A 72,089-nucleotide genomic window follows, 5' to 3' on the forward strand; every position below is an offset into this window, starting at 1 on the left:
ATTATATTATTTAGTCTGAAAATTGCAGCCTCTTCTACTATATACTTAGAGAAATATTAGCAAGATAAGAAGTTGAAAAAATTCTCTATTTTATGAAGCTGCTGAAAAGGAGACCTATTCTTCAGAATAAAATTGTTCTTAGAAAAAAAAAAACTGTGAAAGGAAATACTATAAAATATCCAGCCTTAATAAATTATTATGCTCTGTAAAAATAACCTTTAAGTTCTAAAAGTCTATAATTCACACTAATTTGTTGCCATGGTAATAATATTTAAATTGCTATCTATGTTTATGGAAAGTATCATTAGTTGCAAGTTTTCTTTTCTAAGTCAAAAGAGGATCATTGCCATTTCCACTTTTTCATATTCATGACATCTGGAAACACTAGTTCATGGAAATTAGTAATAGACATCAAGCTCACATGCAATTTAGTAAGAAATTTACTTTAAACCATTTATACTCCCACTATCAGCACATAAGAGGGCACCTTTCTTCATATTCTTCATAACATTAGGTATTAGCAATAGTTTCACAGTCTAAAAGAAGAAAACTACTCATTCATTTCTGACTTAGTTTTGACTTACTTTTAGTCTGGAAGTTTGGTACAATTTTAATCATTTTTCTTTACATGTATATTGCTATTTATAATCAATACTTGGCCATGTTAAATTGATACTGCAGTTTTAAATTTTTTATTTCTTTATATAATGAAAAACTATTTTTATATGTTGTATAAATGTTAAAAGTAAAATTCTATGTTATATAGAGGATTTTTTGAAATTCATAAATATTTAAATGTGTAAAAGAAATCAATACTCTGTAAATCATATAAACTATGTTCCCATAAATATAATCATTAAAACTGAGGGTATTATTTAGTCCTATACAAATATACTTAAAATATATAACTTATACTTCTACTTAAAATATATAAAATATATAAAATATATAAAATATATTTAGTTCTAAATGTAAAAATACAAAATTTCATTAAGTTATACATATATCATTGATAAGTGAACTATATAATAATATAGGAATAACTGACACTGTATCATTCATCACAGAATGAAAGTACTATTTGATCACTGAGTAATGTCATAATCATTTTACACTGTTGTCTGAGAATATCACCCTCAATACAAGGTAATGGGACAAATTCTATACATTCATATCAAGGTGGCACTTAAACTTGAATAACTCATCCTGGCAGAAATCTTATAGTAGAAGTGGGGCTACCAGAGGAAAGTAGGGGAGAGGCACAATGACTAAGGTGGAGGCTTTTGGTGCAGGACTTTTAGGGCCTTCTTGGTGGGTTTGGTGTATGCCTGATAACATATACCTGAAGGTTGTGATCCCCTGTGCTAAATCATACAGTGTTAAAAACACTAACATTTCCTCGATTAAAAAAGTATATCCATATACCCAGTTTTACAATAACAGGAGAGAATTACTCACTGTGTAGAAATCAATAAAGGTTTTTGTAGAAAATATGATTATGTTTATGTTTGTGGAATATTTTAAAAATGGACATTTTATCAGAAATAAAGAAGCAATAGGAAGTAAATCAGTAAAACATACTGATAGAAGGCAAGAGAGGAAAACATAACAAGAAAAATGCATTTGACAGTGCAGAAGAAATAAGTGGATAAAACATAGACTGAGAAAACTGCATTTAATTTAGCACATTTCAGGCTGTTCATGAACACCAAGAGAAGCAAATCTCTATTTTGACAAAGCTAGATGCTAGATTAAGAGAAATTCAGCAAATTGTAAAACTAGACCAATGATTATACAAGAAAACTTCTTAAGGAAATATGACTTACATAAAACTGCAAGAATTAAAGTATGATAAGCATATCATTCATCTATAGCTCACTGAGTTCTTTCAAAATGAATACAAACATCAACTGACCAGTTAAGGAATTATGTTACCAGGACAACTAGATAGACATTCTACTATTCTTCTAATCATTACTCGTCTCACCTCTCAAAATTTAACCATTATCTTGACATTTAACACAATTTATTTGCTTGGTCAGTATAAACTTTCTTATGAATATAAAAGGTCGATATCTTTTACTTGATGTTTGGCTTCTTTTTGCTCAATATTATGCTTGTGAGATCACTGGCATTCTTGTAGGCAGATAATATGTTTTCATCCCTGTATAGTTTTCCATTATAATAATGTTTAACAATTAATTTTTCATTCTGTTATGACTGGACATTTAGTTTGTTGAGCAGGTTATATCTACTCTAGTTCCCCTCAGGCCATCTGAATGTGGCCAGGCCTGTGAACCCCCGATTTGCTGAAGGCTCCTCAGTTTAAATTCCTAAATCTTACCTGGGATATGCACAGCTTTTTGTAGGCACAATCAAGAGATGTGGGAAAATTTATGCAGCAACAACCATCCTTAGCCCATGGGGAATAGAAGTTAGTAAATAAATGTCCCAGTGTACTTCTCTTCCTGAAGGACAATTCTAAATTGTGTTATATGTATGTCTCAGAGGATCCCTAGAGGATTTGACTCCAGTTTCTATGTTCTAAACTTTATTGTTTTCTTTCTTCCCTCTCCCTCACACCTTTATCATTTTCTCATTTGTGTTTCAAAAATAATCTATGTCATGCAAATTCTTGTCTTAGTGTCTGGTTTGGGAGGAAACAGGAGTAAAACAGCTAGCTCCAAAGTTTCTTAGAAGGAGAACATCAGTATTTGATTCTGGAATTTTGATGACATAATAATAATAAAACCACACTGCTATCCAAATTATGGTCACAGCAACACTTCTAATGTTTTCACATAACAATCACTATGACTTTCTCCTTTGGTGGGTTGTGATAACCAGTGAGTAGAAGAGCAAACACCCATTAGACAAAAGTTCTGATGTTCAAAAATGTACGCACAAATAAGTGTAAAGATGATTGATTTCATTGATTTTTGCTAACTTTGCTAGAAGCCTTTAAAGGGGAGAATGACACATTTTGGCACATTTTCTCTTACATTATTTTCTCTATATTTGTCTCTATACAATTACTTTTCTCTGAAATGTCTTTCAAGAATTCTCACTTTAGCTATGCCAAAAAATCTATTGAGCACATCTTCCTATTTTTCCAATTCTTAAGCTTCAATTTGATTTTATATTTTCCATTTTACTCATAAAATCCTCCACCTGTTTTATTTGCATGAACCTGTTAATCACAGTTATTTTAAAATTGGTATCCTGTTACTCTATTAGCTTTATTTCCTTTGAATTTCCTAATTACTATAATTTTATTGATTTCTGTTTAAGTCCTCTTTGTGTTCTGATGAATTTTGATTGTTAAATATAGTACATGATGAATTTTACACCCTTTCCTAAGTCAGAGAAGGAAGTTCTTTCATATTGTTATGAGTTAGGCTAGATGAAAACAATTTTAAACCTTACCTACATTATTTTCAGTTATCTGTTTCTTAAAAATAAGAAATTTAATTACAAATATTTATAGCCAAATATGATTTTTGAAATTTAACAGTCCTATTAAATAGTTTGGTCAAATCAAAGCTATTCTAACATTCAGTGTCTATAAATTCCTATATAAGGAATAAGTGCCCTGTTACACTCATGTTAGGTCCACCAACGTATGTATGTATTTAAGATGAATGTGTATTGTTTAATACTGCAAAGTGTTTCTTCCCATGGGCACTGGCTGTGAGTATACTAATTAGTCACTAACCACCAGAACTATGGAACTGGAAAAGTAAGAAAAGCAAAAGAATGAACACTCAACATGACTTGAAAGTGAAACTTTGTTATGTAATAATCCACTGCATTCTTGCTCTCTGAGAGGAAGGATTTGATAAATTATTTTTTCTCTTACCTATGTGCTTCTGCTGACAAGTCCTCTGCAGCACCAATCATTAAATTTAGCAGTTGCACAGCCACAACTCTGTCATTTCAATATATGTATACTTGCTCTAAAAGGCTTTAATTGTATATTTTCTTTTTTAACAATGTATGGTTTCACTTATAGCAGGAATATAGGGGAACCAAATAAGACATCAGTGTAAAAAAATGATAACAGTACAAAACACAACAAAGCAAAAACAAACAATTATAAACCAGAGACATCCTGCAGGGGAGGGAGAGGGATCAGAGGGACAGAAGGAAAGAGAAGCACAGGGGACTGAGGTAATGGTGCACAGGTGCCTTGGTGAAGGAAACTCTATGGGGACTACACTTGAGGAGGTGGGGGGAAGCAAATATTGTTTAAAAATGAACAATGATGTAAAAAATAAAAAAAATATATTAAAAATAGATTTTTTAAATATAAAAAAAAATCTGGGGGAAACAACTCTACAAAGTCAAATATGCTGAAATAAAGAACCTGTAGGACTAAGAAAAAAATGTATTTAATGATTTTTAATTGTGGTAATGTGTATACCCCCACCAGATGAGATTACCTATTACTTTGTGAATATAGAACAATAGGGGTGGAGCTGTGCTTCTTTGAGGCCTGAACAAAAATAAGAATCACCTAATTCTCATTCCAGATTTGTTCTTTAAACTTTCTGATACCATGAAAATTATTTTTTTTCTTTAGTTGTTTGCTCATTTATTTATTTTCTTTATAAATAGAGTGTGAATTTCAAATAACCTAGTTTGCCATTGTCTCAAATTTTTCTAATATCTAAAATGCTCATTTTTCATGTTAGATTTTCTATTGTGACACACCTATTTTAAAGATAGTTATGTTTAATATATTTTCATATAAATAATACTCCCCCACTTTTTATTGCAGACATTTATATTTGTAGTTTGTCTTATTCGTCTTCATAAATGTCTTGTATGTGAGACCCCCAATACTAGTTGCCATATTGAATAAAATACACATCATTTTTTTTTTAATGCTCTTTAACTAATCTTAAAATTGGACTATCACAGTTTAGCTAGATTCTTTCTTGGAAATAAAAAGGGATTTGTTTTCATTTTATTCACCATTTTTCATTCTCTGATTTGCACAGCAGTACTTATCAAATTAGAAAATGGTTTTAGGTATCTGTAACATTTGCTAATAACACCCTACCTTAATATCTAGTAAATATAATATTCACCTCATTTCAATAACTTGAAAATTGTTTTTCTCATTTGAAATATTCTATTCTTGAAAGTGTAGTACACCCTAGGCAGTACAATTTCAGGGTGATTGTTATGTTTCCTGAGAGGCAAAATTACCCCATGATAAGATAGCAACCAGTGCCTGACATAATCACCTAAAAATGTGCTACCTACTGAGCTTTATTACTAAAAAATAGATGCATTTCTTAAATATTTGGAAGAACACAAATGTAACAAACTTAGAAATAATAATTGCACTGTTCTAAGGACAACCAGCTTCTGTTGAAAATTATCATACTTTTTTCTTTAGATTTACTAATGGTAGGGACTCTATCAATGTATTTCTTTATCTTGAGTCTAATTTACTTTTCCAGAATAAAATGGCACTGTGTTCTTTAATAAGCTTTCATTCTATTTAAAAATATTTCATATGAGCCTTGCATTAATTTACATATGTGAGCTTCTTTTATGGTACAATCTCTATAGAAATAAATTTTGGATAACTTTCTCTTTCATAAAAAATGCACTTTTCATTGAGTACAGTGCAGAGTAAACTTACATAAAAAAGTCCTGTTTAATTCTCATTCTCTCTTCTAATTTTCAACTTAGTATATTTGTATTCTCCTTTTTTTAATTTGAATTCATTTTTTAAATTTATTTCAGGTTTGTCGATTAAATTACAGGTTGCTCAGTTAAAACAAAATTTCAGAAAAGTAACTTTTTAAAACAAATATGTACCATTATTGTATGGATTGTGCTTGTATTAGAACTGCATGCTATTTATCTGAAATTAAAATTTAATTGTGCATTATATATTTTAATTGGCTACTGTTGGCAATCCTATTTATTTGGTATAATACTGTCAATAATATGTTTACATTTTATACATTTTTCTTCAGCTCCACTTGCATTTTTGTTAACTATAAAGCTACTTTTCTATATTCTGATCTAGATATTTAATTTATATATTTTATTTACTTTATTGATACCATTATTTAATGTAAAATGTTTTCCCAGAGAGAGGTTTGATTTTTTTTTGAAATGACATGTTCCATTATCCTTACCATCAAGAAAGTCTAATATCTTATTCTTTACTACTTTCCATATTAAAATATACCAGGTGAAGGGACTTTTAATTTTGATATAGATGTATAATTTTAGTCGATTATTCTAAAAATGACTATTTGAATTATTTTTTCTTATTTAAAATATGTAGAAGAACCATCTGTGGTCCAATATAGGGCCAGATTTTCTGAATACACTTATAAAAACAATGTCTTTTATAGGAGTTCAGATCATGTTATTTTATTTTTTTTTTTATTTTTTTTTTTTTGAAGTTTCAATTGTATTTTTTTTTTTCTTTTTTTTTAATATTAAATTTTATTTTTATATTCCCCCATACAATTGCAACGCCCCATTCTGACCCCAATCCTTCCCCTCCCGCTCCCCACCCCCAACAAGTGTCTCTGGTTCATAGTTTTTTGTTGATTTTGATTTTCACTTTCTTATATTCATTTTCCTGGTCCCTTATTTAAGTTTTCTAGATTCCTGCTATGAGTGAGACCATCCGGTATTTTTCTTTTTCTTTTTGGCTTATTTCGCTGAGCATGATCCCTTCCAGTGCCATCCATGTTGCTGCAAATTGCATGTGTTTATCTTTTTTGAATGCTGAGTAATATTCCATGGTATATATGTACCACATCTTCTTGATCCAGTCATCTATTTTTGGGCATTTGGGCTGTTTCCAAAGCTTAGCTATTGTAAACAGTGCTGCTATAAACATAGGAGTGCAGGTGCTCTTTGGAATTGATGCTTCTGTGTCCTTTGGGTAAATACCTAGGAGTGGAATTGCTGGATCATATGGAAGCTCTATGTTTAGTAGGTCCAGAAATCTCCACACAGCTCTCCATAGTGGTTGGACCAGTTTGCACTCCACCAACAGTGCACAAGAGTTCCTTTTTCTCCACATCCTCGCCAACATTTGTTGTTGCTAGTTTTTTTAATATGTGCCATTCTCACTGGTGTGAGATGGTATCTCATGGTAGTTTTGATTTGCATTTCCCTGATTACAAGTGATGTTGAACATTTTTTCATATGTCTGTTGGCCATTTGCATTTCCTCTTCAGAGAAGTTTCTTTTTAGCTCTTCTGCCCATTTTTTGACTGGATTATTTTCTTTGTTGTTGCTGAGTCTCATCAGCTCTTTGCAGATTTTTGTGATCAGTCCTTTATCATTAGTGTTGGGTGCAAAAATGTTCTCCCAGTTGGTGGGGTTTCTCTTTGTTTTTGTTATTGTCTCTTTTGCTGTGCAGAAGCTCTTTAATTTGATGTAGTCCCAGCTGTTTATCTTTCTCTTCACTATCACTGCTTTGGGTGATGTGTCTGTAAAGATGTCTTTGATGTGCAAATCCCGTAGTGTTTCGCCTATATTTCCTTCTATGTATTTTATGGTTTCAGGTCTTATGTCTAGTTCTTTAATCCATTTTGAGTTGATTTTTGTGTATGGTGTGAGGTAGTGGTCAAGCTTCATTCTTTTGCATGTAGCGACCCAGTTTTCCCAGCACCATTTATTGAACAAACTTTCTTTGCTCCAATGCATAGTCTTCGCTCCTTTGTCAAAGATTAGTTGACCATAAATCTGTGGGTTTATTTCTGGATTTTCTATTCGATTCCATTGGTCTGTATGTCTGTTCTTGTTCCAATACCATGCAGTTTTGATGATTATGGCTTTGTAGTATAGTTTGAAGTCTGGGAGTGTGATGCCTCCATTTCCTTCTTTTTTTTTCAGTAGAGCTTTGGCTATTCGGGGTTTTTGGTGATTCCATATGAATTTCATCAATAATTGTTCTATTTCTTTGAAGAATGCCATTGAGATTTTGATTGGAATAGCATTGAATCTGTATATTGCTTTTGGTAGGATGGCCATTTTAATAATGTTTATTCTTCCAATCCATGAGCAGGGGATGTCTTTCCATTTCTTTGTGTCTTCTTCTATTTCTTTAAACAGTGTTTTATAGTTTTCTTTGTATAGGTCCTTTACCTCTTTTGTTAGATTTATTCCCAAATATTTGATTTTTTTTGTTTCGATAATAAAAGGGGTGGTTTTTTTGATTTCTTCTTCTTCAGATTTATTGTTTGTGTATAGGAAGGCTACTGACTTTTGCGTGTTGATTTTGTATCCTGCCACTTTACTGAACTGATTGATGAGTTGGATTAGTTTTTCTGTGGAGTTTTGGGGTTCTCTATGTATAATATCATATCATCTGCAAATAGTGATAGTTTGACTTCTTCTTTTCCTATTTGGATTCCTTGGATGTCTTTCTCTTGTCTTATTGCTCTGGCTAGGACTTCCAGTATTATATTGAAAAGCAGTGGTGAGAGTGGACATCCTTGTCTTGTTCCAGATCTTAATGGAATTGCTTTCAGCTTTTCACCATTGAGAATGATACTGGCTGTTGGCTTGTCATAGATGGCCTTTATGATGTTGAGGTATGTTCCTTGTATCCCAAGAATTTCAAGGGCTTTTATCATGAATGGGTGTTGCACTTTGTCGAAAGCTTTCTCAGCATCTATTGATATTATCATATGGTTTTTATATTTCTTTTTGTTGATGTGTTGGATAACGTTGATTGATTTTCGGATGTTAAACCATCCTTGTGCCCCTGGAATGAATCCAACTTGGTCGTGGTGAATTATCTTATGGATACATTGTTGGATTCTGATAGCTAAAATTTTATTGAGGATTTTTGCATCAGTGTTCATTAGGGAGATTGGCCTATAGTTTTCCTTTTTTGTGTTGTCCTTATTCGGTTTTGGTATTAGTGTAATATTGGCTTCATAGAACGTGTTTGGTATTGTCCCTTCCTTCTCAATTTTTTGGAAGAGTTTGTGAAGGATAGGCACTAATTCGTCTCTGAATGTTTGGTAGAATTCATTTGTAAATCCATCAGGTCCTGGGCTTTTGTTTTTGGGGAGGTTTTTAATTACCATTTCAATTTCGCTGCTTGTAATTGGTCTGTTTAGGTGTTCTATTTCTTCTTTATCTAGCTTTGGGTGATTGTAGAGTTGTAGGAATTTGTCCATCTCCTCTAGATTGTTGAACTTGTTTCCATATAACTGTTCATAGTAGTTACTGATTATTCTTTTGATTTCTGCTGTGTCCGTTGTGATTTCTCCTCTTTCATTTATGATCCTGTGTATTTGTGCTTTCTCCCTTTTTTCCTTTGTGAGCCTGGCTAGGGTTTGTCTATTTTATTTATTTTTTCAAAGAACCAGCTCTTGGTTTCATTGATCTTTGGATTGTTTTTTTAGTTCAATTTCATTTATTTCTGCTTTGGTTTTTATTATTTCTTTTTCTTCTACTGGTTCTGGGGTTTTTTTGTGTTCTTTTTCTAGATCTTTGAGCTTCGAGATTAGGTTGTTTCTTTGAGTTCTTTCTTGTTTTTTGATGTGAGCTTCTATTGCTATATATTTTCCTCTTATTACTGCTTTTGCTGCATCCCATACATTTAGGATATTGGTGTCCTCCTTGTCATTCAATTCAAAGAATTTTTTAATTTCTTCTTTGATCTCCTCGTTAGTCCAGTGGTCTTCCAGTAGTGTGGCTTTTAATCTCCATGAGGTAGGATAGTTCCTTGCCTTCTTTTTATGATTTATTTCTAGTTTGATGCCTTCGTGGTCAGAAAAGATGGTTGGTATGATTTCAATCTTGGTGTATCTGTTGATGTTTGTCTTGTGCCCCAGTATGTGATCGATCCTGGAGAATGATCCATGTGCGCTTGAGAAAAATGTGTACTCCGTTTTTTTTTGGGTTTAGTGTTCTATAGATGTCTGTTAAGCCCAATGCTCTAGGTCCTTATTTAGAGCTTTAGTTTCTTTACTTATTTTTTGTCTTGTTGATCTATCCATTGTTGATAGTGGTGTGTTGAAGTCTCCCACTACATATGTGTTTTCTCTGATGTCTGTTTTCAGAGAGGACAACAGTTGTCTGATATATTTTGGTGCTCTTTCGTTTGGTGAGTATATGTTAATGAGTGTTATTTCTTCTTGAAGTATTGTCCCCTTAATCATAATGTAGTGACCATTGGGTCTCTTTTTATTTTTTTGAGTTTGAAGTCTGTTTTATCTGATATAAGTATAGCTGTTCCTGCTTTCTTTTTGGCCCATTTGCTTGTAGGATTGTTTTCCATCCTTTGACTTTGAGCCTATTTTTATCTTTTGTAGCTAAATGTGTTTCCTGGAGACAGCAAAGGTTGGGTTTTGTTTCTTAATCCAGGCTGCAACTCTGTGTCTTTTTATTGAAGAGTTTAGTCCATTTACATTTAGAGTTAATATTGATACGTTAGCATCTGTATTTGCCATTATGTTTGTCTTTCCTTTGATTTTATTTATTTATTCTTTTAGTAACTTTTTTTTTTTTTTGGTCTTCTTTCGTTGTTATTCGTCCCTCTGAGGTTCTGGCTTTAGGATTCCTTGTAGTATTTTTTGGAGTGGGGGTTTATTCGTAATGAAATTCCGGAGTTTCTCTTTGTCTGGGAAGGTCCATATTCTTTCTTCATGGAGGAAAGAGAGCTTTGCGGGATAGAGTATTCTTGGTTGGCATCTGTTTTCTTGGAGTCTGTTGACTATGTCCCTCCACTCTCTCCTTGCCCGTAGTGTTTCTTCAGAGAAGTCTGATGTCAGCCTGATTGGTTTTCCTTTGAATGTTATCTGTTTCTTCCCTCTTGTCAGCTTCATTATTTTTCCTTGTCCTGGATTCTTGGGAGCTTTACTATTATGTGTCTTGCTGTGTTTTTCCTTTCGTCGTGGAAGTTTGGTGTTCTTCTTGCTTCTTGTATATCAATTTTCAGCTCCTTCTTCTCATTTGGGAAGTTCTCTTCAATTATATCCATGAATATTTTCTCTGTTCCTACATCTCTCTCCTCTCCTTCTGGAATTCCTATAACTCTTATATTTCCTTTCCTCATGGAGTCAGATAGTTCCCGAAGTCTTTCTTCATTCTTTTTCCTTCGTACTTCTCTTTCCTTTTCTGTTTTGGTTCTTTTATTTCTGTGTCTTCAAGATTACTTATTTGTTCTTCCATTTCATCTATTCTGCTTTCATTGCTTTTCCCAGAGTTCTTTAGTTCCTCCATTAATTCTTTGATCTCCTGCATTTCTCTTACTTCCCTCTTTAGGGACTCAATTCCTTCTTCTGATCTATCACTTTTTTAATCATGGCAATTTTAAATTCTCTTTCTGGAAGGCTCAGAAGTTCTTCCAAGTTGCTGTCGTTGCAATCTGGGGAGTGGTTTTCTTTTTGTGGTGTGCTTCTTTCCTGAGGAGTTTTTAGGTTGCGTGTGGTTCTTCTACTCCCTACTGTCTGTTTTCTAATTTGTCGTATGCGTTGGGACACTGTGTTGCTCGGACTGACTGACATCTTGGGTGAACTTCTCCGCTCCCCTCTGGCTCTTCCAGGAGCCATCTCTGTCTTCTGGGGGAGCTTTCTGCTGGTTTTAGGCAGTTTTTACTGAAGAAATGTCCCTGTTCTCAAATGGCGAAGCGGGATGCAGTCCTGCGCCTCCGGTTTCAGGCACACTCTTCTGCGCCCCCGGTCTGCCCCGGACGTGGGTGCCTGCTCCCTCTGTGGGCTCAGACTGCTGGTCGGAAGGGGCCTGGCGTGGAATAACTTCCCGGCTGGCCACTGCAGAAGCCTTCTGCCCTTTTCAAGCAGTCTTAAGAAATTTCCTGTTCTATGGGTGTTAGTGACTTTTTTTTTTTCCTGGTCACTAGGTGGCGCCAGAGATCTCTCCTATTGTCCTTGGGGGGCTGTTTTTCGTCCCCCCCACCCGTGGGACAGGGAACAGAGCGGGAATGGTAGGGTACACCTCAACAGCTTTGGGGTGCTGTGTCTGCCTTGTGCCCCACCGTCGTGGAGAACCCACGCCCCGAATTTTCGTGCCCCGGGTCTCAGTTCAAAGCCCTCAGTTCCAGGACGCGGGCTGTAGCCCAGTTCAGTGGCGAAGGAATGGCGCCTTTTGCACCGCTCCCGTGCCCGGGTGCCTGGTTCCTGCTCACTCAGGGAGGGACCTTCACCTCAGTGAGGACCTCCGCGCGTCTCCCCGCAAGCCTAGGTAGTCTCCCCGCAAGCCTAGGTCGCAGGCGCAGGTACCTGGGCAGCCGCGTTTCCGGTCTGCGCTTGCTTTTCAAGCTCCCCGAGTGCGCAGCTTTTCCGCGCCAGCTTACCGGCAGCCCGGGCTGTGTGCGCGTCTCCCGGGGTCTTTGTTCTTCTCTAATGGCGCCCGGAGCCGTTCGCTCACCGCCACGGCGAATCCTGCAGGGTTCGCCTCAGCTCCCGTTCACGGGGTGTGGTGGCTGCAATAGTTCCTTTCCACTCACAGTCCCGCTTGCTGCGTCATTTGTTCTTGTTGGTTGTTTTGGTTTGTTGTTTTTCTCCCTCTCTGCTGGTCAGAGAGTGCCGCCTCTGTGGGCGGGGGAGGGGAGCAGGGTTCTGCGCTTCCCTCCCTTCTGGTCCTCTTTTATGGCCACTTTCTTCTTCGGGTAGTTTGCTGGCGTCACCCGTTTATCTTCCGTGTCCCAGTTCTCACTGGGACCTGCCGCTTTTCCTCCCTATTAACTTTTTTTAATGGGAGATCTTACTCGCAGCGTCTCCTCGCCGCCATGTTGCTCCGCCCCCCTCCTCAATTAGATCATGTTATTTTAGATCTTCTTCACTGATTACAGTGTTTAGATATTCTAGCATTCATTGATTTTTAGTCTGCTTAATCTGTCTTCATGATGATGGTATGCTAAGCTTAGGAAAATAAGTATCAATAACTACTACCATGAAATAGTACCTGTGTTGCTCCAAATCCTTTTTGTATGAAATCTACTTAGCCAAATAAAAAGACAGTAAATTGGCTTTTGCTTTTTGTATTGCATTTGTAAGTTATATCTTTATCCATTCATTCACATTGGATATCTTTTATTTTAATGGCCTGGTAAAGGACAGGTAGGTTTGGTCTAAATTCTGCCTTATTTTATTTTTAACACATCTAATCTCTTACAATGTACTTCTCTTTTTATGGCATATATCTTATTATTTAAGACATTTATAAAGTTTTATATATATATACATATTACATGTTTATCCATATGTTCAAATTATATATTATTTTTTCTGACTTATTTAAGTAAATTATGATTTTGTGCCCAGCTACCACCTGGTCATCTAATAAATACTTCCTACTGCAAAGACGGATATAGTGTTTTACATAACCAAAGTAAAAGTTCTATAGTCAAAACATTAATGTTGAAACAATACTGCTACTAATATATATTCATATTTAGATATTTGCAATTGTCAATGATTGTTTTAGGAAATGAATGCCAATTTATACTTTACTCATTTTTGTTAGTACTAAAACACATTTACTAAAATGTACATTTATTCATTTCATTTTATTGTTCATTGCCAAAAAACACAGGAAGGGTGCATAAAATATAATGAATTTACATTCATGTAATGGGCAGACGGATAACAAGGAACAAATAAAGGATAATTTTTAGTATATACTTTTTTGTATGTTTCTGACTTGTATTATCATTGATATTTTTCATGTATCCTCAAGAGACTGAAAATTAACAAGGTAGGATGTGTGGAACAAAACTGAACAGAAATGAAATTGTATTAACTGTAGGAAGGGAGAAATTATCTAGGCAAATTTGAAAAATAAAACAACTATATAGTCTCATTATTATGACATAATATCAGAAATACTCTGTATATTCTAGAACTGAGAAAATGAAGGCATTATAAATGTATAGAGGAAGGAATTTAGATTGAATATCATGCTCAATTGGAATGGGATGTATAATTATGATTTATTAGTTTAATATATATACATAGGCAGACAAACATTTCTGTAGATGTGCTTATATATAAATCATGTGTTTACATGTGTCAATATGTTTATATAAACATACACATGCATGTGCACATATTTGAGAATGAATATATGGCTACTAGGACAAAGATTATATCTGGATATTACTCATTATATATTTTTTAATTTTCTAAAACTTAATGTTTTATTCCTTCATAACATTTTGCTTTGTTAGATATGTTCTATGATGAAGCATGTTCTGCATTTTTCTCCTCCTCTTTTCTCCATAACTGAACACATTTGATAAACTCGAGGAAAGTGCATGATTGAGACTAGAAAAATCACCACTTTTGTCACAATAATTTCCATCTATTAATTGACTAAATTACTTTTGGAACCTCAGCCACCCTGTACTAAACAATTTACTCATTAAAATTGATCCACAATGTGGATCAATTTATGGTCACATTGTGACCATAAAATAGTGAAGTATATTTGATGTCACTCAGTGAAGGTAATGACTTCAGAGTCTTAATTCATTCCAAGTCAGTTACCATAAAAGTAACAACACTAAAGATGCACTTTAAATATTATACTTGTCTTCCTAACACAGTGCTCGACACAGTATTTACAATCACAGTGTATGTCACTATAAATTATAGGACTTATCCCACAGTTTCATTTCTTTAAAATGCCAATAATTGCTCAATATTGTTTATAAAATTGTGTGGCATTTTCTCCTGCATTCAAGAAAGTTTATGATAGATACAGAGACACTAATGCAATTGTCTGTTGGAGCTGGTTCATACATGCTCACAAGAGTTTGTGGGGTATAGCTCTTCCCAACTCCACATTCAGAGACATCACCTTAACAGCTTAAGGTCATCATACTGGACATATTTACAATGTGGGAACTGGTGAATTGGTACAAATGAGCTTAACCTTCCCCTCAACCCCAGACAGCTGTTAAGTCAATATTATCAGCACTCAACCATTCTAATGTCCTCTGGGTATATATAGGACAATCTACATTGATAAAAATTCTGTAGAAATCCAAAAATTTAGTAAGTATTAGCCAGTGAATGTGGGAAGTGGAGGGTTTAGCGTGAGTATAATACAGACATGGAATCAGCTGCATGGAGGCCAAGGGTGAATAAATCCATATTTAAAAGACTGGAAAATACTTAGCATGCTATAGAGGAGGTACTAGTCACAAAATTGAAGATGAAGATGACGAAGGGAGCTGAAAAACACCATTGTAGTCATTAAAAATTATGGGCTTTTTGGAGAAAGAAAAAATAGAATTCTTAAAAGAAAAATGAATAACATTTATCATTTATAATATTACACATATTAATGGATAGTGAGGGGAAATCAATTTCAAATGCTATTTGGATTGTGGAAGAGCAGGAGGGTCTGCTATTATCATCCCACTGTAAATAATTTGAATAGTAGACAAAATATGAAAGACTATTTCCAGATACTGGCCAATGGTCACCTGGGAATTGTGATTCTTCAGATATGGGAAATAATGGGTGAGCCATATGGTCACTCTGTCTACATAAAAATGATCTTTAGAAAATGGAACGTGGAAAGGAACACAACCAGCATCTAGCAGCTTCATTCAGTTGGGATGGCAAGAGTTTGGAAAGACTGAAATATCTAGAATTTATGCATCAGATTTGCAGAAATGGGAATAGAAAATCCTCAGAAATCTTGTGGGACAAGTTTGAATCTTTAGATGAGTAAGTATGAGAAAGCTGGGAGTTAGAACCTATGGTGCTCAGTTAGGAAAAATTATGAGGAAAGAACAAATATCAGAGAGTTGAAAATCAAAAATCAAATCCCCATTGCCCACTGCAGACTGCAATAGATTAAGAAATAATTAGAGTCCTTACATCTCTAATTTCACAATCATGATTTTATAACTTTCCTAAAATGGGATACTAAGTAAAATTACTATCTCTCCATTAAAAACAAGAATGAATGATAGATACTGCTGGCTGTTGAATATTGTAAATTTGTTAATTTCACCATTAGGCACAGTATCTATATGAAGATTAAGACACTGGCATTCTAAAATTTTATGTAATTGCTCAGACAATTTGTCACCAAACAGTTAAGAAACATTAAATGAAACAAACACTAGTGGGTACAATACAATACAAACACTGATGGGGTATTTAGTAGCAGATGGTTTATCATTTGCAGATAATTTCTTCCAAGTTTATATATAGTTTAAGATTGCACTAATCATAAGTGAACAAACAATCCTACACCAATACAATGCAAAATCTCCATGACAGCAGGTGCCTTGCCAACACTGCTCAAATTCTCTAAGGTCTAAAAGATAGCACATAAGTAACACTCAGACTATCTGCTGAATGGAAATATAACTTGTACTAGTATTTTAAATAATTTTTTATAATAAGGAAGTTTTAAAGCATAATCTTAATATTGGTGTTTGAATAAGCTTTATGTATGTATTTATCTTCTTAACTACTTCCTATTTATTTCTCAATAGCATGTCAATGTTTTCACTAAATGTTCCTTTAATATGACTTTCTGTCCATATTACTAGACATCTGTTGTATAAGTATTAGCTATTATAAGCAGCAAATTGAATTGTTTTTTTTTTCATAAACAATTTTTTAAGTATAAAAATGTTTTTACATTTTAGGTGTAAGTCCTCACTCTCCCAAAACACTTATTAATATTAAGAAATGTCATTTACAATTTTTTGCTAATGATACCAGTGAAATAACACCTCATTGTATAGTTAGCGCTAAATGTTCTTTAACTCAACAAAATCTTATTGATTATATATTTTAAAAATAGTGTCCTTGTGCTAGGAAATTGTTGACATTTAGACTTGCAACTTCTATTTGTAGCAAGGCTTACAGAATTTCATTTTTTATTTTTTTTTTCAATTCTGCCTTTCTTCCCTCTGCCTCTGGTTACTACAATCCAGGTCTCTTTTTTTCTAGGTAGGTTTAATTTTATGTAGGTAGGTTTTGTTTTATGATCGCACATATAAATGAGATCATACAGTATTTGATTTCTGTGTTGTGTTTAACTTAGCATAATGTCTTCAATGTCCATCCATGTTGTGTGTGTGTGTGTGTGTGTGTGTGTGAGCATGTGTGCACAAGCACACAGAGTTCCTGTGGCTCCAGTACTCAACTGCTGTTAACAGTGTCCTGGATTTTGGCCATTCTAATATTAGAATGTATTTAGTGTGTTTAAATGATGATTTATTTTCCATTTTTCTAATAGTACAAGATGCCAAAAGTGGAGCATCTTTTTATATACTTAATTGACAACTATGCTTCTTTGGTGAGGTGTCTGTCAGGGAATTTGGTTGTTTTGTGATTTTAATCTTGAAGGGTCTTAAAAGATAAATGCTATTTGTCATATGCATCTTTTGCAAATATTTTCTTCAAATTTATGTTTTGTTTTTTTCATTCTCTTGTCATTGTCTGACCAGTACAATAGTTTTTAATTTCAATGAAGTCAGCTTACATTTGTTTCTCTCAATGATCATGCCTTTGATTTTGTATCTAAACTACTGACATCCACAAGGTTGTCAATTGCTCCCATATTATCTTCTAATAGTTCTATATTTTACATTTATATCAGTGATCTATTTTGAGTTAATTTTTGTGAAGCATGTAAGATCTGTAGGATTTTGTTTGTTGTGTGGATGCCCTGCTGTTCTAGCATGATTTGTCAAAAAACCTATCATCGTTCCATGTTATTGCCTTTGCTCCTTTATCAAAAACCAGTTCATTATAGTTATATAACTCTATTTCTGGGTTCTCTTTTCAGTTTAATTCATCTATTTGTCTATTATTTCACCAATATCTCACTGTTTTGGTTACTGTAGCTGCATCTTAACACCTGAAGTCGGGTAGTGTCAGTACTCCAAATTTGTTAATTTCCTTCAATACTGCATTGGCTATTTCTGGATTTTTGGACTGTCCATATAAACTTTAGAATCAGTTTGTTCAGATCTACAAAACAAGGTTTTGGGAACATGATTAGTGCATCGTTTAGATTAAGTTGGGAAGGACTGACATATTGAAAAACTTAGCAGAGCAACTTGATTTATACATTAAAAGTGAAAACTGTCTGTCTTACAACTTTCCAAGAATATACCATATACATGGTAATGATTTTGAGATTCATCAAATAAATTTTTAATATCTCAGCATGTGGAGTTTTGGAAATTTATCAAGACACTATTTTTAAAAGACTTATTAACCAATGAATTTCACTAATAGATTATCTCTTTTATGCAGTCTTTCAGTTAGACCTCTTCAGAATAGTCGTTGTGCAATAAAATATTTAAATGAAAACTATACAACTTGTAGGTTGCAATATTTTTTCCTTTGACATGATTGCAGGTTTACTATAAAGATAATGTAGTTTGGATATAGACTGAGTATGGAGTTTCTGAGCAATACACTACATTCTAAATGTATAACAAAAATATGTACTTATTACAATTAATGTATTAAACACTGGAAAATCCAAATAATTACTAGTATGCTCAATCTAAATGATATAATTGTCATGATCTAAGTTATACAATTAAATTAGATACTAATGAAAACTCAAAGACAAAAACAAAATATGAGTCAGAAGTAACTGTGATTGAACCATACCTACCTAGCTGTTCAATATAGTATTGGCAATATTTGGTTAACAGCTAGTATAAATGATAGTGGGACATAAACTAAAATCTTTGGGAAAATCACTTATTATTACCATTTAGCTTCAGGAATTAATTAATTAAAACAGAATTGAGTAGACCAGGCCTACAATAAGTAAATAAATATCTTAAGAGTTTTAATTAGCTTCAATGTTGCTGATTTGCAGTAATGGTGGTAATGAGAGAGAGCAGAGTGGGGAACATGTATAAAGGTTCTTCTTGAAGGGAAGATTTATTTTTATTCTAAACTCGTCCACTTACTTTTTGTATGAACATATATATGAAATTTGCCCCATTTAACCTTAGTTTTCCTATCTGTAAAGGCATAACTTTTAACGAAGACCATTCTGAGAAATAAATTTGCATAATTTTGATTGAGTGTCCAGCAGCCTCTTTGCTCTCTTACTAGGCATTTATTAAATTTGGGTTAAGTTCCTACCTTCTTTAATCACTGAGAGCTCTCAGTATTCAAATTTCAAATGATTTTAGTTTAGCTCTATTTTAAAAATATATCACTGTAACGGGCAAAATAGTTCAATATTGCTGGTGTGTGAGCCCAAAGTAACCCTCCCATACTGCAGGAAACACAGAGATAGCCACAGGAGACATCTTTCTATTTAATAATTTATATTAATATAAATGAAAATATTTTAGAGGAAGTGTTTAAGACACAAATATCTGTATAGTTTTTCAAGAGAAGATTTTACTAATTTGCTTTGGGAAAAGCAATACTTTATTGGACATGCTATTTTTCCCAGTGCAGGGAGCCTCTTTCCTAGCTAAGACACACAAAGACTGCCAGTTTAATGCTCCAGAAAAGACTGTCAGTTTCTCCTGAGATTAGCTCATGCATCTTAATGTAGCATCAGGTTTCCTGTAGACGACCACATTTCAGGTCCTTTGACAAAACTCATATAAAAAAAGATGTGATGTTCAAGAAACAGAGCCGGCTTGAATAATTTAACAGCTACATATAGGTCTATGAAATATTAAAGGGACGATAGTGTACAACGGGGAGTTTTACAGGGATTCTAGCTTGACATCAGTCTCCTTGCACAGTTGGCTGTTAGGCTGTAGCAACAGTTAATGTGTTATGATGGTGAGACAATTAAAAGGGAGTTAATAAGTATTTTAATAAAAGCTAAACCAGCTTATTGACATTCAGGCATCTGAAAAATTAAAGAGCTCACATAACTTAAACTTTCCTTGGAATTGAGCTAATAATAAAATTCATTTTCAAGAACATGCCATTCCCACTACTTTTAAGTAAATGTGTTATGAACAGAACTGTTCAGCTAGCTGTGTAGTTCCTTCAAAAATATGATAGACTTTAATAACCCTTATCTAAAGTGAAAGGCAAGAAAGCAAGCACACCATCTCTGAGGTTGTGCTGACATGAAATGAAGAATCAACGCTTATCATTTCATCTACAGACTCAATCTAATCTCATAAGCAGAAGCTTTTCCATCAGAGACTCAGATTGTACTGCTGGTCCCCAGGGAAGAATGATCCCAACAGGGGTTCTCATTCTCCTTAACTGTGCACCTTTAGTTTAGACATCTAAAGTATGCCTTAAAAGTTTCTATTTCCTTCTAAGCTCTATTTGCTTTTAATTTCCCTTTTTTTCTATATGACAATAGCTTTCAACCACCTCACCCTGTAATTAAAGGGGTACTTTACATTTTTCAGTGAAATAAATGTTTGAAATATAATATTTACTGGACTATGCTATTTTTCTATTGTCTAGGAGGTCTCTGTTTCAATTTGCATATCCTAATATTGTGCACTGAGATTTTACTTTGAACACATATGCAAGGATGAAGGAAAGTAAAGAAAGGACTTTTTTCCCCCCCAAGGGACACTTTCCTGTGATAGTTATAATTCTGACCTCATGTTAAATGAACATTTTAAATCAATTAACAGAGATACTGAATTCCCACTGAACACTCCGTGTTTGTTTTATAATATTTTAGCATGTATAGAAATCCACAGTTCTCCAAGACTATAGATGGCTAATTTCGGAGAGGCAATTAGTTCACAAAGTGATATTTTTCCTCTTGTCATTACTAATCTCAGAAGAGTCATAAAGAACTAAATGGTAAGGTAAGTCAGCTATGAATATATATATATAGTCCCTTTACATTATTTCAGCTTTTTAATTGCTTCTGCATAAATATTTTCATAGGAAACCTACTTTGCCTAATCCTAAGGGAAAGACTTCAAAAGTATAGGTGCGTTGCAAGCACAAGCAATTTAGCAAGATACACACTATTGTCAGTTACTTAGAATTCAGAGATCTAAGAAAACACAGACCATGCCTATGGGAGCAGAATCACAGAGTTGGAAGAGTGAACTACCTTTGAAATAGTAATTTTGCTTCCTTTTAAACAGTTCCCAACCTTTCCAATTTAACTACCTCTACTCCAATCCTTTTTCATTCTAAACTATATTGTGTACATTCCTGCTAATGGGCTTACCCTGACTCATCCCTTGACCATGGCAAAACAGCAATTAATAATAGCACTATTTCACTGATGTCTGTCAGTAGAGTATCCATACAAGGTAAATAACACCAGTCTATCAGAGTTTGAAGTGAATTTTACCGGTAATTCATTCCCATCTTCACCTTTTAAATTAGCAGTTATCTTGGGCTTACACCATTCCTTAGATATCACTTCCATTAAGTCATTTTTTTTAATCATTAACAGAATACATTTCTGCAGTGAAAATCTCCCAAATTGTAATTTTGGGTCCCATGGAATTGCTGTATAGTAGTTTGCATTCTTCAATCACCTATACTCTTTATCTTCTTATTTTATGCTCTTTGACAACCTGAGTTTTGCCTAATTGTTTGTTATGGTAGTAACACTATTTCTGATACAATGTATATGGCCTAGCAAATCCACTAAATCCATCCTATCTTTTTCATTCAACTTTACTTTTTAAGTTTATTTTTGTTACTATTTGAAAGTATCTCAATGATATACCTAGATATAACTGTAGCAAACAAAATATAAATACTCAAAATTATATAATAGATGTCATAAAAAATTCAAAGCATATATTTATCAGGAAAACAGATAGATTTTGCCCAAATGACTAGAAAATTATTTCTCTGAAATATAACTTTAATTTTGGAATATTATCTTATATTCATTTTAATATTCTTACTGAGAAAATTTATGGGGAATTTTTTATTTTGTATCTGAAATTCCAGTACACATTTTAATGAAAATAAGACAATATATTATAGGAGACTTTTAACATTTAAGGTGGTAAAAATTGTGTGTGTGTTTGTGTGTGCAAGTCACTAATTTTTATGTTTTGCCTTCTTGTACATGATACCTGAAATAAGTGCACTTGCTAGAAATGAAGCAGAATTATCAAAGATCAACATACACTGAAACATCTTCAGAGTTACTCACTATTGAGAGTATCAAAGAGTGTTGTGGCATGTCACACCTAATTTCAAGCACTAGTCTCTTTCATTAGGGAGATAAAATACACCAGAAAACATTTTCCTCTTTAATGCATGTTCAATCTTCTCTTATCTTTAGCTTTCTTGTTTTTCTAATTGGAATCATCTGAAATCCTTTTCAAGTCGAAATGCCACATTTTATTAAAAGCACATTAAATAAACCAACATTCTACAAGTCCAGTGTATTACACATTATTGTGACAATAGATCTGAATTCTAACCCTAGCTCCACAATCAATGCATTGTGACGGTCTCCAAAGCTTACGTGGGACTCACATAATGCACATGGAAATCCCTTAAAATTTAAAAATCCTGAATATATAAGACTGCTTTCATTATAATGTGGAGTGTATTTACTTCATAAATCCTTACTTATTAATGATCAATTTTAGAAGATGACTGCAAACATCCTGTTCTAAAAATGAGTTCAGTTTTTTTGTGTGTGTGTTTGTTTGTTTTGTTTTTTTTAACATAAGCTCAAGCATGTTATTCAGAATCTTTGCCACTGCCATAATCCAAGCAATACACAGTCAGGACGAGGGGTGATGCTCTAAAGATGGACCAGGGTTAACTTCATTTCTAGTTATGAAGGTGCATGGAGTCCTAGAAGTACCAGGGGTGATGGAATGGGCAGATGGATGAGGTAAGCCGGTAACATTACAAGTGACAGCAATTGGCACAACCACACAGTAGCGGACTAATTATGTAATTTTAATTAAACTTTCCTACCAAAAAAAGCTAATTTAAAATTTACATTATTTTTCTTAATAACTTCTAAGAGTATCACCTAATCTTTAAACAGTGTAGCTAAAGTTGTATTATCTAATTTATGGAGTTTAACTTAACTGACTTATCCACTAGAAATAGATGAGAGTATTCAGATCAGTTATAATACTCCAGTAATCCCCTGTACAACCAGTTACATTCCAAAATTATTTTAATAATGTAACCAGGTTATAAGGGATGACAGTGATGGTTCATGGTTAAGCTGGCGGTGGGAATTTTATGGGGAATACACAATGATGAAAAACACATAAATAAAAAATATAAAATATACAAAAAAACTAATATAACCAAGTTAAAGACATAATTCAAAATATCTGGTATTAGGGCTTCCCAAGGGATTAAGATGCAGCACTGTGAAGCTATCCCAGCCAGGCAGGTGACCCATATGGTGCAGCAGACCTCTCCTGTCTCGCCCGCTGCTCCCCTCAGCAGTGTATTTCACTCAGTCTGCCTGTTCTGCTCCCCACTCTGTCTCTGTTGAATCCTCTCATTCCCTGCACCTCTGGTTTATACCCCAGTTCTTGTATGCATAAATACTAAAAAAACACCAAAATATTTGGTATTACTAATTTTTCACAATGAAAACAAAAACAGTATGGCTCAATCCATTATCTGGGAAATAATTTCACAATTTTAGAAATCTTATTTGCTGTTTTCAAATTCCATGAGATGAACTACACAGGATATACTGATATTTTTAATTTATTCACACACACACACACACATATATATATATTTAACATTTTTGTTCATTTTGTACAATGTTTGCTTTCTCCTCTCAAGTGTCGTCCCCATAGAATTCCCACCACTAATTCTCCTATGCACCATTGCCACAGTCCCCTGTGCTCTTCCCTCCCTGTTCTGATCCCTCTTCTTCCCCTTCCCCCACAGAATGTCTCTGATTTATAGTTGCCTGACAATATTTTTTGTTATTATTTTTTCTCCTGATCCCTTATTTGATTCCCCTAAACTCCTCCTATAAGTGAAACTATCCATACTATTTTAATTTTATGGCTTTGTAGTATAGCTTGAAGTCTAGGAGTATGATGGCTTCATGATCCTTCTAGTTAGTCAGGAGAGCTTTGGCTATTCAAGGATTTTTGTGGTTGCATATTAATTGCATCAATATTTGTTTTATTTCTTGAAGGATGTCATTGAGATTTTAATGTGGATTATGCTGAATCTGTAAATTGCTTTCAGTAGGAAGGCCATTTTAATATTAATTCTTCCAATCCATGAGCAAGGGATGTCTTTTCATTTCTTTGTGTCTTCTTTTATTTTAACAATGTTGTATAATTTTCTTTGTATAGGTCACTCACCTCCTTGGATACGTTTATTTCTTTGTATTTGATGTTTTTGTTTCAATTGTAAATGGGATGGTTTTCTTAATTTCTTCTTCAGATTGATCGTTTGCATATAGGAAGGCTACTGACTTGTGTGTTGATTGTGTATCCTAATACTTTACTAAACTGGTCTATAATTTTGATTAGATTTTCTGTGGAGTTTTTAGGGTTCTTGTATCATATCCTCTGCAAATAGTGATAGCTTTACTTCTTCTGGTATTACTATTTGCATTCCTTGCATGTTTTTCTCGTGTCTTATTGCTCTGGCTAGGACTTCCAGTATTATTTTGAAAAGCAGCGGTGAGAGTGGACATCTACTCAGTTCTAGAAGGGGATTGTATGGTTGCTGGAATCCAACAGCCTGACTAGCAGGTCCACATTTTCCTGGGACCCAGAGTTCACCTTGATGGAGCTGTCATTAACTTTTACCATGCACCATACCCATCATAGCAAATCTCTTCACCAAACCCTCTTTAAATTTAAATTTAAATGTAAATTTAAATTTACATTTAAATGTAATTTGTCTTTAATCCAGAATTTAATTTTTACTTTGTTTTGCCTTTTTTTTTGTTTTGTTTTCCTATTTCAAAGCCAGTTTTTCCCAAAGGTCAAACCATGCACCTATTTTTCACTTCCCCACTAACTTCCACATCACCATGTTTTTTTTTTTCTTATTTACTTTTGAATTTTGTCATTGCTAACTATAAAAGAATAACTAAGCATGGGCCCTGCAGAAGACAAAAACATAACTAACCCTTCTATAAGCAGAGGAAAGAGAAAATTTAAATACTCATTCAATTATAGTAGCCATCCAATCACAAGCGCCTTATTTCTAATATATAGAAATTGTTAACACACACAAATATTCAAAGTTGAGGGCCTCCCCGGTGGCGCAGCGGTTGAGTGCTGGGTTGCGAAGCTGTCCGAAGCCTGTGAAGCGCCGGTTCGATCCCCAGCCGCCGGGCAAGGGTCCCACATGGCGCGAAGACCTCTCCTGCCACCCGCTGCTCCCCTCAGCAGTGTATTTCGTCAGTCTGCCTGTTCTGCTCCCCTCTCTGGCTCTGGTGAATCCTCTCACCCTCCCGTACTTCTGACTGTACCCAGTGCTTATATAAATAAATAAATAAATCTTTAAAAAAAAAATTCAAAGTTGAATATTTAGTGTTGACTTTGATTTACATTTGCATTGATTTTATCATTTTTCCCAGGAAACTATTCTCCATAACTAAGCTGACTGAAGTTCATTGCAAGAGCATTTTTCTTAAGTAAATATGGATGCACTAGCTTTCAAGCTTGTCCATGTTGCAAAACATAATCTGTGTGGTCTGGAGAATATAATGGCAGCTCAGCTAGCTGTAACATTTCTGTGTCAAATTTTATTTCTCTTTGCTTTTTTGATGTCTTTCTTGAACTTACTTACAAAAGGTAAGAATACTATGAGAGAAAAAAAAACTCATTTTTTTTTAAAATTTGTTGTTTTCTAGATCTTGACTACCACACAAGTTACAGATAACATCATATGAATATATACACATATAAACATATATATAAAATGAGGTATATATACTAAAATATACATAACTTCCAAAATCAGAAATTATGTGTTTCAATTGTCTCTACAGGTTTCCTCATAAATATTTATCTTAATTCTGTAGATTCTGATCTTTTACTCAAGGGGGCAAAACTTTTATCCATTTTATTTTGATATATTAACTTCAAATGTTTTTCTTCTCTGGTTATTATACTCATTATGCATGCATAGAATCTTCTTTATCAGACTCTTCTATTTTTCATCCGAAAACCTTTTATTTTCATCTAATTTGGCTTTTGTTTCCTGAGCTTGCAAAGTTTCAGGATGCCTCTTTCCCATCTTGATGTTTCTAATGCAGAATTCATTTTTGTATTCATTTTTTTTTCCTGAGTTATGCAACTCAATTTTTCTTTCATCTTTGGTCCTAAACTATCTTATTTGATCCTATTTTCTCCTTTCTTGATATATTTTAAAGAGCATTTACTTAAATCCCCTTTATTTCATGGTGAAATATTTGTCTCAAATTAGCATCCATTCTCAAAATAATTTTCTTCAATTTCTCAGAGTATGTTATAAATAGGAACATTATTTTTGTATAGGAGCATTATTTTCAGGTCACGTATATATACTGAATGAAGGAGGGGGAGAAATGCTGGAGGAGTTAAGCTGCTGAGTGCTCAAGAAAATATGTGAAATATTTTTTTACAAACTACTTTTATGAAAAGAATAGAGATTTAGTGTTTATGTTAATATCATATAACCGAGACCAAGTGTACAAGTTTTCCCTACATTTTCTCCTTCATTTTTCCTTACCTGAAATGTATATAAAAGGACAGTGGGGGCCTCACCTGGTGGCACAGGAGGTTGAACGCTGCACTGTGAAGCTGTCCGCAGCCTCTGCAGCGCCGGTTCGATCCCAGAAGGCCGGCGAGGGTCCCACATGGCATGGCAGAACTCTCCTGTCACGCCCACTGCTCCCCTCAGCAGTGTATTTCGTCATTCTGCCTGTTCTGTTCCCTGCTCTGTCTCTGGTGAATCCTCTCACCCCCGCACATCTGACCTGTACCCCAGTTCTTGTATAAATAAATCAATCTTTAAAAAAAAAAAAGATAGTGGATGATATATATTCTATTATCCCTGTCATTTTTTTTCTTCTTCATATTTTCTTCCTTTTTAAAGATTTATTTACTTATGCATATAAGAACTGGGGTACAGGCCAGAGGTGTGGGGGGTGAGAGGATTTACCAGAGACAGATTGGGGAACAGAACAGACTAATCTACTGAAATACACTGCTGAGGGGAGCAGCAGGCGAGTCAGGAGAGGTCTGCTGTGCCATGTGGTTATCTCTGTGGCCAGCCGAGGATCGAACTCATGCTGCAGAGGCTGCAGACAGCTTCATAGGCTGAGTCTTAACCCCTTGCACCACCAGGGAGGCCTCATCTTCATATTTTCAGTGACAACATATTTTCGTAGTCTATGCTACCATGCTGGCATAGGTATTCATACAATGTCAATCTCAAAAGATAGTTACTTATTGACAAAATTTCATGCTTCTCATGATATACAAAGACTCTCCCCTTAACCAATTTCCTTTTTTACTGACTTCAGCAGTCCTATATTTGTATTGCTTTTTAGCTACTGGATGTTTTATAACTTTCTCAAATTTGCAAATTATGTTATTCTAAACATTATCAATAGGCAGAGCAAGATAAGTATGCCTTTATTCTGAGTCGTCTAAAAAGGAGCCCACACTAAGTTTTACAAATGTTAATTAACATATTAAATGGAAAAATAATCTATAGTTTGGTAGTGAATATAATTCTTCTAAGCCAAGAGACATTTTTTCAGATTTAGGCAAAAAATAAAATTTAGTAGAGGAAGGGTCTAATGCTATAGTCACTGATGGAAGAGTGGAATTTAGATGAATAGAGAATAAAGTAGAATATTCCAGTCCTAGAAGTCAGTGAGCAGAAAAAAAAAAAAAAAGACTTAGCAAAGTCTTGAAAGCTGTACCCTGAGAAAATTTGTGTGATTTTATTATGCAAATTGGCTAATAAGGTACACAGTCTGAAACCAGTTTGACATTTTAACTTAATTTGTCATAAGTGAACTTAAATACCTTGCATGTTAATAATGGTACTTACTTTATATCACTCCTTTGCACATAATAGATAACGACCTTCTCTTTAGAACAGAAACTTAACTTCAATGTAAATTATCAATGTCCAATGATTGGATCAAATATCACTAGTAAAATATTATAGAAATCAGGTCAGTATTTTATAATAATGTAAAGGTGTTTGCTAAAGTCAGGTCTGTCCAAATATGTACTGCATTACATCTGTAAAAGGTTTTGTGCAGAGAGTATACCCACAGTGATAGGGAATTTCTGGAGGGGATTCAGGCATCATGTAGGTAATACATCTTCCAATCATCAGATGATATGGATTACATTTGCAGTCATATTAAATATAATCTCCCACTGGGGAAATGGAGGTTCAGGAAGGTAAGTGATTTATTTGAAATTCTCAAGCATGATTGAGGGCCTGAGTCAAATCAAGCACTCAGGCCATGACACAAATGAAAATGAATGTCAGAGTATCCTGAGATGGACATTTTTAAAATCACTTTAAAAACGAAATTAAATTATGCATTAAAATATAGAAACACTAAATGCACAGATGCTTTGAAATATTAACATGCTAGGCTCTTCCCTTTATTAAATACATTGCTTTAAAAAGAGATTAAAGCAAAATAATTATGAGATTTCTTCGTGAAAACCCATAAATTTAGCAAAAGAAGGAATATAGTATGGAATTTGAGAGGCTCCCAAGGACACCATTCTTTTTGATAAATTCTGAAATTGTTACACCATTCCACAGGCATTCCTTTTATGCACTTCAGAACTCTTAGTTTTCAGTCAATTGCTGCTGCAGGTTCAATTACAATCAGTTACACTTTCATCTCTTTCTTTCACTAATCCCTGGAAAGGCTAGCTGTCAAATTGGCATGTTTGACTGTTCTTGGCCAGCAGAAACTGGATATTCAAAAGTATTAAATGTTTCTTTCATTTTTAAATACTGTTTCAAATATGAATTTTAACCTAAAAGACAAATTTGTCTTTTTTTTTTGGAAAAAAATTCCCTGCCCCCTCATACTCAGTGCAGAAGTAATTTTTCCACTAACATAACCACATACACTTTCACTACATATTTTTTAGAGCATACCCCTATCTCTTTATATGCTGTTACTCATTCTTTGTAAATCCTGACCCTTTTTGTTTCAAACATCCATGCTAGTGACACTTCAGAGCTTTGTGTCTAAGCTGTAAGCTAGGAAATGAATTTTCAGCTTTACAAATGATTTATGGGATATGAGGTAGAACGAACAATGCATAATATTGTGTGAAGGGTTCTGGGAGGGCCTGTTAGCACAATTAAAGACAAACAGGTATAACTGCTTCCTTACACCTTGGCCTTTTTTGCTTTAACCTTCTGAAAGCCATATTGCAATATTTTAAAACTTATTTTGCCTGAGGAAAAATTTAAGCCACATAACTTGGTCATAAATATCGAATGACTGAGCTTTTTTCCCTGCATGATTTATAATAGTACATATTTTATAATAGTGCATTCATAATGTGTAATTTATCAGATATATATGATGCAAGATTGCACACCAATTGGACAACGTATTCCTTAAATCTTTAATAGGAAAGAGAAATTGATTGTAGAGACTAGAACAAGCTGCCAATAATTTCTTCATGACATCTCTCAAACACATCACTCAGTCTCTACTGTCAAACTGTCAACCTAATTACATCCTTTTTACCCTCCTATAGAAACTGATTAGTACAGAAACCCAACTTCTGATTTTTCTGCTTCTAATATACCATTTTCACTAGCACCACTTTTGCCACACTCACCATAACAACACCTCACATTTTATATTCCTTCAGCTTAAAAAAATATTAAAACAGGGTTTTATTTTTCATTATGGCTGGAAGCTATCATTTTTTTTACACGGTCTTCATTGAAAGGAGGAATACTATTTTCTGAGTTCTGAGTCAGCTATTCTCATTGGACACTGGGTTGAGTAGTACATTAGATGTAGGTGAAGGTCTAGACAGATTTTTAGATAACTACATGAAAGAATACATAAATAACTTGGTGATGCTAATGTAAAAGATAAATGTCATGTCTTTCTCATCAAAAGTGCCTTAAATTACATATTTTAGCATTATATATATCATTATAATTATATATTGTATATAATTAACATATATCATAATTATAAAATTATAATTATATACATATATTATATATAATTACATTAGATATATTTAACATATTGAAGTATAGTTTAGATGCCATATAACTTTTTTAAAGCATGTGACTCAGTGGTTTATACCATAATCTTAATCCTAAATCAAAAGGGACATAATTCAGGAAACATCTTGACTGGGCAAGGAAACAGTCCCATCCTCAGAGAGCCAGAATGGAGCACAGCCTACCAACATCTTGATTTCAAATAGAGGGACCACTGAAAGACAGAGTTCTGGGACAATATATTTGTGTTTAAGACACAAACTTGTGAGTCGTTACCTAAGTCCTCATTTTTTTTCCCCCAATGTTTACTGAGGTAAAGATGGTTTACTTTACTGTATTTGTTATAGTTTCAAACCTCTACAAATTATGTTTGCAAACCATGCCCACCTTCAATACCTCAATAGTTGACCATGTTCCATTGGGCAGCCTCTCTCCTCATGCCTGTACTTTAACCCTCACCTGCTTGTTGACTCAGTATTGCAGTCAGATTTCAAGGGTTTGTTATGGGTCTGGTTTTGTCTGTCCCTTCATTTTGTTTCTCGGTATTCCACATATAAGTGAAACCATCTGGTATTTGTCTTTCTCCAAATGACTTATTTTGCTTAGCATCATGTTGCAAATGGTAAGAGCTTAGATTTTTATATCTGAATATTATATGCATATATGTGCACATATATATACATATATGCCTACACATACATACATATATGTATATATGTAAATATATATGTACATGTGTGTATATATATGTGTGTGTGTATATATATATATATATGACATTCTTCTGTCCTCAAGAAGTTTTCCCTTCTGCCCTAAAAGTTACTGATGAAAAATCTACTAATGGACCTAATTGGGGTTCTCTTGTACATAACAAGTTGTTTTTCTCTCACTACATTGGAAATTCTCTATCTTTAACTGATCACAATTTAATTAAAATATGTCTTGGTATGTTTGGAATTCATTTTTGGCTTTCTGTTCCTGGATGTGTTTTTGTTTGTTTGTTTGTTTTGACCTAGGTTAGGGAAATTTACAACCATATCTTTGAAAAGTTTTCTGTCCGTTTCTATTTATATAGGAATTTTCTGGAGAATTATGCTATTCTTTTGTTTGGAACATATCCCTCTATTACTTCATTATCCTTGACTCTGTTTATTTGTATATATTAGATAAAACAGTTCCTCTCCCATTTTTTTAAAAGATTTATTTATTTATTTATACAAGAATCGGGGTACAGGCCACATGTGCGGGAGGGTGAGAGGATTCACCAGAGTCAGAGCGGGGAACAGAACAGGCTGACTGACGAAACACATTGCTGAGGGGACAGCGGGTGAGACAGGAGAGGTCTGACTCACCATGTGGGACCCTCGCAGGCCAGCCAGGATCAAACTGGTGCTGCAGAGGCTGCAGACAGCTTCACAGCGTGGCGCTCAACTGCCCGCGCCACCAGTCGCAGAGCTTCCATTTAGGAGATGAACCTTGTCAATCAGTTTAGCCTGAGCTCCTGGTTGTTGCTCAAACCTTTGTGATATTCCAAACCACCATCCCTGTTCTTACTGGATCCCAATATTTGAGATGTATTTAGAACCATCACTGCCTCAAGAGGGAGGAACTCACTGAGGAGCTAGATGTAGGCTAATTAGAAATAGAACTCTCAGAGAATAGCTGTAAAGTATAGTTAAGTCCCTTTCATGGAGAAACAGGGAGATAGTATTTTTGCTATTTCTCTTCAGATCCCTGATGTATAACCAGGAATGAGGTGAGGGTAGGGGTGAAGTGTTTATCAATTTAAAAACTCCTTTGTTTGCTATATTTCTCTGGAGCTCCTAAATACAAGCCTTATTGGCTATCATATCTAGGTGATCTGGTGGCCTGCTGCTGGGATGGTAACTGAAAAACTTGGGGGACTAGATGTATGGACAAGTTTTTCTAGGGAGAAAAAACAACTTGGTTTTAGTGTTGGAACAAGCTAAAAGAAAATGGTTGGGGAAGGACTTACAGGATCTTTTAGGGTCCAGGGAATATTGTGGTAAGTTCCATATGCATTATAATTAGAAACTGAAACCTCTGGCAACAATTATTAAATGTGCCATTAAAGACTTGCTAGTGAAAACTAAGATGGGATTTTCTGACTCCCTCTGCATTAATCCCTATGGGGATTAACATCAGGGAGTGATCTCAAGTTTAACAACTACTTCTTTGTTTACCATAGTCCTGTGGGATTCAGGAATGCAAGGTCCATTGACTATCAGAGGTGGGATGTTTAGGGGCCCATACATTGGGTGGAAAATTGAATGTTGGGGCACCAGACGTTTGAACATGCTACCTGCATGGAGTGGATGACAGCTGGGTTGTATTGTTGGAATGAGCCTGAAGAGAAGGCAGATGAAGGGTTCAGATGAAGGCAGATAAAGGCAGATGAAGGCAGAGTTCAGGCTAGATTGTAAACAGAGATCCTGGGATTTATGGATTTCTTGACAGTTTGGTTATATGTCAGGGTGGGTTTATTGGAAGTGTCTCAGTCTTTCTTGTCTATTTCAATTTGCAAGTTGGGTATTTTCTCAATATGTAATGTGTAGGACTCACCGGGATTCTGGATTTCTCTCAAAGGGAGTTGCTTATGTTTTAGCTGTATATTTTGTGCATCTCTGGGTAGGAGAAAAGTTCAGAAGTCTTCATCAGGATCTTTACAGCCATCTTGGTACCTTTCCCAGCACATGTGGTCCTGTATCTTGAAATTAATTTCCTCTTTCTGTATAGCTTATTTCAGATTGAGAGTCCATTAGTTTTAACCAACAGTTATATGACAATTATTTTCACTGACACCAAATATGGCTCTGAAAAGAATGGAAATACTTTATGTTAAGAATAAAATATGAGGGCCTCCCCTGGTGGCAGAGGCGGTTGAGTGCAGCGCTGTGAAGCTGTCTGCAGCCTCTGCAGTGCTGGTTTGATCCCGGCCGGCCGGCGAGGGTCCCACATGTTGCGTCAGACCTCTCCTGCTGCCCGCTGCTCCTCTCAGCAGTGTATTTCATCAGTCTGCCTGTTCTGTTCCCTGTTCTGGCTCTGGTGAATTCTCTCACCCTCCCGCACTTCTGACTCTACCCAATGCTTGTACAAATAAATAAATATTTAAAAAAAAATAAAAATGAGATGTACACTCTATTTAGATGAGAATATGTATCCACTTACAAAAGTCACTGTATGGTTTTTGCCTGTGAAGAATTTCAGGAGAAAACATTGTTTAGTCTTTGCAAGATTGATAGAATACTCGAGTTATCAATACGGAAGAAAAACTTTCTCATTCCATTATCGTTTTGTCAACAGGCAGATAACTGGTCAAAATATTTCAAATGAAATCAGGTACTGAAGATATTATGTTTATAGAGATTAGTTCTATGCCATCTTGCACCTAAATTCACAAAGGCACCTGGACTATGGAAATGAAATCTCTATAAAGAGAAGGTTCTAAGCTCTGGATTCATAGAATATTAATCTATTGTGGTTTGCAAAATACCCCTCTCTGACATTTGAACCGCCTGTGATATGTGTAAACCACATGTGGTTAATAGCGATTCCATTTTAATGCCTGACAAGAGCCTTGAGTATATGGCAGTCTCGCTATATTTAGCTGTTAATCTATTTTAATCCATCAAATTTGAATATTCATTAAAACATGTCAACAAGATAAAATGCAAATAAATAAGAAGACAATTTGGAAGGGTGTTAATAAATGGATGACACTGGTAAAATAACAGCATAAAATTTATTAAATCAAACTTAGATCCAATTAAAATCTAAGAGTTTCAACTTTATTTCTCAAGGTATTTCTATGTGGAAGAGTATGAAAGCTTATTTGTTTAGGTCTCCATTTCCTCCTTAGATTCTGTCTTAATATCTACAGTACATGATGCCTTTAGGAAGAATTTTTTATCATTATGGGCTATCATTATGCAGAAAACACTCAGGTTTATGTCTCTCTATTTAGCTTTGGCAGCAGATGATCTGATTCAGAGTCTGTCTACAGTGAATAATTGAATGTCAGAAATGTTTTAAATTAAATTCTGACAAAGATAAAATGCTTTGTGGGGGAATCTAAATGTTTGTTAAGTTCTTTGTCCTCTTTTCATAGCCTTTTAATGGTTACAATATCCTATCTGCTTTTGTCGAGGAGAGTCTGTGTGCTATTTAAGATTCTGTTGGGAAGGGGGAAGTCTTCAGTCACATTAAATCTGTTCCTCTGTGTTCTTTCAACATCTTAAATATATTGTAAGTGTAAAATAAAAAGAGCAGCAATGAAAAGCTTTCTGGCAGGATGGTGAGTGTCAATGCATATTACTTGTAAACAGCTTAGAGATATTTAGTGATCTCAAAATGAAAAATACAAAGAAATTTTTGGTGGAATTTAGGTGGTCCTGTAATACAGAAGAGATTCAGCTGAATTAGCAATTGATGATACTGCAGAATCAGTAAAATATATTTAATTTTTTTTTAAGATTTATTTATTTATACAAGCACTGGGTAGAGTCAGAAGCACGGGAGGGTGAGAGAATTCACCAGAGCCAGAGCAGGGAACAGAACAGGCAGACTGACAAAGGAATACACTGCTGAGGGGAGCAGCGGGCTCTGCAGGAGAGGTCTGCGCGCCATGTGGGATCTTCACCCAGCAGCCGGGGATCGAACCGGTGCTGCAGAAGCTACAGGCAGCTTCACAGCCCAGCGCTCAACCGCCGCGCCACCAGGGGAGGCCCATATTTAATTTTTTTGTGGCTTGCACATATGACCATTTCTTGTTTATAGACACAGTATAGACCCCTAGAGAATTGGAATAATGGGGAATCCATATTTGTAGGTACTAATCTTGGTTTAGGGACAAACAGAAACTTCAGATTAAAATTTATTTACATTTATAGTTCAAATATTTGTGCAACATTGAAAAAGTTGATATCAGCTTCAGTTTCCTTAGACACAAGTTGGGAAGTTTATTGTCCTTGTTTATTAATTGGATCAACAAATAGTCATTGTATTTATTATAGGAAAGCCATAACTAAGAATGTAATATAGAGCAGTAAGTAACAACAACAAAATTCTGCCAGCCAGGACCTCAAATTCTAGTGGGCAAGGGGCCTCCCCTGGTGGTGCAGGCAGTTAAGCGCAGTGCTGTGAAGCTGTCCACAGCCTCTGCAGCACTGGTTCGTTCCTGGCTGGCCAGCGAGAGTCCCACATGGTGGGGCAGACCTTTCCTGTCTCGCCTGCTGCTCCACTCAGCAGTATATTTCATCAGTCTGCCTGTTCTGTTCCCCACCCTGTCTCTGGTGAATCCTCTCAACCTCCCGTGCATCTGGCCTGTATCCCGGTTCTTGTATAAATAAATAAAAAATTCTAGTGAGCAACAATACATGAGAGGACATATGTTAGATAATGAGTGTATCAAAAATAAAATAGGGAGAAATAAGAACTATGATTGTGAGTGTGTGTATATATTGTGTATCAGATGCAGAATTCTAAGATGGCATATATAGGCCTGCCTTCAGTTATTTAATCAAATAGTAAATATAATCTTCATTATCTATATAAGAGCATACATACAAATATATTATTATGCAGAACAGTGAGGTATCATTTTTATTGGTAAAATAAATACTGATGGAGGGATAACTACAATTCCATATATCTTGTAAAGTTTAACTAAATGCTCTATGGAACCAGAAAAGGCAGCACTAAGAGATTAGATAAAGGTATATTCTAATTATTGAAACATATGCAAAAGGTTATCAATCACATAATAAATGCCACTGAAAATGGAAGAAATGGCCAACTCCCTGTGACTAAAGAATCTAGGTCTTGTAAGTGTTTTGATGTGATTTGAAACCCAAGAGAATTTTCAAGAAGGGAGTTTGACCCTGTTTGCTCTTCCCCATCTGCTTCTAGTTCTTTGCTGTTGCCAATATGCACAATGTGGTGTGGCATAGATGGAATCTCTGCATATTCTTGATAACTGCTTAAATGATAATCACTGCCTTCCATATAGAATCCACAATTAGTGGCTAGCCTATTAGTATTTCCTTACAAAAACATCAAGGTTGTAGAGAACAAAATGAAACTCAGTGTAGTCATTTTCATTGCCAAGAAAATTTCAATGCAAAGGGCACTATCTAGTCATAAATCATGTCCTTTGTTGCCTTTCTTATTTAATTAACAAAAACTAATAAACCACTAGACAGTTATCTTAAAATCTCTCGATATTGTGTTCTTGCTAGTACTAAAATGATGAACTGGGGCTTCCCTGGTGGCGCAAGGGGTTAAGACGCAGCACTATGAAGCTATCCACAGCCTGTGCAGCACGAGTTCGATCCCCTGCTAGGGAGGTGACTCATATCGGCGCAGCTGACCCTGTCTTGCCCGCTGCTCCCCTCAGCAGTGTATTTCAGTAGATCTGCCTGTTCTGTTCCCCACTCTGTCTCTGGTGAATCTTCTCACCCATGGTACCCCTGGCCTCTACCCTGGTTCTTGCATAAATAAATAAATCTTTAAAAAAATAAAATGACAAACTGATGTATGCTTATTTTGCTTTTTATTAATGCTGCTTTCTATATTTTTATTTTTAAATAAATTAGATATTTTAGTTCTAGGTTAGTAAAAACAATTCTCTATATATTAAATAATCCAAAATAAGTAATGGTAGACATTAAGATGAGAAACAGTCTAAATCAATATGAAAATTATCTACAAGGACTAGAAGTAATTGCTTTCACCTTTTGCTTGTACTATAACGTCTCTATACTATGTATACTATTTATTCACTTCCAACAAAAGTTATTTTCTGCTGACTTCAACCAGTGTAAGCAATGGGAAGTTCTCAAATTCCAGAACCAGAGACTATCAATGCCGTTCTCATTTCTACACTCACTGTTAGCTATACTCAACCTCTAGAAATGAACAGGGCTGCAGAATACCAGGGGGGGTCTTGATAATTTGGCAGTAACTGACCTGCTCACAGGTTCTGTGTTTTTATTTTTTTGTTTTTTTTGTTTTTTTTTAAGTAACATTGGTTTACAACGTTGATTGTTTTTTAAAAGTTTCTATATTGCATTTTGGATCAATGGATTGATTCAGCAGTTACACATTTCAAAGCAGGCTATGCCTGACACCCAGAAAGTTTATAAGTACAGAGATTTATACATATAGGCAGACTAGCTAGAGGTGGAGGTGATGGAATTGAAAATCATCTGTCCCCAAGCTAAAATTGGTCAGCTTTTTGCCATTTGGATTCAAGAGAATGCCCACATTAGTCTTTCAGTCTAAGTCAGACCTGCCCAGGATTCCTGGGTCCAGGGCCCATTAGGAGTCCACATGGAAGTAGAAATAGATAAGTCATGCTAGCAGGTTAGGAGATGGAATCCAATAGCTCCTTGCATATTTGCTGGATATACTCCTACACAACAAATGATTACAACTAATCTGGGATTAGTCATGGTTCCAATTCTGTGAACTGGGTACTGAAGGGTACCCAGTGTAGGGTGTGTAGGGTGCTTTGGGAACACTTATTTCCTCCTGTGTTCATACAGCTAGGGCTTTATCATTCCAGGGAAAAGACCCAAGGTTCCAAATACCTACTAGAGACTGGTGGCAGAAAAGCACTGTCAACACAACCCACCCATTGTCCCACCAGTTACTTCCAAGCTTGCGAGATCATTCTAGCTTTGAAACCTGTCAGAACCAGAATGTGTGATGTGGGATGCGTAGACAAGGCTGACTGAGACACAGCTGCACTCAGGGGCTTCCATACGTGACATAAAAGCAAGCAGGAGGACTGAAGGTGTGCTATATTCTCTTACATATTTAACCTGAGCCTGTATTTCAAATATTTTTAACTGACCTGACAGTAAAATTAAAGTTAATACTGAACTCTCATTAGACTTGTTTCTAGACCTGAGACTCTTCATATATTTTTTTTTCTGTTGTTGTATGTGTTAATTAAAATAATGACCCTCTATTTTGTGGTTTACTTTTATAGGACAGGTATGTATTTGATAGAGAAGGAAAATTTTAGAATCAACTTTCTGGGTTTTACTTTAAAAAATGTTTATTATTTTGTTTCTTTTACAGTTTGATTTAGAGAAAATGTGTATCTTTTCAATGATGAATGCTCTTTCTTCACACTCAGCAGGTCATAATATTTGTCTTTTTTTATGCTTTAGAAAACATTTATAGATTTACAGACTAGCTATAGAAGTCTTTTGGATTTCTTGTTCAAGCACTTTATATTTTTGGTGCTCTCAATAATGGCTTTTTTTTTTTTTTTAAAGATTTATTTATTTATTTATACAAGCATTGGGTACAGTCAGAAGCGCGGGAGGGTGAGAGGATTCTCCAGAGCCAGAGCGGGGAGCAGAGCAGGCAGAAGGACCGAAGTACATTGCTGAGGGGAGCAGCGGGCGGCAGAAGAGGTCTGCGCGCCATGTGGGACCCTCCTCTGGTGGCCGGGGAGCAGCTGGGAATCGAACCGGCGCTGCAGAGGCTGCGGGCAGCTTCGCAACCCAGCACTCAACCGCTGCGCCACTGGGGAGGCCCTCAATAATGGCTTTTTATTTATCTCCAGAGCCAAAGTTTTTATTAAAAATGTGTTTAATTTTTATTATTTTTTTCATTTTTCCTTTTTCTATTAAAGTGATAAATATTGGTTTAGAATGCTGCATATGATTTAGAGGTATTGGATTACACTTTTTAAGGGTAAATGTCCACATTGCACCCACTATTAAAGCAACTATTGTCCTCTACCATAATCCACTGTGCCCCCTCCCCACTCTGCTCTTGCTCCTCCTGTACCTCCATTTCCTTTGGGAGTTTTAATTCTATACAGATTTCTAATTTTTAAATGGGTCATACATGCTCATGGTAAATATTTTCAAAAAGGCTTCCATTTACCTGCATTCCACAGTTATAAATGGTGTCTATGTTTTCTTCTAACTCATTCTTAAATGTCCATTTGAAGCTTGCAAATTTTTGTATATAAATTTGAAATGCCTATGTTATTGCTTATGTTCCTCTAGTTACATTACCTAGACTTTCCAATAGATTATTTAAATGGTATTGGCAATGACACCTACCTAGCCTTCCTAAATTTAGTGGTAATTCCTATGTTACCATGCTATGCATAATCCTGGGTTATCCATTCATAAGTTACTGTGTTTATATAAATTCATTATTTCTTATTTATTAAGGGTTTTAAAAATAAGAATGCATATTTTTGAGTCTTTAACAAATAAGTTTTCAAATAAATTATTGCACGAGATTTATATTGACCTATTACTAAGGGTAACTGTATTCACATACCTCTTAATACTGAACTATGCCCACATCCCTGGATTATACCTATTTGCTAATATTTTAATAGGATTTTATACAAATATTAGTATGTTTTATGCCATTTAGATTCAAGAGAATTCCTACATTATGGTTTCTAAGTCTCTCATTGTAAAAAAATTATGAATGCATAGTGTTTCATGGTTTCAAAATTTAATTCAGAAGCCTTTTATTTAGTCTTTTGAAAACACAAAGTACTGGAATTAAATGTTTCTTAGAAGTTTTGTAAATTTTCTCCTATTAAACTGCTTATATCTGGTTAAGGTTGAGCTACTTGCCAGCACATTTTAAACCTATGTTTTGAAATGGTGAGTTATTATTAATGATGTTACTAATTTGTGATATACACAATCATATTAGCAATGGTTGCCTTTGTTATATTTTTTAGTCTTTGAAAATTGTTTCTGCAGTTAATTATCCCTCTTGTTAATATAAGGTCATTTTCTATAACTCTAATTTCTTAGAAAATCATTCAATTGAAGGTTCTCAATTTAGCATAGAATTGAACAAATAATTTACTATTTATAACTTATTTCTGTATATCCTACTTATTTCAGATGTGCTATTTTATATATGGAATGAATTGGTCTACTATTTTTATTTTTCTATTTGGTTGCTGAGTTTTCTTATCAATGAAAATCTAATTCTAGCAATAAGCTGACACTCATTCCTGGATTTCAGCACTGGTATATTTCCTCATTTTCTCTTTTCAAAGGTATTTTGATTGAAAATTGGGGAAAGTTTTTGAACTTTTTAAAAAATGTTACCTAGAACATTTTAAACCAAAGTTTTGAAAGGGAGATTTATTAATACTATTTCTAAAACATGATGTATAGAATCATATTACCTTTTTGCATTTTTATGTTTTTTTGTGATACGTCCAAATATTAAGTACTCTATACTAACTTGAGATCTTTCAATTATACATAATTATTGTCATCCAAATTCTCAGTATTAGCACTAATGTAATTTGTTTATTATTGCCTAAAGATAGAGTAGATTGAATTGAGTCCATATCTTAAATTATGAAAGAGAGGACAACTAAGGACAGGGCAGAAGAGAAAGGACAGATAAACACTAGCACAGAACTGATAAGGTCCTCATTTGCATTACAATATATAAACTGAAAAGGTACTTCAGTGCAGAATGGTAGTCTCTGCATGGTACAATCTCAAGCTTCTTAAAGTTGTTGGAAACTTTCTGAGAGATAGGAAAGCAGGAAGCTTGCAGGAAAGGTCATTATAAGCAGAGATGAACAGGAAGTCTTTTACCAAGGGTTTTTATAATCCCCTCTGCTCTATCCTGCCTGAGAGGAAACAGATTACCAAGCTTTTAACTTTCCTCTCCTTTCCAGAATCTGTTTTTTAACTTTTGAAGAAAATAGGACAGACACCTGAAGAGTCATATGTTCAGTCACTAAATCGCCCACAGACATTCCTAGAGTGTTTCTACATAAGCAATTGCTGTATGAGTAAATCAAAAATAAGAGTTTAAAAACATGAAAAGAATATGAATTTATGTTTCCCACTTTACTAGGACATTAACTTTCAAATAAATTTCCTTTTCTATACATTGCAGATGCCTCACCTATCTGTTCTCTAGGGAATTGACTGTTAATGCCTACATTAGGGACTGATTTAAGAAAGCTCTTTAAATTAGTGACCATGTTCAACTAAAGAAGTCTGGGGAATTAACAGCTTTTTGAGATGGTCCAGAGTGTGGTAATTTATAGCAGCATTTTTTCTTTAACTTTAAAAAGTATATTTATACTTTCTTGCTTATGCTCTACTCTCTAAACAGAATTTGCTAATACATGGAGGTTCCCTGTCCTACTATCTGAGCCAGTATCGATTTCTTACATGATAGTACAAAATATATGTCCATTCAGTAAGAATCTTCAACAATGTGCTGAGGGTAATACACAAATACTTTCCTGAAATACTACCAGACAGGGGGTGGTTAAATCAAATTCTGGCAAAAAAGGGAAATGGTGTGAGTTACTGAGGCCTGCTACCAGCACCCAGGTGGCACATGTGCTAGCTGCTGATAACAGTAACTAACCAGTGAAACAGCTTTTTTTCATCTGCGGTCAGTGGTCACTAAAACAACCATCCAGTAAAAGCAAGTGTCATTCCAGAGTTATTAGCTCTAGATTGCCATTAAACTTGACAGGTTCCAACAGCTTTACGATTTAATGTCACCTTTCCAAGATTAAAGCTATATTCTATTCTCCGAGCAGTTTTAAAAATAACTAGTTTATGCCACTCACTGGAAGTTAAAATTAAATTTTATTATAGATCCTACTAATGCCCAGAGAAAGTTGTAGTCCAGGATGTTGTGAATGCTTTCTGATTTTTATAAGCAAGATAATTTTCTCTGAAATTCTATAGTGTGTGTATATATCAAATATTCCAATACAAAATCCAAAACTCCATCTAGTGGTATAATATTATGATTTAGATTATGATGATTTGACTCAATTTGCGTAACATAATTGAGTGATAATGCCAATATATTTGGAATCCCTTCCAATTAAATATTACAATTGAAACCCAGATCCTGAAATACTGACCCTTTTGGCAAATAGTATGATCTTTTGAAAAATCATGAAAATAAGATTGATTTTTAAAACTATATTGTCTATACTAAAAGAATGTTTGTGTAAAAAGACTGAAAGGTCAGAATAGTATGCAGATAACTATGCTTTACATCATGTAAATTTAATTTAAAGAAGGTTTATCACCTTCCCATTCCATTATCTTTGCATTTATCTCAAGTCAAGAAAATAGACTTTCATTGGCCTGGATTATTAATACCCACAAATACAGGTATTTTCACTCAGGGGCATACATTTCCTACCCTCTAGCCATACCCCACCCCAATTAATTCTAGAATATGGATAGCTCAAATCCATTCAAATATGTCGATTTTAAGGTGGAGGAAATGTGCATAATTCCAAATACCTATGGCATAAGGATATCATATACATGTCCATATATGAAACTACCTACTAAGTTGAACACTGGACAGATATTTTAATAGTGGCAGATAATTAGTTTTTAACATGTTATTAAGGAATAAATAAAATGCTTTAGTATAACAATTCAATTCTAAATAAATATGTTTAGTATAACATATATATATATAACAATTCTAAATATATGTGTTTAGTATAACAATTCAATACTAAAATGCTTTAGTATAACAATTAACAATTCAATAATTCTGATTTGATGTATAAAAACATTATTCTATGTTCTCATCAGATAATAAATGAAAGTGATCCTTTATATTGATTTTCTAGAATGCATTCTCTGTATCTGCTGTCAATCCACATTAAATTAGAATTTTTTATGATACATTGGCTATGACAAAGATTTCCCACCTACTAAACTTTCTTCCATCTTGAGAAAGAAAAAGTATAAAAAAAAAAAAAATTAACAGGTTGATAGAGATGCAGGATAGTAAATGACAGCATAAAAGAAGGAGGAGACCAGAACAATGAAGTCGGGAAAACTGCAATTTAATATTATGCTCTAATATCTGACACATCAAATTGCAAACATGAAAACAAATATTAAAATGTCTTAATTCTACTATGAAGTGACAAAGTAAAACAGACGATCCAACCTTACAGAAAACAGCAATTTTAATTGTTAAATTGAACTCATAATAGCTCTTGTAAATTTGTTATTTTTAAAAAATGTTCAGTGTAACTGTTATTACTAATTGAATAATTCTAAGCTGAAAATATTAATATGCTAAATTATTTGTTTCCAAATATCAAGAAAAACTTGAATTTTTTCATAGTTCTTCTGACAAATATTTTGAATTTAAACTATTGCTATTTTAGTATTCAATGTACTGATTTTATTTATTCATTTCTTTAATTGTTCATTTACTTTACATATTTGTAGACTATTTTTACATCGAGATATTTGTATTTTCTTTATTTTTGAAGATATTATGATTATTAGGTTAATGATTTATTTTAATATTATTAAAATGCCTCATTTGTACCTGATCATTTTTAATTTTTCCTGGTTGTAGAAAATACATATTAAAAGTCAGCATATTAAAGCCATCATAGAATGAATTTTGTGATAATGAAGCTATACCTACCAATTTTTTTTTTATTACTTTGTTTCTAAATCATTTGAAAGATTTTCTCAAGGTCTGAATAGTAACATCTTATGAAATGCATGTGTGAATTGTTCCCCCAAAATTTGTATACTGAATCCCTAAACCCCAAATATGATGGTACCTGGAGATTGGGGCTGGGGAGGTAATTAGGCTTATAGGAAGTCAATAAGATGGACTTTTCAGGATTAATGCCCCTGTAAGAAAGTACATCAGAGAGCTTGGTTTCTATCTCCAATCACATGTACCGAAGAAGACCCACTGAGGATAAAGTCATCTCCGACCCAAAGAGAGATGTCTCACCAGACAATGACCCTGGTGGTACCTTGACCTTGTACTTTCAATCCAGAAATATGAGAAATAAATTTCTGTTTTTTAAGCTACCAGTCTATGATATTTTGTTGTAGTGTGAACAAATTAATACAATAATTATTTATCTTAAAAACTGTGGAAACATTTATACTCTTGCACCCATTGAACAGGACTAATTTTCTATGCTGTGTAAGTTATATCTTAACTAAAAACACAGTCTAAGGAGATATACAATAGTTTGAGAGATTCTATACTAACAGATTATAATAGCCAACCGATAGCATACCAACATGAGTGATATTATATAACAATTGGTAAAAAGATGATCAAAGTTTCAACCCTTTAATACTATCTCTATGTCAAAGTCAAATAGGTTAGAGAATATACTTGTGTGTATGTGTGTATATACACATACAGTATATTCACTATAAACTTTAGTTCCACAAAGTTAATCATTTCTTATAGTTTTTATTTTGCATCATTGATAAATTATTTCATAGCTATTAAAATGTTTTTATTTTTATTTTATTTATTGTTTACTTATATCAATCCATTTCTAGTTGTATTAACTCCTATTATAATCTATTCCATACATACTATTAGGGGACACAATAAATACAACAAGAAAGTATTGGTGTTTCCATATACCTAGAAAATAAACAAAATACCAAAGTTGACGCTTACTTCTTAATGAAAATCTCTCTAATATGTATCCATCATTGTGCTTGCTACTATAAGAGATAATACAAACTTATAAAGCTTAACAGCTTTAGGCTTTAGAATTTAATACTTTGAAGAAACACAGATTTGTAATTCATTATAAACTAGACTGAAAAAACTAAACTCTAACTAAAACTATAAAGGCAACACAAGGGATAGAGAGTTACTAGAGTCCCAGGTTATAGTAATTTGAAAACGGCTACATGGAAAAGATGGACATTGAAAATTTGATATTTGTGGAGGAAAAAATGTAGCATTTATGCTTTGTAAACTGCAATGCAATTTAAGAAAGAACTGATAATCAGATATTTAATAATCATAAGTTACAGTCACAGACAAATAGAGGAAAAGTGTAATCTCGCTGTACTGGGCCTTCTTTCTTTAGTTACTGAAGGAATTAATAGCATTTTTAATCACAAACTTTGAAATGCTTTAGTTACTATCAAGCACTGCACTAATTTGAAAATACCCTGTCCCATAACATGAAATAGTAAATTGCTTTAACATATGCATTCTGAATCCATGAAAAATAGATTAAGTTAAATTTTATATGTAAGACTTCACCATTCATTATATATCAGAGCAAAATAATTATATTTAATATTCTAAAGATATTGATCAAACAAGAGCAATTACAGTTAATGAATGATTAAATAAGGTCACTATCTAGTGACTATGACAAAATGATCACCAAATCAGTCAACAATTTTATAAACCAGTTATTTTGCTAGACAGTGCACACTTCACCCTATTTTATCCTCACACCAACAACTAACTGGAAATTAGTATTGAAAAAAAGAAGTGGTTTCAAAGCATTTAAAGATTTTGACTTGCTAATATGATGGCACATTTTATATCCTACTTTCTCTGACTTCAATACTATACAAAAGAGCAAAAATATCCTCTAATTAAAAGTTTAAGATATAAAAGTCTCTTAAACAATACTTTTCCTAGACATGTATCTGTTCTCTGCCATTTTTTAATAAGGTACACAGTTTTTCTGCACTGCTTCCATTAATTTTTATGTAATCAACCTTAAACTGTCATTTTTTTGCTATTCAGATACATATATTCAATAGACATTTCAGCTTAGAGACATCTATTACTTGAAATATCCATCATTAAACTTAACTGCTCTTTTCCCAAACCTGGTCAAGCTGTGTAAAATCTCATGTAATAATTCTACCACTCACCTACTGCTCAAGGAAAACCACTGACATAGACAGTGACTTTTCTTTATCGGCCATTGTCACGATATTTAGTTAATTCTAACTCTTCTGTATTAATTATCCTCAACCTCTCCATGACAATAGCATCTACCCTAGTGTAGGTAATTAATATCTGTGCTCTGAATTATAGTAATATCTGAAGGTAATTCTGCCAAATATAAATTTGTATTGAATTCAGAATAACCTTCCTCAAAAAGAAATCAGATCATGTTGTCCGCTCCCATATAAGTATTCCAAATTTCATGGTCTTTAATAAAAGGTCGGTTCATCACAAGATTTCCAAGATTCCATGATCTATCTTCTGGTTTCAAGTTGTTTCTTGTCCTAAGAGTCTATGTATTATGGAATTTTAGTATTTCAACTCTATTATTATACCATTTTTGGTTAAAGCAGCTGTATTACCTAAAACTATATACAAATTTAATGCAATCACAATCAAAATCCCAATGGCATTCTTCACAGAAATAGAACAAAAAAAACACGAAAATTATTTGGAACTACAGAACGTCCTTGACAACAAAACAGATACTGAGGAAAAATAACAAAAAATGGAGGCCTCACACTCACAAACTTCAATACATGTTATTCACTGAGTTGTTGGAAAAGTCATGATGTAATTTTCTCTTTGAAAATATAGAAAAAAAATGCATCAAGGCTTTCCTGACAACCCAACAGAATTACAAAACAGACAAACAAAAAAACAAAACAAAAAAAAAAAAAAAAAAACAGAATGATTTTGGAATAAAAACATACACACAGATAGATGAAACAAAACTGAAAGTCCAGAAATAAACTCACACATATATAGACAACTGATTTACCACAAAGAAGTCAAGAAAGCAGAGTGGGGCAAGGAAAATCTTGTCAGTAAATAGCCTGGGCCAACCAGACAACCCATGCAAAAGAGTGAAACTAGACTACTAAATTATACCATATACTTAAATTAGTTCAGAATGGCATAATACATGCCAGCTTTCATCTATGACCTGAAACCTTAATATACATAGAAGAAAATATAGATGATAAATGTTCGATGCTGGCCTTCACAATGTCTGTGGATTTGTCCTTGAGAGTAAGATAAATAAAAGAGACTACATCAAATAGTTCAAGGCTTATACACAGCTGAAAAAATTATTCTTAAAATGAAAAATCACTCTATTGAATTGGAGAAGATATTTGCAAACCATATTATCAGAGAAAGAGTTAATATCAAAATGCATAAACAACTTATGCACTTAAACAACCAAAAATATACAACCCACTTAAAAAGTAGACAGAGGAATTAAATCTGCATTTACCAAAAAAGACTTACAGATTGACAATAGGTACATAAAAGTATATTCCGCATCGCTTATCATTAGGGAAGTGGAAAGCAAAACAAGATTTTACCTCAAACCAGTTTGAATGGCAATTGCCAAAAAGTCAAGAAATAGTAAGTGTTGGTGAGAATCTGAAAACAAAAGAATATAGGACTTGTTTTTTATTTTGATGAATGATTAAATAAGGTCACTATCTAGTGTCCATGACAAAACAGTCACCAAATCAACCGTATTGTTGTAACATTAAGAAAGTCAAGAAGTAGTAAACGTTGGTATACTGTTGGTGGGGATGTAATTTGGTGCAGCCACTGTGGCAAACAATAGAGAGATTCCTCAAAAACTTAGAAACAGAACTACCATATATCTGTAATTCTAATTCTCATTATTTGTCTGAAGAATATAAAAATACGAATTTGAAAACATATGTACCCCTATGTTTTGTAGCACTAATCACAAATTGTTGCCAAGACACAGTCCAAGTGCCTGATGGTAAATGAATCAACAAAGATGTATATAAGCACAGTGGGACACTACTCAGGCATAAAAGGATAAAAACTTGCCATTTTTGACATGGGTGAAACTTGAAGGGATAATGCTAAGAGAAATAAGTCAAAAGTAGAAATACAGGGCCTCCCTGGTGGCTCAAGGGGTTAAGATGCAACCTACGAAGCTATCTGCAGCCACTGCAGCATGAGTTTGATACCCAACCAGGTTGCTGCCCACATGGAACAGCAGACCTCTCCTGGCTCACCCGCTGCTCCTCTCAACAGTGTATTTCAGTTAATCTGTCTGTTTTTCAACCCCCCACTCTGTGGTGAATCCTCTCACCACCCCCCACACCTTTCAACCTCTACACCTCATTCCTACACCCAGTGCTTCTATGCAAAAATAACAAAAATACCTAATACACAACATCACATATAGCTCGAGGAGAAACATGATGCAAAGTATTTCAATTTAACTGAGTATATCTGCTCCAATTAGCAGGGAAAAAATTATGCAACCTACTTGTCACAGGTGGGTTTCTTCAAGAAGCACACGCTGAGGCAAAAAGGAAAACACAGTAGGTTTACTGAGGTGTTCATTCTGGTCAACAGTCCTGGAGTAGGAAAGAAAATAAATCATCAGAGGAAGAAGTCAAGCTGCAACGTCCTTTCAAAAGAATGACTCACCAATCTCTCCAGACATGACTCAAAATGGGAGGCCCTCTCAGAGCTGCCTCAAAGTGATAGGATGCAAAAGTAGGATATTTTTACCCATGTGTTAAGCAATTACTACTTGTGGGACACCCAGGGGTGGGGTCATATCTTTGGTTGATGATTTTCAGCTGAAGCAATCTTGTAGCAACATAGAGGCAATCTCTGGTAAGGGTTGACAATCGAGTACTGACCACCAGCAGCACCTTTATTTCTGAAGGAGAATAAAGGTCTGCATTTCTGGACCATCACACTGCTAACAAAAATATCACTACCTTAGATAAATGGTAATCTAAATTAATGAAATCTTTCTAAAGAAAATATAATGAAACATAGGATATGCTAACTCTACAATCTATTTTTGTTGAATTCCATGTGTTGATTATAGCTTATTTGAAGGTAATGTTGCTTTTCCTGTGACTGCTTTCAGATTTTCTTGTTTTGTATTTTATCAATACACAATTTTTGGGTCTGGCTTTCTTTATATTCATTAAATTTGGGGTTTGTAGCCTGTAGGGGCAGGAATGACACAGTGCAGGTTTTCTAATTCAGCAGACTGGATAAAAGAAGAGAGTCCTGGAGCCCTCAGTGGTTTTTGCAGGCTTTTATTGGGATTACCAGGGTCACAGCAGGCAAGGGTGCTGGGGGGCCGGCAGGCCTCCGAGCCCCCAGCAAGTCTTCACTCTATCTGGTCTCTCTCTCTCTCTCTTTCTCTTCCTTCTGCTGGCATTCCCACGCCACCACCCTTAAAAGCCCAGTCTTAGCCCAGGTGGACCCACTCCAGGTGCCCGCCATCAGGCATGCATTCAGGACCGCAGGGTTCCCTCATCTATCCTAATGGCGGGAGGGCAGAAAAGCCTGATACTTTTTACCTTACCCTACATAGCCCCATCTGAATCTTTGATATCTTTCTTCCCATTGCCCTGCCTTACTGCACACTGCCCTATCTCCTATGACATTCATTAAGATAGCTGACACCTTCATTTTTGAAGGAAATAGTTCTTCAGTACTTTTCTCCATTTTTCAATCCACTTTCTCCATTTGGTTACTATAGTTTACTGATTCTCTCTTTTTGTTTTTGAACCTGTAATTAAACCATTTATTAAATTATTATATTTTCTTTTTTCTATATTATGTGATTTATTAGCTACTATTTTTTACCTTGTTGGGTAAGGTTAATTACAGTTGTTTTAGTGTTAAAATAACTACAGAATCTTGATTATATGTGCATGTATTTTTATTGAATTTTCTTGTTGGTTTTAGATAATTTAGTTCTGTATTTCTTGTCATAGTTTTAGATATAATGATTGTCACTGCATATGGAAAAATTCATAGGTTATGAATACCATTTTCCTCCAGAAACATTTTTATCTAGCTTTAAATATTATATTCTATATTGCAATAGGTGTACTTGAACCTGTAATCAGGTTTAATAGGGACCAGCCTACTTATGGTTTGATTGCATTAATAGTTTTTTTTAGGGTACTCAGCCAGAGACATGAATTTGTTCTGACTTACTCCTACTGGGCATGCCCTGATCTGTAATTTTTAAAACTCAAATACTATAAGACAGCCAAAGATTCTGCTTATCTTTCAGGACCCTTAGCTTCAGCTTTCTGTTTGCCTTCTTGGCCTTATTCCATGCAGATAAAGAATATGAAAATGCCTTGAGAGGATAAGTGATGTATAATATTGAGCAAACCTCTTTTTTGTTCTCTTCAGAACCTTGGCCCCCCTCAGCATTTGCTTATTGTTCAAACCCTGAACTTCAATGTCTGTGTTCTATCCTATGATACTACTAAAAGCATCAGGCTTCTACCTTTTGCCCTGCCTGCTCTTTGTTGCATAAAAATAAGCAAATTCCTAAGGGGGTAATATAGTGACTGTCTGGTGCATCTTAACAAACCTCCCGCTAAAAGAAATAAATATTTACTTTTCAGTGTTTTATGATACTGGCATTAGGATTTGTGATGTATCCTGGACCTTGAACCAGGAATAGGGAATACAAAAATACAGAGAATACTGAATATGCTGTAGTCATAGCAATAAGCAGGTTATTGAGCAACATTATATCTACAAGTTTGGGAACATTGTCCTGCTATCAACAAAGACATAGGTGCCTGTTGTCAAAACTGGGATTGATAAATCTAGCTATCAGAGTTCTGAACAGTGATATGCTCACTCAACTGATTTCACAGCATGTTCTGCTTGTGAACCTGCTGATGAGTAGTTCTAAATTACCCTCAATATTTCCAGCAATTTGGTGGTGGGAATTTCACTAGGACGATAATGGAGATGAGGAAGCATACATTGCACAAAAATGAAGCATGGTATAATATATATATATATAATAAAATTTAAAAAAATATTTCCAGCAATTTGGTGAGCTATCCACAGAATTCTCAATGAACTGTTTTTGTTTGTTTGCACAGAATAAATTATATTGCATTCAATCAATTCATACTTTCAAACAATGCATGGATATCTGTTTCCTAACATTGTATTTTCAAGCTTTAAGGCTACTGCCCATTAAAGAGTTATAAAACAATATTTCATTATTTTAATTTTTATTTCACTGAAAATTTAAATATCAATAAACATGATTACATTTTTATATTTTAAACCACTTAGCATTCACTGAATGCTTACTGTGTATAATTACTTCCTAAGTATATTACATTAATTTCCCCATTTAATACTGACCAAACCCTTTTGATGTAGTTTTTAGCATCATCTCTATTCGAGAAATGAGGAAACAAATGTTTAAAAATATCAAGTGATTTACTCAATGCAAATGAGTGTGGAGTTGGCATTTCAACCTAGTAGCCTGACTGCAAGCCCATGTAGTTAAACACTATGCTTCAGAACAAAGAATATGCAATGGAACAAAGATGGTTTGTTCAAAAAACAGTGCTGGGAAAACTGGACTCCTACATGTCCAAAAAATGAAGCTAGATTAGTACTCCCCACCATGCACAAAAACCAACACAAAATGGATAAAAGAATTAGACATAAGACCTGAAACTAGAGCCTCCCTGGTGGTGCAGCAGGTTGAACACAGCATTGTGAAGCTGTCCACAGCCTCTGCAATGCAGATTCAATTCCTGGCTGGCCAGGGACATTCCCACATGGCATGGCAGACCTCTCCTGTTGCATCCACTGCTCCCCTTATCTATGTTTTCAGTCTGTCTGCCTGTTCTGTTCCCCACTCTGTCTCTGGTGAATCCTCTCACCCTCCCACATCTCTGGCCCATACCCAAGCTATTGGATATATAAAAAAAATAAATCTTTCAAGAAGAAGACCTGAAACCATAAAATATAGACAAAACACTACATGACATATATCTCAGTAAAATCTTTAAATACACATCACCTAAAGCAAAAACAGTTAAGATAAACAGCGGGGACTACATCAAATTAAAGAGCTTCTGTACAGCAAAAGAGATAGTAACCAAAACAAAGAGACACCCCACTTATTGGGAGAAAATATTTGCACTCCATACCACTGATAAGGGACTGATCACAGAGATCTACAAAGAACTCACATGATTCAACATAAAAAGTAAACAATCCAGTCAAAAAATGGGCAGAAAACTTAAAAGGCTTCTCCAAAGAGGAAATGCAAATGACCAACAAGCATATGAAAAAAATGTTCACCATTCCTCATAACCAGAGAAATGCAAATCAAAACCACAATGAGATACCACCTTATACCAGTAAGAATGGCACATTAAAAAAAAAAAAAAAAAAACTAGCAATCTCAAATGTTGGTGAGGATGTGGTGCAAAAGGAACTCTCCTACACTGCTTGTGGGAATGCAAAGTGGTCCAACCATGATGGAAAGTTGTATGGTGGTTCCTCAGTCTACTAGAAAAGGAGCTACCATATGACCCAACAATTCTATTCCTAGGGACCTACACAAAGGACAAAAAAAAAAAAAATTAAATCAAAAGAATACATGCACCCCTATGTTTATTGTAGCAATATTTTTAATAGGTAGGAGTTGGAGTCAACCTAAATGCCCAGAAATAGATGACTGGATCAAGAAGATGCGGTATATATATATATATATATATATATATATATATATATATACTCAATGCAATACTATGCATCAATCAATCAAAAAAGATAAACTAATGCCATTCACAGCAACATGGATGGAAGTACAAGGGATTATGATCAGTGAAATAAGTCAGAAGAAAAAAAGAAAACAATACTGGATGTTTGCACTTTTAGGAGTAATATAGGAGATCAAGGAAAAATAATAATAAAAAACACAACAAAACAAAAATAAAAATGTCTCTATAAATCAGAGACATTCTGCAGGGGAGGGGGAAGGAAAGGGATCAAAACGATGGTGGGAAGAGCACAAGGATTATGGTGATGGTGCATGAGTGAATTGGTGGTGGAAATTCTATGGGGAATACACCTTAGAAAAGAAAGCGACCATTGAAAAAAATAGATTAAAAAATACTGTGCTTGTATTCCCTCAAGATAAAACATCTGTTTGTTCATTTTGTTGCTTTATGATTATATTTTATAATAAAAAAGAAAATAAGACTAATCTTATTTGATAATTATTATGTGACAATAAAACTGAATTACTATGGAACTTTGAATATATGATTACTGCCTGTCATATAATGCCAAAAAGTTCAAATTCATTACATAAGTTAAAGAAAATATAACTGATAAGATTTGTTCTGATATTTTGGATGTGCCCATCGGAAAATGTACAAAATACATATTGTTGAACACTTCAGTTTTGTAAGCAAACCTTTTCTTCATATATTTAGAAAATGTTACATATTTGTATACATATATGTAAGCTTATACTGAAAATCTTTTGAATCACCAAACTAACAAGTTATATAGAAATAGAGAATAATATTTTTTAAAACACTGTATGAACAAATAAAGTTAGCCTGACAGGATTTCTTTGGACTAATCTTGAAATGAATTATTTATTTTGCTAGAAAAATAAATTGCCATATTTATTTGTTGGTCATAGATCAAGATTATACATTCTGCAGAATCACAAATGACATCAATAATACTTGATTAAGTAGCCTTATTTAATGAAATTATATATATTTTCTTTAAAGATGCTATACATGTTTACAGTTTTGTTTAAGATTCATTTATTTATGCATACAAGAACTGGGGTGTAGACCAGAGATGTGGGGGCTGAGAAGATTCACCAAAGACAGTGGGAAGCAGAACAGACAGATCCACTGAAATACACTGCTGAGGGGAGCAGTGGGCGAGACAGGAGAGGTCTGCTGCAGCATGTGAGTAGCTCCCTGGCCGGCCAGGGATGGAACTCGTGTTTCAGTGGTTGTCATGATAGCTTGACACTGCTGTGTCTTTAACCCCTGTGCCATCGGGGAGGCCCCTACATGTTTACATTTTTTATCTATTCACTAAAGTCATTTTTGGGTTTTGTTGATGCAATATAATTTTTATTTGCTTCCCAACTAAATGTTTGTCTATTGTTAAAACTCTGAGTATGATGTCCAGAACCAAAAATCTCAATTTTCTTATCCTTTCCACATTATTTTTTCCTTATTTGAATATTTCTTACACTGACAGTCAAACCTTTACAACAATTACCAAAGTTATGTCATGTTTGCTGATAGATTATCCTTTTAAAATATGATCATTCTTATGGCACCAATAATGTTTTTTTCCTGGACTGCTCCAATCATATCCCCTGTGTGAAGAAACAAAATAATCTGCTGACCAAGCATGCCACATTTTCTCTCAATTTATACATTAAATACATTTTTACTTTTTGCCAGAATTCTATTTTTCTACCTTTAATAAAAAGAGAATATATATGGAAAAATAATTTGGGAACAGTGCTGAATGTGGAAGGTAATGCATGCTTTCTACTTCTTTTGAGAATAATAAGTTCCAATCTTTCTAGAAAAAGACTGATTGTTTTTGACTATGGCAATAAATAATCTCCTAGGTCAGTTTTAAGTCCATCATATTTGATCAATGGCAATTTCCTTAGGTAGCATACTTCTTGAAATAAGTCAAGCTGCAACAGCCTTTCCTCTTGCCTGGGCTGATAAATGCCAGCCAATCAGAAAGACTCTTAACTTAATACATGTTTTCACAGCTCAAGTTCAACCAATCCCTTAACACTACAACTTGTTAAAGTTTCAGTCTTTGAGCGTTCCACTTCCTTAAACTCTGTATAAGGTTCTCTGTTCTTCCTGTCTTCCTAGGAAAAAATGGACTGTTAAAACAAAATAGAACAGCTTTTCTTTTAGGTAATGATCTTTCCCCTCCTATACTCTTATAATGCACTTTATTATTAATGTCATAATCTACAAGAAAAGATATAGGTTCCTTGAGTGAAGAAATCCCTTCTTATATCATTTAGAAGCACCTATATAGGATTAGGGTCAAAATAAGGGGGGGTGTAATTGTATGGGGAATATAACCAAAATGAAAATGCATACATTGTGGAAAAATGAAAAAGGATGTAAGGATTATATAAAATATTAAAAAAATAACACTGTAGTGTATATTTTAAAGTTGTGACAAGATGAAAAATAAAGCAAGAGTTTGGAATTGAAAGTGCTTGTTTTGCAAAGACACAGATATAATTTAAAAGAGAACAGTGAAGGTAAAACAAATGAGAAGCTGCCATTTTATCAAAACTTAAAAGGTGTGAAGACAGTATTCAGGCAGAAACAACAGCCAATTTGGAGAATATAAGGAAATACAAGATTTTAGTTCAAACAGGTAAAAAGAAGCCAGACCATATAGGACCAAGTCTATATGCAGGTCTACAATCTGAGTAAAGCAGAAAATAGTGTATGATTGCAAGGTTCTAAGCTAAAGACTCACCTGATATATTCAGATTTTAATGAGGTAGTTTGGGATGTTTATAAAAAATGTTACAAATTTACAGCAAAATAAGGAAAAATTGTTAGGAGATTATTAGAGTAAAATTGTCAAGAAAGAAAAAAAGAATGGTAGTTTAGACCAAAATGGTCATTTGATTTGATCTACATTTTGGGTAGAGGGGTTGTGGTGTGTATGTGGAAAGAGAGACAGAGAATGAGATTGGCCAAATCTAGGTATTCCTGAGGTGGTTCTGGTTTAATGGAGTTGCTAGCAAGTGAGGAGAAGAGAAAGAAGCCAAATGAAAGATATATTTTTTTTCCCCTCATGGAGGAAGCAGTGAGTGATCATATAAAGCTTAGATGTCACAGAATATTTTATTTTATTTATTTATTTTTGTGTGTGGGATCCTCACCGGCAGCCGGGGAACAAATTGGCGCTGCAGAGGCTGCGGGCAGCCTCGCTGCCCAGGGCTCAACCGCTGCGCCACCAGGGGAGGCCCTATCACAGAATATTTTACACATTAATCTAATAACCTCTAGGTCACAAACAGTTTTGACAAACACTGATTTAATGGTACTATTGGAATGGGCCAGCCAGAGAGCTACTCACATGGCAGAGCAGACCTCTCCTGTCTCGCCTGCTGCTCCCCTCAGCAGTGTATTTCAGTAGATCTGCCTGTTCTGTTCCCCATTCTGTCTCTGGTGAATCCTCTCACCCCCTCACACCTCTGGCCTATACCCCAGTTCTTGTATGCATAAATAAATAAAATAAATCTTTAAAAAATATTGAATATGTGTCTTTTGGATAAGCCTAAACAGATTTTCTGTATACAAAGATTGTGAATTTGTAGTATAGGAAGTGGCTCTGGTCATAGTTACTTAATGACAAAAGCCTTTTATTTTCCAAAACATTTGTCAAATTAGTATCATTGTTCTATTTATTTTGAAAATATTATCTTGTCATCAACCATATCTGTAGATTCTAAGTGAATCATATTAAAAGAAGAGTTGGGAAAGTAAAACCACCTGAAATATTTAGTGCTTTCTAATTTCTTTTAAAGATTTATTTATTTATACAAGCACTGGGTACAGTCAGAAGCACCGGAGGGTGAGAGAATTCACCAGAGCCAGAGCGGGGAGCAGAGCAGGCAGAAGGACCAAAGTACACTGCTGAGGGGAGCAGCGGGCGGCAGGACAGGTCTGCGCGCCATGTGGGAGCCTCCTCCGGTGATCGAACTGGCACTGCAGAGGCTGCCGTCAGCATCGCAACCCAGCGCTCAACCGCTGCGCCACCGGGGAGGCCCTCTAATTTCTTTTAATTGACTATACACTTGTATATTTTTAATAACATAAACTTACCAAGTCATACATTAGTTTATATCATGATGTAGGTTTAATTCCCCAAAATCAATTTTATTTATGTCTTTAAACTTCCTAAAAAAATTTAAATAATACCTCCACATATTACTAAATAAAGGTATCTAAGCAAATTAGGAAAAAAAAAAAAAAAACTCAAAAGCAATCTCTTGCTTCCGCAACTGGGAAGATAGCTAATCAAATGCCTGAAAAAATGACATTCTAATGTTCTCACACTATAACTTCACCAACCCTTCACAAAATCCCTTAAGATTTAATTCAATTAAGGTCATGGATGTTTTTTCTTTCCCTGAATTAAACACATACAATGTATGACTTATCATTAGATGTACTAGTTTTAAAACAGCCATTCTATTATTCAAGGCAGGAATTTATAATTATGTTTCTAATAGCAACAGCAGCCACTTTCTGATGTTGGCACTCATCTCTGTTCAGTTCATGTTCCACTCGATACATGATGGAGCATTTAGTGTGCACTCTCCTGGGTGTACAGAAGTGTCAGATTACTTTCAAACCACCTGTCCTCAAAGATAATAATAAAACTATGCTCAAGTGAACTTTTGCAACAAGGCAGCAACCTGTACTTTCACATCAGTGTTGTTACAAAATGAAAGTAAAGGACATGAATAGGATTTGGCATGTAGATAAACTTGCTCTTAGGTATATTTAAGGACCTGGGGGATATTATGCAAATAGAAAGACTTGCAAATTGAGAAAATGTATTCATAAAATTACCATATAGTTTGTTATGCCTTAACAGATTCTATTTTTTCCCAATTTAAGACATTTGGTGGTAAAGCCAGTCTTCATTAATAACAAAGTCTGCATTTATTCATTCATATAGATGTATACACATGCATGTATGCATGAATTCATTCTACACATATAGATGTACTTGAAGCATACAGAAAATCAACTACCTCATGATAGGCAGCCATTTTTTTGAATGAAGATGTAAAGAAAATGAAGAGCATATTCACTGTATAATGTTCAATGTCATATCAATATTTCAGCAGACACTGGTTGTCTAACCTATCTGTTACCCACATTCCTTGCTTAAAAATACAAGTCTAATTTTATCCAGTTATTGAAAAATTTGTTCTATAAGTCCTTCAACAAACCCAGGAGTTAAATATTACCTACTATAAACCAATCTTCATAATTCTGTTCCTCTGATCAGGCATTTTGGAGATGACATAACCTACACTGATGAGATAGAAGGAAGACACTTGGGACTGTTTTCCTTGCTCTTAGAAATAAGACAGGATAAAGACGGTTATCTAGGTTTTACACATATTTATGCTAGGGCATGATTCTGGCACTACTGTATCCAAGTAGCAGCCATAAGAGACAGGGGAGAATTACATAGAAGTTAGCTAGACTCTTGCATCATTGAGTCACTGCATTTACTCACCCAATACTAGCTGACCACTGGACTTTTGGTTATCTACCCTTGCTATATCATCAGAATTTCATGTAATAGCCAATGGAAGTGCTACCTAGCCAGTAAGTGTTAAAACTGTTGTTTTAAAACCATAACTTCTCATTCAAATCAGTGGGTTTTCCCATTGAAAAATCTGAAATTATTTTAAGTAGATTATTTATTAAAACATTTTTTTCTGAGTTCTCAGTTCATATAGTATAGTAATAGAATGTTGGTAGTTAAAAAGAGTATACATATCAAATGTTACAACCACCTCTATTTAACTTTAAAAAACTGATGCCCAAAGCTAGTTTGTTGAGACTCCATGTCTTCTGTTCCATGTGTAATTAATTTAAGAAAATCTTGAGGTTAAGCCCTACTGCCAAGAAAAGTACTTATAATTCAGTGGAGGGGGGTTCTTTTATTTTAGCCTTGCCACCAATAAATGCTAAATGGGATAAGTAGTATAATATTTGCATGAAGATTAAGGAATATTACACATAAAATTATTTGCAAATACTAGCTATCAATAAATATTAACTTTTTTAGGATACACTTTTTAATGCAAAGTTTCAAACAATAGTATAAAGGACAATGACTAGGGCTACTATTCTGAGTGCAATGCCACTGTGAGATATGGATAAATAGTTTTTATACCAGAAAAGATCCGTTTCCACATCAGCTATTAGATGGATAAAGTGGATAATAAAATACCCACTTCACTGTAAGGTCAAGGAACACCCAGAAGAATGGAGTTCCTTCCTCCTACCTCTAATAGAGTAATTATAATTTTCTTGAAGACTGTATGTATATATGTAGCCCCATCCCCTGCAGGGTCCCTTATAGGAAATTTAATTAATTCCCTAGTCATGAATAATGAGATTCAGGTAGTACAAGTACTTCTTATACATCTCTCTAAAATTTTAAGTATCAACAAGTCATAGACTTTAAGTAAAATGGAAGGCAGGTGACTAGAAAAACAACAAGAGAGTGTCACACAAACAAACATGCACAAACATAGGATGTTCTCAAAGAACACTAAAAAAAAAAAAAAAAGCACAAAGCTTTAAATTCTTTATTTTGTAGAGAAGACACACACACAAAATGTTAGAATTTAACTGCCCTTAGTTTGAAGTAGCTTTCTTTACTGTTTTGTGCCTTACCCAGGTTTCAGTTATTTTGTGCCCCATGTAGCCCCATCACTAAGAATTGTACCTCTGGGAAATGACAATTTTCCACAAGAGCAATTTTTATATCTAAAAGACAAGAGGAATATGAGAAGAATGGTTGTTGCTGTTAAAGTGTATCCTCGGGATTATAAACTGCATTATGCAGTCATGAACTTCTGTATTAATGTCATTTAACCTTTGGCAATATTAGTCTAGAGAGGATCTTGTGAAAGATGGTACATTAACTTTTAGAAGTGATGGGCTGTGATATTACTACTGTGATATTGAATGACATAGCCTGAACTTCAGCACAGCTTCTAAAGACATAAGATATATTTTCTCTATAGGGCAAAACTTACATACATGAGGGCAGAGCTATGAATTCAGATAGTTCAAACTGTCCTTTGAATAGTAGGACATAATGGTATCATTTTTAAAAAGATTCTATAAAACAGCCCACTTTCATACTCACTGGCCACTATATTTTTAACTCTTCCATCAATCAATTTATAAAGAGAAACCAGGACCACCTGCAGTGTATATGTAAAATAAATATTGTTGTTTCCAAATTCTAGACATTTCCAAACTATTTAGAAAAAGTACTTAAGACATAATGAGATTAAGCTTTAGTAGCAGCTTGTATAAATTACTGAGAGAACAGAAAACAATAATTACCTGAATGGATCAAGGAGTAATAAATTACCAAACTGATGTGTCGGGGAAAATAACAAGGCATTGAATATGGACGTGGAGTCAAATTGAGATTAAATTCTTGCTCTTCTAACCCTTGAATGACTGTTGACCAAGTAACTTTAATTTATGGAATTTCAGTGACCTCATATTTTATTTTATTGTTGAGGTAACACTGAATTACAGCACTGTGCATTATTTAGAGGTGTAAGTTCACACTTCTTCAAATCACCTCATACTTCCAATATATACTCAATTTCTTAATTTTTCATGTTCCAGTAGCAACTTAAACTGAATACATTCAAAATATAAACTGTATTTCTTGTGAAAATATGTGTTTTCTAGTGAAAAGTATCTTCACTCATCAGTTTAATTAGTCCCCAGTTAGATAGAAGAGCTCAGTTAGTGCCACTTGGTTGGTTGCTGAAACCTGTAAAACTTGACTGAAACTCAGGTTCTAGCACTTACCAGTTGCATGTCTTCATGTACAGTTATTAACCCCACTGAGGCTCTATTCTCTGAACTATAGATAATGAGACTTGCCTTGGAAGAACATTATGAGAAATAAATTCTATGTAAAGACCATCACATGGCATTTTTGAAAATAATATAAATACTATTATATTTACAAATATTCACTACATTGCTAGGCTCCTCACATATACCAAAAATTAATAAAATTCCAAGTAGTATAAAGTATGTCTCCTAAATATTTCTCTGAATATGTTTTGTACCCATAGACTGTGATTTAGTGCAGACTATGCTACAAACATGAGTTACAACACCACTATGGAAAGATGTGTGGAGAATCCTCAGCCTGCTACAGATGGAGCTTCCATTAGATCCAGTAATTCCACTCCTAGGTATTTACCCAAAGGATGAGAAACATTAATTCAAAAGGGCACCTGCACCCCTATGTTTATAGCAGCACTATTTACAATAGCTAAGCTATGGAAATAACCCACATGCCCAAAAATAGATGACTGGATCAAGAAGATGTGGTACATATACACAATGGAATATTACTCAGTGATCAAAAAAGATAAACACATGCAGTTTGCAGCAACACAGATGGAGCTGGAAGGGATTATGCTCAGCAAAATTAGCCAGAAAGAAAAAGAAAAAAACTGGATGTTCTCACTCATAGCAGGAATTTAAAAAAACCTAAATAAGGGACCAGGAAAAAAACCTAATTATAATAAAGTAAAAATCAACAAGCAACTATAAACCAGAAACAGACTCAGACACACACTTCTTATACCATCACCAGATTCAAAGTAATAAACATATTTGTCACTTCTAAATGTCTCTTGTATCACTTTTTCCCACCCTTCTCATTTTTTTAAACCACATTGTCTCCGATATTCCTCACTGTCTTAGTCATAATAAATTGTACTACTTACCATTTATTGATTGCCTTCTGTCAGGCACTGTACTATTTCACCAATATTTCCTCCTCCAAATGAGTTTATTTGTTGATAAATAAATTAACCACAATTTAATTGATGAAATTAGATGGGAAATAATTGGAGGACCCAGATTTTGAACCAGGTAATTTACCTTTATAGCACTCAGTTGTACTTCCCTTTGAATACACTGATCTGCGATCCTTTGAATGCACCTTTCCCCCACTCATATGGTATATGATATTTCACATGCTCTTCTTGGCAAGTCTTTACTGTAGTTCTACTCGTGCAAAAACTTCACAACTGGGTTTAAGCATTTTTCCTTACAAAAAGCCTTATTTCATTCCCCAACAGTATTCACATTGACACCAGTACAGATACCTATTGCAAGGCCCTCCATCAAGCTCCGGTATCTTGAGAGTAGGTGGTCCACACTTTCTTTATTGTACAGCAAATTATCCCTGAATATTTGCTATATTAATTGGGTAAGTGATTATAAAACACTGAAAATGTCATTTATCCCACCCACTTACTAACCATCTTCCTATGTGTTCTCCAGCATCTCATCCAGTTCTTTTTCATATAAATAGATGATCCTTTAAAAAGCTCAATAGATACAAAGTATTTTCATTAGTCTATATATTGAGCATAATAGTGTTAAGTATTCAATCAAAAATTTTTGATTGATGGAAAACATATTTATAGAAGTAGAAAATACAGGGGAAAATCTGTGTGCCATTTATTAAGGATAGTGAAAAACAATTGAAAAATGAAATGAGAACTAATCATGAGAGTATCTTGGAATAGAAGTGAGTATAACGGAGGTGGGACATATTAAAGTTTTTAAAGGTATAATGACTAGAATTTAGTCACCTATTAATATGGAGAAAAGAATATCAATGTCAATGACTTATCTACCTTGGTGACTAAATTAGTAGTTATATTGAATTTTAATGGTTTTCAAGGAAAAAATATTATAGGGCAAGATGTTTGGAATAATAATATTTTAAAACTACGATATTCTAAGAGCCTTTGGAGCATCTTATTACAGACAGACAAGCTAGACTTGGCCATATTTTCATGCAGCTAAGAAGAGATACTGGAGGGGAAAATATAGCTGAAGTATATGAGACTGTCCAATATGTGAGGGAAGATAAAAATAAACCTGGGAGAAGTAAAAGAAGCAAAAGAACAAGCAAGACATTCCTTTTGAGTTAACTGCTGCAATGGTGGAAGTGATGGAGCATTACCATTGCTAATATAAACAAGCAAGCATAGACTGTGTCACACAGGAAAGAGACAGATCAGGACAGATGCCACCTAACAATGAATGTTCATTAACATGCCACAATATTAAGTTTCAAAGAACAAGAGACCCTGAATTACAGGCAAGGGGTGTCATTTGTCTCTGTCTGCTACCCGGAAGTCCTGTCTACATTCTCAATGCAATTATACAAATACTTGAAATTTTTCAGTGTGTGAACTAGAGAACTACATAGTCACAAGTTTGATATTTGTGTACAAATATCTCCTCTGGTCACAGTGTTCTGTGTGTGTGATAGTATGATTTTTACTATGACTATTCTGAGTACTGATGAATTCAATGAAATTTTGGTTCTAGGCCAATGTGTACAGTACTCAGTATTTGCATACAGCTTCTCTTAAGGGAGCCAAAATTTATAAAATGCTATAAATGTATCTTACTCTGTTATTGTGCAATTAAGGATGGAAATGACAGGAAATATGCAATCATGAAAACTAATACTGCTTGACTTCATTTTCAGGCAAAGAATAAATTTAAAGTAAAGGCCACAAAATGTGCAGGGAGCTCTAGCTGGAACACACTTAAAGGAATACTCTTTCTCTACTTGCTAAAATGTAATGTTTTGAAGAACTTTATCCAAAAAGTAAAGAATGCAAAAGAAAAATATAATCCATTATCATCATAGCAATTCTGTTACAAAGGTGGTTTTAAGGTCTCTGAATTTAAGTTGAAAAAAAAAAAATGCAAACTGCTTCCCATACGATAAAAATGCTTTCATTTCAAATTAATTATTGTTCAAAACACAACAGATAACTATTTGCAGCAAGGTGTAAACAAGGCAAAAATTTCCATCTCAACTAATATCCCCCTTCTTGTCTACACAGATATTTAGGGATCCCTAGGAGTCTACTCCTTATGCCTTGAAGTTGTCATAGCTATTTAGTCCTCCAAGTCTTGTTGCTTGCCTGCTTTGCAAGTCTTCCCGCTCTATTCCATATCCCCTGGTGCTACTTGCAGAACTTTTTCAAATCTAATTCTAACTCATAATAATGGCTTTCTTCTCTAAACTCAAAATACTTTATTTCTATGCCAACTGTGTGGCATTTAAAAACATTTTTTTTCCTTGCTCTTCCCATGCAATTGTGTCCTTATTGTGTTCCTCATTTTTCAGCACATATTTTTTGCCAAATCTATTTCCTGAAGCTTATCAAGTCAGAGTTTACCTCTTTGCATATACTCATTAAGAAAACATTATTGAAGTCATAATATAACCTAATTTTTCCCCAGAATATATCTTGAAAATTCAGAAAGAAAAAACTTTTTTCCTACTTTTTGAGATTTCATGATCCAGTAAAGAAAACATGAAAAAGCAGATAATTATACTGCTTTTTCTTTCTTTATCATAGAGCCATGCATTTATGAGATAATCCAAGCCTCTAGTCAGAGAGTAACAAAAATTAAGAGTTCTTATTTTCAAAACCATGTAAGTCATTTATAGGTAAGTAATGTGTTCAATTAGTAAACATGGAGCTATGAATATAATAAACCCTACAAAGAATCTGTTTTCAAAATTTGCATTTTAAGTAGCATTAATTCTATTGTAGTTATTCCATTCAACATGTCTATAAGATGTTTATAGGGTGTTTATATCCTTTAAAATTGAAAAAAAAAATCCTCCCTAGTGGCACAAGGGTTAAGATGCAATCTGTAAAGCTGTCAGCAGCCACTGCAGCATGAATTTGATCCCCTGGCTGGGGAGCTACCCACATGGTGCAGCAGACCTCTCCTGACTCGCCCACTGCTCTCCTCAGCAGTGTACTCCTGTCCATCTGACTGTTCTGTTCCCCACTCTGTCTCTGGTGAATATTCTCACCCCCCACATCTCTGGCCTGTACCCCAGCTCTTGCATAAATAAATCTTAAAAAAATAAAATTGAAAAAAGGGCACAAATGTATTTAAATAAAATTACTTGATCCTACATCCTCTTGTTGCCAATTAACAGATGTAGATTTAAACTACCATCTTAATTCTAGAATCTACCTATTTTTTCCTGTAGTAGCCTTGACATTTGATGTTTTCCTCAGTGTCATTATAAATCTAGGAATGGTTTTGAGTAACAGCCATCTTATTTTGATACAAGGTAAGTTTCTTTATCTCTCATTTACTTTTCATGCTATCAAGGAAATGGTTTAACCAAGAGGCAGAGAATAAAAACATTAGTATTAGAGTATGAATGCCTTTTTCCCCATTGGAGTTTAACCTGACTATAGGGTTCAATCACACAGAAGTCCTTTTAATTTTGTCTCAAAATAGTAGGTGTTCGAAGAAACTTAACAGAGGTAAAAGGCAAAGATTGATTTGAACAATAGGAGTATAATCCACCCACAACATTTAAAATCAAAACCTTTTATTTGAAGCTAGTATCTCAGCCTTTTAGATGCTGAGATTATCAGTTTTCTTCACATTTTTGAAAATATGTGGATCACCATGACAACAAGGGAGAATCCTTGTCCAATAGAATCTTTTTTTTATAGTAAAATATTCAGTTGCTTCAATAAGACGTAAAATGTTAAACATCTTTTGCATTGCACACTACAGCCAATCACTAGTATCTAAAATATTCATAACAACCCTTTGTAAACATGAAACTAAGTAAAAAGGCTTTAGTAACACACTAAGATAAACACACAGATTTTGTTTTCTGTGGAATCCCCAGCCCTCTTTGTTATCAGGGCTATTGTCTTGGTGTCCAGGTTTCCTGCTGGCCAAACTAAAATATTGAGTCATGCAGGGGACCTCTCACCAGTGAAAAAGTCCTGGTATGAGGAATATACTGAGAAACAGTATCTGCTGAAAACAGTAGGCAGACTTTATGGCCAGATTAACAAGGTCAGCTAGAACACCTTACTTGTAAAGATTTGCAGGAAGTGAGGTAAGAATAGGGATTAGAGATCACGTGCTTTGATTATCAGGAACTATGGAGCCCCCAAACAATAGTCACTGGTCACTCCACCCTACCTTGTACCAGATGATGATGCATCCCCGACAACGCATCCCCCACGCATGTACATTCCTCCACATACTTACACATCTTCTCTGAAAATGGTTCTAAATAAATATGAGATTACCCATAGAATTGGGGTTGCACTATTTAGGTGTAAGCCCCTCTAGGCCTCTCTCACTTGGACTTTGCATATTTTTCCCTCATCCCACACCACTTCTCATACTGCCATCCCACAAATCAACACTTTTGTGTATTTAATATTAACAAACATATCTATTTATATTATTAATACTAATAACATTTGTCAATGATTTACTTCAAGACTTGCATTAAACAATTTACAAGCACGGTCACAATTTTACTGCTTCTATGAGGTGGTTATTTTTTTGTACCATATGGAAATATGCAGAAAATAGCCTTAGTTTAAGGCATCTGACCTAATGATGGATAGAGCCTAGTCATTGAAAATAATTATTTATCCCAGAAGCTGAACTCTTAACCAGTGGTAGGTAATATTTATAAATAAAGACAGCTGAGAGTATAGGCTAAAATATTTGTAAGAGAATACTCAAGAAAAAAAAGAAAACTTTTTTTTCAAAATGTAGTCTCAGATAAACACTTAGTTCTTACTTACAATGTTATGTATCTAAATTATTCAACTGAAGTAACCCTGGTAACTCCTGTTGCTCTCTTACATTCTTTTCCTCAGAGTCTTCCAAAAAGCTTTTCCCTCGTTGTCTGATCTTTAGGATTTCTAAATCTCTGGTGCAGAGTCAGTTGTATTTTTGTTAGAAATATGGGAAATTGAAGACTTATTTTTTTATCAAATGGGATCAAAAGTACTGAGGAGCATGTCATGCTACAATGCCTGTCTTAGAAGATTTGAGTCATAGAATCCAGCACATAAAAATACTTTCATTCTATAGGAAGATTTTTTGGGGTTTGGGGAAAGTGTTACACACTATACAAATCTATAACAAATTAAGAAAATAAGTTTGATTTTCCCCCATTCATTATTACAGATTTATCAGTCTGAATTTTTTGTCTTTAGAAAAAGTTTCAACTTGTATTTTTTACTCCTGATGCTTATTTAGGATATGGGTGTGTGCTCAAGCCTTCATCACAGTCAATCTTTGACTCAGGATGGTTACAGAGCAAAACAGGTTGCACAGCACACTACAGGAACTGTGGTATTAATATTATTGGAAGTTTAAGATGAGCACTGAACATTAGTAATTTTTTATGCACAGATTTTTATACATCACTAATACTTAATTTTTCTAAATCACTCAATCTGGAAGAAACTGATTTATATCAATTCTCTCCCTAATTAAAATGTTAAACAATAGAATACACTGTTCCCAATGGTCTTAGCAAGAACTTAAAAAGTATGACACTTAAATCAAACATTAAATCAAGAGAATACCATTTCCTGAATGAATATATTGCATGCATTTTCATAGTTTTTTTTGTAAATCACATTCATGTTCTTTATCTATGTTTCACAATAACTTGTGAGTCAGATGATGCATGACCTAAACCATTTTAAAATTATTACTTATACTCAAAGAAACTAAGGGACTGCTCTATTATACATAGGTGTAAAGGCAAATATAGGAAAAAGGACTCCAGTTTTTCCTACCTCTTTATGACTCCAGTGCATTTGATCATTTATTGCTCAATATCACTCTCCTAAAGAATAAATTATTTGTGGACAAAATAGGCAATACTCATATAATTAGGGGTATTGACTTTTATATTTTAAATTTAAACCATCTTATAAGTTTTTCATACAATTTACATAGTTCAGAGTCAAGAATAAATTTTGTAGCTTCTTTCAAATTTGAGGAAAAAAAAGAATGAAAGGATTGGCTAATTTATTGGCTCAAGTATATTGTCTTAATTTTTTCTAAAGTATTACCACAATATTGGTTAAAGTATAAATGTATACTTTTTTTTGCCTAGCTTCTAGAACTTTAGATATGTATGAGTTGAGTAAACACTAAGTCAATGCCTAAAAAGAGTCTCAAAATGAAGGCATCACAAGATATGTATAGACCAATAGCAATAATTTTGCACATTAGGTAAATAAGTATAAATTTGGTATAATAAAATAATCATAAAATATACTCAAAATTGAATAATCAGTATATTATGTATTGCATATATTATGTACTACTTACCATTTATGCTATGGATAGCTATTATATATGTTACATATATATAAATGGGAAAAGAGTTGTGGCAGAAAAGTTCTACTACTAAAAACACCTTTAAAATTGTCTTTTCCAAAATATTTTAAATATTTTTGAAAACTGATGGGCAACAAACACAAAAAAAGCTATACATATTACAGTGAGGACAAAACTACAGAAAGGTGATTTGCAGCTACTTTTTTCATTTGGGCCATTTGCAGATGGTAAAAGAAAAGATGATGCAATGTTTTGCAAAGAAAGCAATTGACTATTGTCAGATAGAGAAATTAGCTATACTTGTGGTGATGTCCTTGATCAGAAGAAAGAGCAATTGGGGTTTCAGCAACCTCAGATTTCAGCATAATTCTCCTCAAGAAAGATAAGCTCTAAAGCAGTGCAGAAGAGGGGCAAAAACAAACAGAAAATAAAGCTGTGAAAAGTAGGGTCACATTTTCCATAGTTTCATTGAGGTCTAGAGACAAAGTTTTGAGTTCAAGATACACCAACAGGAAGGGTCAAGATGAATATAATGGCCTCTTAGCTAAATAAGTTCTGGAAGGTCATGCCCTCCAGAAGGGCTGGGTTTGAATAATCGTAAAAGCTATTAAGGAATACCCCTTTTAGTCAGGCTGAACTATTTAGAACTAAATTTTGAAAAGTTGACAAAATATGGGAGACAAACATTTTTAGACATTGGGCATCTGCCAACCAGTTATCCTGAAATAGAGGAAACACGTGAGATAATCCCGACAATCATCTCCACCTAGTGAATGAAGACAGTTTCTAGAACAATGCAAAGGAGAAACCCAGGCATAGACTGTTTGCATTGAGAATACTGAGTTAGGATTTCAGGGACCCCCAAAAGTTAAAATTACAGGCACACTACAGAGAGGCTAAAACTGCAGAGAAAATGAGATTGTGGGAGAGGAGTGGGGAGAGTTGTTGTAGATATCAGCAGAGCACACCCCTTGATCTTCAGCTGAGTACTAAGCAGGGCATATGTATCTGCTTGCCAGTACAAACTCTCCAACATCAACTGAAAGGAAAAGAGGGACCCAACCCTGGAGCACCACAGATTTAGGATTAATGTGTGTTCCTCTTACCCCTAGTAGAAAATCTTAGAATTCAAGGCACACTGGGTACTTAGAAGATAGTCCCTTACTAGCAAATCAAAATTTTTCTGAACTCACTGAGGTTCTAGAAATTCCAATGTTTCAGGATTCACCTTCAAGTATGTTTCCTGAAAGTCTCCAAAGGTAAGATGTGGGGGCTATAGAAGGGACTAACCACTCTGTAGCCAACACATACTGCTGCCTCTCTTGATTCACTCCCTCAGCCCAAAGCAGTAACAGGGCCTGCAGTTGTTTCCTCTTTCCTCTGGATCTTTACTCAGTTTTTCTGACTCGTGAGCCAGGAGTGTATGCATTTAGTTACATTAAGGGCAGTGACATTGGCAAGACAACAGAGAAAAAAAAATGACTTCATTAATGCTTGTGAGGGTCCAGAACAAGGGATTCCAGGCAACTCCTAAGCTTCTCACCCCACTGCCTAACCTGTGAACTTTAGACTACAGCATTAAATAAAAAAGCTTAATAGAAATTGCTTAGCCAGCCCTCAAACATTGAATAAGTTAATTCTGTAAGTCAATTCTTTATATATAAACATATATACATACACGCATGCATGCATACATAAACACATACATTACATATCCTCATCTTTCAGCCTAATGCTGATGCTACATCTCTGGTTAAAGTAAGACAGGGAATAATTAACAGCTTTAAGCAGATGGAGCACCAGTTATTGGTCTTCCAGTTATTGGTCTTCCAGTTATTCTTTATGATAACTACCTATGTAGAAAAGTTATTTTCTTGTAGATCAGCTTTGGCTCCAATGAAACCAGAAAGTATACATCAGAATTTCAAAACTGACGAGGTTCATGCTTACCAAAGCAACCAATATATCTTTGTAAATGGTCTATTATGGCTAGAAAACTGTTCAAGACCGAAGTCTTAATGTGGAGCAAAATAGAACTGGTATCAATTCTCAAGATACTTGCTGTAGGAAAACAAATTAGGTACTCACATAAAAAGAAATACAACTATTAGAAACTATCCTCTAAAGAAAACAATATGGCAAGAATATAAATTCTCTGACATCTTGTAAGGCGATATTTAAACAGAGAACTAACCTTAAGAGAAAAATAAGCCAATTTAAAAATTTAAAGAGTCTTAAAACAACACATACAAAGGTTACTAGGTGATAAGCACTTTAACATATCTGAAGAACTAATATACATTTTAGATAGGAAAATTTATTAGAGCTAAGTGAGTGGGAACCTAACAGGGAAAAAAAAAAAGAAATGTACAACAGTTAGAAGATGAAGGCAGGAGAAAAATCATTAAGGATCTTAATAACAAAATTGAATTTTGTATTAAGCCCTAGCAGAATTCAATGAATGGCAATCAAGGCATGTCATGATGTCATCTATGTTTTATAAAGATAAATCTGGGATTTCCTCTCATACTACTATTTAGAAAACTAGAAAGGGCATTCTAGAAATAACAAAAAAAAAATTATAACACCACTAATTTTGTTATTTAAAAATAATAAAAAATGTAAGCCCAACAAATGAATCTGAATTCCAGGAAAACGTGATGGTTAATTTTTTTTTTTTTTTTTTTGTGCCTACTTGAAAGGGGAGCCTAGATATTGACCTAAACATCACTTCCAGGGCCTCCCCAGTGGCTCAGCGGTTGAGCGCTGGGTTGCGAAGCTGCCCGCTGCCTCTGCGGCGCCGGTTCAATCCCCAGCTGCTCCCCAGCCACCAGAGGAGGGTCCCACATGGCGCGCAGACCTCTCCTGCCACCCGCTGCTCTCCTCAGCAGTGTACTTCGGTCCTTCTGCCTGCTCTGCTCCCCGCTCTGGCTCTGGTGAATTCTCTCACCCTCCCGTGCTTCTGACTGTACCCAGTGCATACATAAACAAATAAATAAATAAAACATGCCTCTAAAAAAAAAAAACAACAAACAAAAAAAATCACTTCCAGGTATGTCTTGTGACAATGTTTCTAGATGAGATTAGCAATTAAATATGTAAACTGAGTAAATCTGATTGCCCTCCCAGTGAGGGACAGCACTCTGGGAAGAGTATTTGTCTAGAGATAGGCTTAGGCTTATATGGAGATTGGGGGCTTCAAGGACACATGCACTGCCACCATTTCTTCTGAGTTTGGGTCTTCACACCCTTCATTTCAACCCTTGAGGTAACTGATGAACTATAAAGATAACTAAAATAATAAAATGGCATTAAGTAGAGAAATTACAGGTGTTAAAAAGACACCTGGGTCCTTAGGTTCCTGATGAAAAGCACTGTTTGGGGTGTAACTGGGCAGTCTGAATGTGTTGTTTTTACAACCTAGGCTTTTCCCACATGGCTGGGATCCTGCTTCAGAAAAATTATGGGGATAGAAATTAAGGGACAAGAGTGGAAGGAAATTAAAGGTAGGTCAAGTCAAATATATTGATATAAAATCAATAAGCACATATTCTACATTTAATGTTATTGGGGTATTGTAAAGGACTCTAACAATTTGGTTGACTGAAACATAGACCAAAATGCAGGCAGTGAGTGAGTTAGAAATGCCAGACCTGCCTTGCTTTATTTATTTATTTTAAAGATTTCTTTTATTTATTTATGCATACAAGAGCTGGGGTATAGGCCAGAAGTACGGAGCGGGGTGGTGGTGAGAGGAATCACCAACATCAAAGTGGGGAGCAGAACAGGCATATCTACTGAAATAAACTGCTGAGAAGAGCAGTGGGCGAGACAGGAGAGGTCTGTTGTGCCATGTTGGTCAGCTCCCTTGCCGGGGATCAAACTCATGCTGCAGATAGCTTCATACCACTGAGACTTAAGCCCTTGCACCACCAGGGAGGCGCCTGCCTTGCTTCAATGTATAGGAACTGATTTAAAGGCTTAGGAAAATTTGTGTTAGGGTGGATTTGTCATTTAAAATTCCCTCATCCACACTAAGTGGGTCCAGTAGATAAATATATCATCAATGTGGGCAAAGTAAATTTTCAGTGGGAGTCCCATCATCCTTGAAGGGTTCTGTAATTTTTCTTCTTTGTAAGTCATTCTATCCAGTAAAAACTGCAACCACTTCATTGTGAATACAGCACAAGTAACTGGATTCTGGGGTGGGATGTGTAGTGATAGCCTTTTTACACCAAAGGCAAGGTGGGCATTTTTCCATACTGAACAGCAGAGTCTT

This window comes from Talpa occidentalis, unplaced genomic scaffold, assembly GCF_014898055.3.
Source record: "Talpa occidentalis isolate TD23 unplaced genomic scaffold, MPIMG_talOcc4v2.1 talOcc4.7, whole genome shotgun sequence".
Lineage (NCBI taxonomy): Eukaryota > Metazoa > Chordata > Mammalia > Eulipotyphla > Talpidae > Talpa > Talpa occidentalis.